Genomic DNA, 72,089 nt, shown 5'->3' on the forward strand with positions numbered 1-72,089 from the left:
TGACTGTTGCAATCATTAGCATCAACATTACACGGAGCAGGAGGAAGCTGATAAGACAAGGTATATTCAAGGATAAAAAAAAGCCTATTTATTCTCCATCATCTGCCTTTTTGCAAATCCTACCATACCCTCCGTTTGTGACACCACATCCAGTCCTAGGCTGACGATTTCTATACACAAGAAACAGTTTGAATATTACAAATACATGTTAAGAACTCGTCCATCTTCTCCCAAAACCTTGATTTGCAGAACAATTCAGGGTGTATGTTGCACAAAATAAATAAATTAAAATGTTTTCATCATCTCAGCATTGTCACTTTCTACAAAACAGTACATGATAAATACAACCAAAGCTTCGGATGAAGGAGGTGGTGAGGGAGATGTGAAGAGGGTCCAAAATGAAAATGGCATTTTGGTCGGAATTCTTATTTCCTCGTCAGTCTCCACAAACCAGTCTCCATTTATACCACATCAAGTAAGCAGTCTAAAAAAAATCCCTGTTAAAATGTACAACGAAAAACATAAAACAAAAACATTCACAACTACAATCAGGGGGGAAAAACAAACAAACAAACAAACAAACAAAAAAAGAAAAGAAAAAGGCTGACCTCAAGAAGTTCACCACCACATTAATACCATTACATTTGTCATCACATAAATACCATTCCTTTCCAGAAAGAAAAAAAAACTGCAATGCTCCATGTCAAAGGAGCATTTACAGGCACAGGAAAACTGGTACTGGATATCAATATACAAAAGAATGATGTACGTTAGTTTCACCTAAGCTGATATTACTGCAACACAAAAACCATTAAGAGTACATTGAAACATTGCTATTAACCATTATAAATCTGTTGATTTGCTACTGTAACTAAGTTTGTCTGTCCATTCCATATATTGTATAGATACTAAAGTACAAGAAATTACTATGTATGTTTCCGTATAATATTATGTATTTATAGTATAATTACAGATGAAGAGCCGCTGGTGTGGCATGGTAAAATGAAGTCCAGAAAACAAGAAAAAAAAAAAAAAAAAAAAAAAAACACAAAAAAAAACCAAAAAACAACAACCAGGTTATTTACTTTTTGTATATTTGCTATTCTGAAACACTGACAAAAATGAATTGCTAGTTATTGTTCACTGATCACTGAACCCTCGGATGCTACAACTGCAGTAGTGAATCTCAAGAAGAGTCATAGACAGAGCCCTTGGCATCAACTCATTATTACCAAAGCTAGCATAAACGGTTGGCTAACTCTGTGAGAACTGTTGCATTATGGGTAATAACGCCATCGCTGTTCACACCTCAGTACATCCCCTGTGCTGAAATGAAACAAACCAGAGCAAACCGCTGCCGCCCCCAATGAGGTCAAATCCACACATTTTTCTCAATTTGCCATCTTTGTTTTGGTTGTCAAGAATTCAAAACAGATGCAGCTGACAAAGCACAATAGTATCATCGTCATCATCATCACACTTCAGGTGTTGTGTTGGGAGGATTATACATTCATTGTAGACCTTAGCAGCAGAACCCAGCAAGCCCAACATAGGTGCAGTACCACAACCTGAGGGCTGGCCTGTCAGTCAGGGTCAGGGGCCACAAAATCAGATAGTTGGACCTGAGCAGACCTGAACTGGGGCCCTCAACAGAGAAGCAGAGCTCAGGTTGTAAGCACTACATGGAGAGGAAGGCGAGGGCAGCTGGCATGATCCCTGCCTTCACTTTGTTACAGAAAGTCAAGTGCACTTTGCTCGGGCCTATATGCCATATTAAAGACTGATCCTAAATTGAGGGTTTCATGAATTTGCCTCTCTGTTTACAGGGCCCAGTAGACAAACGAACTGTAAAGGACTCAACAATTAAAACTGTGCTTAGGAATAGAACATGACAGATCTGTCTAAGGAGAAAACTTGAAATTTTCCTATATTCTTTCAGTGCCTGTGTCAGAGTTGAAGTGCAATGAATGTGTGGATAGCGCTTTTGTTTCAATTCAAAATGGTGACGAGAAGGAGTAAGTAGTAATGGCCTTTAGGTGATATCAAAGTAAACAAGAATGACAAACAACGTTACAAGCAAATGAAATAGGGAACAAAATAACTGGCCTAAGTGGCTTCCTTGATCTACACCGTCACAAAACAGCCTGGTTAAATTGTCTGTGGAGTCAGGCTGCCCATTGGTTTACAATTTTCTCACTAATAACAGGACAAACACAAATAAGCTTGTGAGATTCAAGAGGCGTACACTGTTGCAACTAAGGCAAAGACAAAAAAAAAATTAAAACTGAACAAAGACAAAAATGGTTTGCAATTGGTTGCCTATAAAAGTGGTTTCCTTAAGAACAGAAATCCAACACTCATACATCCACAATTATTCATCTAAGGATTGGCTGAATGGAGATATGATAAATGCTGTTTATAGTATTCAAAATATGAAGGCACCTCTTCATTTTAGACCAAGCATGAAGAGGGAACACCATTCTGAAGGAAACATTTGAGCTAGCAACAGAAGTGGGACTGGTTGTGTTGCATTTCACTAATCTGGACAGCTGATCCATTTCCAATCCAAGTCTGTTTGGCTGGTAGCCAGTGGAACCATCTACAATCAGTGCCAACGTGAATTCATTTAGATATACGACTGCCTAGTCACAGCCTGCAGGTGGACTTGATACTCAGTACGATGTGGTATGGTGACATTAAGGCTGGAGAGAGGAGATATTTGCCTTTCATATAGGTCAACAACAATCTAAACTCTCTCGAATGCATAATAATTGATACAACTGCCATGCTGCTTGCTAGAACTGGAACATTGAAAACCATCAGCTTTGACCAAATGGCCTCGAATAGAGTGTTACTGGTGGACTGATTTCAATGGGACCAAGCCACAGACCAGCGTCAGTCTTTGGAATCAAAGAAAACATTCAGGCTAAAAAAATAAAATAAAATAGAAAAAAAAATTAAAATAAAATAACAACTTTGAAAAGGCAGCTGAATACAAAATGTAGAGACCAAGCATTAGTGTTTGTAAACTTCTCTAGTTCCTACAAAAACGGCAATTAAATAAATACGATTTCTTAAAAATATAAATACCATCATTAAGTGCTATTCACTAGTGAGTGCTTTTTAGTTTTTTTGTGTAGAAAAATATACACTATTATTTACATCTCTTTTCAAAAGCAAGCATGATAATTCCCTGTCCATAAAAATAAAGACAGATAACAAACATGACTTTAAAAAGACTGAATACCAATACAATACAAATAAAAACATCTTTTTCCATAGTAATTGCTATAACAACAGGCCTGGTAGAAGTCAATAACTTCTGTGTAGATTCTGTTCAAGGGTTAATTATGTTTGGTTGTCTCTGCTGTTGTAATTTGGAACTTTTTTTTCTTTTTCTTTTTTTTTTTTTTAGAAAATCCAAGCTGTTATAATTTCCAAATAAATTTAAACAACAGCATGCAGAAATATGCAGTACTACTGTCCATATATTTCTCAATGCTCAAAATCCATGAATAACTCTTTCTTGATCATGGATTTTGCCCACCCCTCAAAAAATGAATGATAAACATGTGACTGTTAAAGCACAACAGTAGAATTCTCCAGTCCCCTTTGCTGTCAGTCCACCAGAATCTCCAGCTGCCAAGCTTCCTCAAGGCAAGAAGCTTTATCAAATCATTAACATGTCTACATAGCTACCTAGTTGACAGACTTAACACTCAGTCTAAATACTCTTGTAGCCGTCATTCTCAACACAAATGACCAAACTAACATCTGTTTTGTTTTGTACAAATCTACAATTTCACCTCCCTTTCCTTTGCACGTCTCTTCTGTTCTTTAAAATTACCAAAGCTCCCCCTAGTGTTTTGCACCGGTACTGCTTTCACCAGGCTGCTCTGGACAAGTTCCTGGGCAACCTCCTATATACAGTGTCTTCCATAAACAGCAATGAGATTTTAAGCATCCTGGGTAGGGGAAGGTTCCAATTTATTGTAAGCTCTAAAGGCATCTGGACACATTCTGACAAGATGTGTTTCAATAACAGATGACACCAAGAGAAAAAAAACAAACAGGACTTTCTGCTTTTCTCTTTCCATTGAAATGACTGTTTCCTTCAACAAATTGCACTTTGGTGTAAAACGGGACTCTTGAACGGGTTCTTTTTGTTTTTGCTTTTTCTTCCATCTATTACCTTCCAAGGAATGACAAATCTTTCTAGAAAATTAAGGGGAATGGGCCAATGTAAAAATGAAAAGGAACTTTTTACCTTCCAAGTGTGTGTGTGTGTGTGTGTGTATAAACGGTTAAACTCGCAATTCTGTGAAGGTGCTAGCTAAACATTTCATAGCTCACCTCTCAAGCTGAACCCACCGCACAAGTAAACCAAACAAAAGGAGGCACAATAATTTATTTCTCTTTAAACAATAGGCCCCCTGCTCCAATGGCCTCACCTGCATATATAATATGACCCACTATTGCTCCATCTCTGGCCTCTGCTCAGCCAGCACTAGCAAGCCAAAGCCATGCTACAGCTAGTGTCCTTCTGCAGTTGTGGCCCTATGCTGAAAGGGCACACTGGACACCTGTAATATAGCTAGTGCCATGGCCAAATTACTTGTCAAAACACCCTCCTGAACATCACATAAGAATTAGATGTGGCACAACTACATGAGGGACATGTTAACCCCTTCAGATAGGTTGGAGGAAGGGACATCAATTGAGGAACTTGCGACACTTCTTGGCGCCACAGTTACATGGCAGCTTGTTGTTGGCATCCTCAATGGGAAACTTGTAGTCATAGGTTAACTCCTCCCCGCAGTAGATGCGACGAAAGGCAAAGATGACAATGTGCTTCTGGCCATCCACTGTGATGACACGTGAGTAGCAGTTAGGCTCACAGGAATGGTTGATGAAGCGGGCGGCATTGCCATGTACCGTAGCATCTACTACCTCATAGTCGTCAATGCGGAACATGTAACAGCCAATCCCCTGAAAGGAGAGAAAAGGGACATGTGTGTTCTTCACTACCTATACTATTCTATTTGATAACAGCTAATGAAATGTTTTAAAGTTCAACATTCACACCCACTTTTACTTTCTGTCTCACCTTGCCATCATAATATTTTTCCCGTTTGTCAGTGAGCACTGAACGGATGACATTGCCTGAATACTCAATCACCATTTCCCCTGCATCGATGGGCCTCTTGCAAAACAGACCTCGACCGTGGATGGGAGATCTGAAGGGGGAATAAAGAGTTTGGAGAAATGAGCTGCCTAAATGTAATTTCATAGATGTGGTAGACTATGAGCAAGAGGCCAAAATGCTTTGTTTTGGCCAGCTCTTTCACACCCATCCACTTTTTATCTTCATGTTAAACAAGTTTGTGGGCCAAATAAAATGTTAATGACAGCTTGTGTTGAGTAAACAAGATTGGCTTTAATTTAGTAAGTACCTTTTTGTAATGATAAATAGAAATGAGAATGTACATTGAATACAAATATTAAGTGGGCTAATCAGATCACAGTGCATTACCAAAATGTTTTCAGGTAAATTTTGATGAAACAGAACAGAAAGTGAGATGGCTGGAGTGACAGGAACAGTTATGTATGACACAGCCCAGCGTTAGGTCGATTTATCCTCTCTCTAGTATCTGTCTACGATAATGGTAATAAAGTATCACTGTTTTAACCTGTACACCCCAACGGTGTCCTTGGAGGTGGTTTTGAGCTGCTTGAATCTAACTGCCAGGGGTAGCTCCATGGAGGCACGTCTGCAACAACAGCAAGATGGGTGACAACATTTATTGTATGGTTACCAATGATTTGGACTAAGTAGTTGAGAAGTCTCTTTAACAAAATTACATTTTGTTTATTTAGGGGGAAAAGCTTTTGAGTATGTTCTGACTACAATGTAAAGAGAGGCTATATGTATCCAGTTACAGACCTAGCAGTCCTAAGCAACCCTTCCTCCTCTTCCTCTTCATGAGGCCTGTACTCTGGGGGCTGGCGGTGCTTGGAGGCCAGGAAGTTGAACATATCAAACACAGATCTCCTGAACAGGACACAGGTGTGGCAGATAAGAGTCGGAAAAGGATACACACACACATACACATCACACACATACATACAAATTGATAAACCTACAGTTACTGACAACACATTCCATAGCAGGGGATGCCAGACAGCTTAGCCATGCAGTACAAGGATATAAATAACATTGATAAGAACATGAGACTTTGTCGATCCTGACAGAAAGAGACTTTTTTTTCCACTTGCCAACCCTGGGAAGGTTGGAGTGTGCAGGGTTGGCTTAAGAACACTTCAGTAAGGCAGGCACTTGCTGTCACATCACGGGAGTTTAAACCTGGGCCCTTTGGTCAGACAGCACTCCTCCCCCTTGCTCAATACACCAGTCACCAATATGTGTGTGTGTGTGTGTATGTCCCTCCTCTACCTGTGGTGCACCTCTGCACGGGCTGAACCATGGGGGTTGAGAGGAGGTTCATTGGTCTCCTCAGGCTTGTGGAAACGGAAGCGGTAGCTCCTACAGTGTCTGGAGCCATACAGCTGCTCCAGCAGGAAAACTACTGCTTCATGGACGACACCCAGCATCCTCAACCCATTCACTCCTGTGAGGGGAATGAGACAATGAACAAGAATTCACAATAAATTACCAATTCGTTCAAGGTTACTGAGAAGTACATAGTTTGAGAGGGAGAAACACTGACTGGTTTTGACATTATTTATTTTTTAAATCAAACATTTAAAACAATTTGGATAAGAATTGTGTTTCAAATGTTATTGTCACCCCATTGATATTGAGAGGCTAACCTTCAAAGGAGAGCTCTTTGAGCCTGGCATTGGAACGAGCCTGTTTCACTTTATCAGTCAGGGATTTCCAAGCCTCTGTATATGGGCAGAAAGAACCAGAACAACATAATTTTTCATCAAACTTGTGTTCAAATGCACTTCGACCTAGTTTGGTTGATGTAGTCTAATCAAGTAGGGTTGGGGAAAAAAGTATTTTGCCAGTGAAATTTGTTTGTGTCTAATGTAAATAAAGACTCACATTTTTTATTATTTGATAATTAAGAGAGCTGATGTAGCGGATGTTTTCTCTTACCTTCGATACTCTCACAGCGGATGTGGAATCCATCTTCACTGCAGATTTCAAAGATGATGCCCTTCTTGGGTTTGCTGTCCAGGGCTATATCCCTTCCATTACCTTCCTGGTCTGGGGGAGAGGTAACAGCTAGGGACCCCGGTCCCCCTGCCCCACCAGATATTTTGTCCTTCTCCACAGCTTTCCCCATTAGAGCAGGTGTTTCAGAGGCCTTTGTACCGAGGACACTGGAACCAGCAAGATTAAATACAAGTTTGAAGGAACTTGCCTGTCTTTCATTAGCAAATAAAACATAGAAATTAGTGACCAGCTTGTCTCGAAACTTCTTTACCTTTTGTTGGGCCCCTTATCTGTGGCCTTGCCAGTGTCCATAGGTTCAGGAGAGCACAGCTCTCTTGACCTGCAAAAAGAAAACACGAGTTGACAATAAGTGCATATTCAACGTTAAGTATATTTATCATTTTCTCTTTATGTTATGAATGAATGAATGAATGCCTTTATTTGTCATTGCACAGCTGTACAACGAAATTAAGTGCAACTCCCCATTGGTACAGATTAAAATATAAACAAACCCCAATTCCAAAGAAGTTGGGACATTGTGTACAACGTGAATAAAAACAGAATACAATGATTTGCAAATCCTTTTCGACCTATATTCAATTGAATACACTACAAAGACAAGATATTTAATGTTCAAACTGATAAACTTTACTGTTTTTTGCAAATATTCACTCATTTTGAATATGATGCCTGCAACACATTCCAAAGAAGCTGGGACAGGGGCAACAAAAGACTGGGAAAGTTGAGGAATGCTCAAAAAACAACTGTTTGGAACATCCCACAGATGAACAGGTTAATTGGAAACAGGTGACTGAGTGTCATGATTGGGTGTAAAAGGAGCATCCCCGAAAGGCTCAGTCATTCACAAGCAAGGATGGGGCGAGGTTCACCACTTTGTGAACAACTGCGTGAGCAAATAGTCCAACAGTTTAAGAACAACGTTTCTCAACGTACAATTGCAAGGAATTTAGGGATTTCATCATCTACAGTCCATAATATCATCAAAAGATTCAGAGAATCCAGAGAAATCTCTGCACGTAAGCGGCAAGGCCGAAAACCTATATTGAATGCCCATGACCTTCAATCCCTCAGGTGGCACAGCATTAAAAACCGACATCATTCTGTAAATACCATGCAAAGCAAAAGCCATATATCAACAACACCTAGAAACGCCACCGGCTTCTCTGGGCCCGAGCTCATCTGAGATGGACTGATGCAAAGTGGAAAAGTGTGCTGTGGTCTGACGAGTCCACATTTCAAATTGTTTTTGGAAATCATGGACGTCGTGTCCTCCGGGCTAAAGAGGGAAAGGACCATCCAGATTGTTATCAGCGCAAAGTTCAAAGGCCAGCATCTGTGATGGTATGGGGGTGTGTTAGTGCCCATGGCATGGGTAACTTGCACATCTGTGAAGGCACCATTAATGCTGAAAGGTACATACAGGTTTTGGAGCAACATATGCTGCCATCCAAGCGACGTCTTTTTCAGGGACGTCCCTGCTTATTTCAGCAAGACAATGCCAAGCCACATTCTGCACGTGTCACAACAGCGTGGCTTCGTAGTAAAAGAGTGCGGGTACTAGACTGGCCTGCCTGCAGTCCAGACCTGTCTCCCATTGAAAATGTGTGGCGCATTATGAAGCGCAAAATACAACAACGGAGACCCCAGACTGTTGAGCAACTGAAGTTGTACATCAAGCAAGAATGGGAAAGAATTCCACCTACAAAGCTTCAACAACTAGTGTCCTCAGTTCCCAAATGCTTATCGAGTGTTGTTAAAAGGAAAGGTGATGTAACACAGTGGTAAACATGCCCCTGCCCAAGCTTTTTTGGAACGTGTTACAGGTATCAAATTCAAAATGAGTGAATATTTGCAAAAAAAAGTTTATCAGTTTGAACATTAAATATCTTGTCTTTGTAGTGTATTCAATTGAATATAGGTCAAAAGGATTTGCAAATCATTGTATTCTGTTTTTATTTACGTTTTACAAAACGTCCCAACTTCACTGGAATTGGGGTTTGTATAGATACAAATTAAGGATCGACCGATTATCGGTCTGGCCGATTATCGGCTTGGATATTTGTCATTTTTCATATTATCATTATCTGCATATTTTTATCGGCCAGCCAATTAAAAAAAAGTCCGCTGCGCAACATGCGCGCTTCCAATGCAGCCTTCACTCTCCTGAAGCACTCTCCTGAAGCACAATCATCCAGGAGTCAGACCACTTTTCTAAGGTAAGAGGAGCATGCCAATGCCATAAAACCCACTCGGTTGGTAAGAAAAGCATGCCATAACGTTAGCAACAAAACGCACTCTGTAACATTAATTTCTCTATCCCTCTCACACGCACACACCAAAGAGCATATCGTCGGTCCGACATGAACTCGACAACAGGTTGTCAATTCAAACAGAGAACACACTTTCCACTGCTGTACTTAACCTTCAAATGTAACTAGGCTAAAAGAAAAAAAAGCTAGTGTGTGACATTTTAGCTACATACAGAGTGTTATAGTCAGTGTTGTGCATGAACACGCTATAAGAACGACGGTCGTTAAACGTGGTATCATGTACAACCTATTTACTTGTCATATACAACATTGTTAATCCCAGATGACAAGGTTGGGTGGTAACGCGTTGTTATAAAAGCGGTGGTCATTAAATGCAGTATCATGTACAACATATTTTGATGTCATATATGTGACAGTACTTTAGATTTAAGCTGAGATCGATTTGTTTTGGGTGACTGGTTCATCACCTTTATAAATTCAGTGATTTGCATGAAATATATGCCTTCTAGTTTAGAAATTACCGTGCAGTAAGACTTACTGCATGTCTTACTGCATCCCTGCATTGTTAACACATGCATCGTTAGCCGAATTCCATGTGTTTTTATGCTAGTTACTGGACAGCTCGTGCTCGCCACGCAGTGTGGGGTAGCATAGACCGGTCGCATGCTGCTGGTTTAATAGTTTTCTTTTATGAATGTGGAGTCTAATAGTTTAAAGTTGTTTTTGTTTTTTGTTTTGTCTTCGATTTAGTTGTATGTAATTTCATCCATCCATCCATCCATTACCCGAACCGCTTATCCTGCTCTCAGGGTCACGGGGATGCTGAAGCCTATCCCAGCAGTCATTGGGCAGCAGGTGGGGAGACCCTGGACAGGCTGCCAGGTCATCACACAGGGCCGACATACATACATACATACATACATACATACATACATACATACATACATACACACACACACACACACACACACACATTCATACCTAGGGACAATTTAGTACAGCCGATTCACCTGACCTGCATGTCTTTGGACTGTGGGAGGAAACAGGAGCACCCGGAAGAAACCCACGCAGACACGGGGAGAACATGCAAACTCCACGCAGAGGACAAACTGGGACAACCCCAAAGGTTGGACTACCCCGGGGCTCGAACCCAGGACCTTCTTGCTGTGAGGTGACCACTGAGCCACCATGCTGCCTGTAATTTCATTATTTCTTTAAATTTGTTCGAAAGAATTCCACTCAGATTGTTACATTAGATTGTTGTCAGATAGTGCCTTGAATATCATGCACTTCATTTTCATCTTTTTCAAATATTTTCTATTACACATATGTTTATTTAAGGGGCGTCCGGGTAGCATAGCGGTCTATTCCGTTGCCTACCAATACGGGAATCGCCGGATTGAATCCCCATATGACCTCTGGCTTAGTCGGGCGTCCCTAAAGATACAATTGTCTGTGTCTGTGGGCGAGATGCTGGATGTGGGCATGTGTCCCGTTCGCTGCACTGGCACCTCCTCTGGTTGGTCGGGGCGCCTGTTCAGGGGGGAAGGGGAACTGGGGGGAATAGCATGATCCTCCCATGTGCTACGTCCCCTTGGTGAAACTCCTCACTGTCAGGTGAAAAAGAAGCGGCTGGCAACGCCACATGTATCAGAGGAGACATGTGGTAGTCTGCAGCCCTCCCCGGATCGGCAGAGGGGGTGGAGCAGTGATCGGGACGGCTCAGACAGCAGGGTGATTGGCCAGGTACAATTGGAGAGAAACAGGGGGGAAAAGCAAAAAAAAAAAACCATGTTCATTTAAAGCCAGCCTTATGTTGGGGTTTGTGTTGCTGTAAATTTTGGCACAATTTTTTTTTTAACATTTTCCGCAACTGAATATCGGCCCCAAATATCGGCTATTGGCCGTCATAATATACCGATAATCGATATCGGTATCAGCCCTGGGGGAAAAAAAACAAAACAAAACATATCGAGTCGACCCCCTACAAATAGACGCACATTTGCAGCACAATCAACATCTTAGTCATTAATCTTAAGAGCTTTGAGAGAAATATTTAAGAGTTAAACAAATGAAATTATGCTTTGAGTCTTAACATTTTCACAAATAAATTATAAACATCTTTGGTGCTTAAAACCATACAAGACTTTATGAGCTGAGCTAAAATTAAAATGACCATTCTGGTGCTAATTCTGTCAGGAATATTTAACTAAGTGATAACAGAATTTCATGCCATGCAAAGATTTAGTTATGTTCCTTCTGGGCTAATGGGAATGGTCTACAACGATCATGCTTAATACATTTGTCAAACTTCGATTATCATTTGTATGCAATTATACATATTTCTTAAACACATTACATTAAAGAAACCAATTATAGTTGTGAAACTGTGTGATATTAACATGTCTCACCCTTGGTTTAATGAAGTAGTTCTTCGCCCTGCATTGCTGTGATGTTCCTCTGCCTGGCAAGCCTTCAGCTTCTTCCCACTGATTTTGTCTGGACTCTGTCTGCTCCTCTTGGTTTTCTGCTTGCCCTTTTCTGGTCCTGACACAGTTACTGATGCTGATACAACTGGGGTGGAGTTAGGCTGCCTTTGATCTGAAGACCTGGAAATGGGGTTGATTCTAGAGCTTTGGCAATGTCCTGAGGCCTTGGTTTGGGAGAAAACCCCAACAACATGTCCCTTGTTAGAGCTTGGGTTGGTGGCAGAACCAGAAGCTAAAGTTACACAAGCAGGCGTGTTGTTAGGGCTTGAATCCAGGGTCTGGGATCTGTTAACTGACTGGGTTTGATGTTGGAGAGGGCCAACACTGCTGTCTGTCTCTCCTTGCTGACTGACAGTCATGCCAATGGTTTGTTGTGAGGGCAGGACACAGATGTTGCTGGCAATGGATGTCTGTCCAGGGGAGCTTAGCTGGGACATCATGGGCGCTCCACCTGCTGACTGAAGAACCATTGGCTGATCAGACAGGCCCAAACCATGAGGACCAGCCTTAAAGAGGAGGTTGCTAATTGGTCCCGGAATCTCAGTAGAGCTGAGAACAGGAGTGGAGAGAGAGACAGATCCTGAAGCAAGAAGACCAGTAGTTCCACTAGGTGGCACAGAAACAACATTCAGCACTGACTGGTTCGGGTTAAGACTGGAGACGGTGCAGGGCAGAAGGTGAGTAGAGGAATCATGGCCCAAAATACCTGGCTGGGCACCAGCAGGTATAGGCATCCGCTGCTGAAGGAGAGTAGTAGGCTCAATGTACATAACCCCGCCAGATTTTGGCCTCTTAATAATATTGGGTACTTTGCGTTGGGAGGTGGAGATGGTGCTTAACTCAACAAGCCCACCAGGCTGGCCAGGGATGCTGGCAGTTATCTGAGGGGATGACAGGTTGATGAGGGTCATGTTGTGAGGGTGGCCCACATCAGATGGAGCTAGAGTAGGCTGGCTGCGGGAGCGGGCCAATTTTTTGGTCTTTCTTGGCTGAAGACGAGAAATTGGTCTCTTCTTGCCATGTGCAGAGGCCAGCACAGCTGGGGATGAAGTAAGGGTGGAGGGGCTGGACACTATGGCGACATTGGGCCCCAACTCGCGTGGCCGTCCAGCCTCTGAAACCAGAATTTGGGACTGGTCATGGGGCTGGGAGGGCACCCCAATCAGGAGCCCTGATGTAGTGCTGGGAATGCCAGTCTGAAATCCTGTCTGGGTAGTTCCTGTAAATGTGTGGATCTGAGGGTGATGGGGCATGGTGCCCAGGACTTTTCCTCCTGCAGGGAAGATTGACTGGCCTGTGGAAAGGCCTGTATTTAGACCCGCCGTGAGAGTCATGGAGCTCAAAACTGTTGGAGAGTTGGTATCCATCACTCCTGTGGCATTGATTTTTTGGGTAACACCATTAGGGAGGGTCTGAAGCACATAAAGGGGCCGGAATTGCTGATTGACGACAATAAGCTTCTCAGGGCCAGATTTGATGTTTGCTTGAATGGCAACCTTGGCCTGCGAAGGCCCTGGGCCTGGCACTGGGCCCGGGCTGGCTGCTGCTGCAGCTGAGGCAGGGAGGTACTTCTGACCCTGAAGAGGGAGGGATGGGGAGCTAGGCAGACCGGGGGTTCCAGAATTTCTTGCTACATCCTGGTTACCTGGAGGCTCAACCACTTGCCCAACGGCAGGGCTGGGGATGAACTGTTCTGGTGTCATGTGATCTTCCGTCACCTGAGTATCCCTATTTGCTAAAGCTGTGCCCTCATGCTGGTTCTCAGATGGTGACACACTTGACCCTCCTCTCTTCTTGTCATTACCCTTCTCAGTACTGATTGTTTCTGGGTCAGAGGTCAATCCTAAAATTGTGCGGTCCGTGTTGTCTGAAATTAGACTCCCAGTAGTATGATTCTGACTACTACTGACAGTGGGGCTGCGAGTGGTCAGAACAGAGAGGTCAGAAGGCAGCTCCAAAGGAAGATCATAGGGCTCCTCTACAGTTATAGAACTGCTCACACTGCTCTCCACTACCCCTCCACTCTCTGTGCTTGACATTGGCTGGGGAAAGTCCTCAAACAAGATATCCTTTCGCCGGTTGACGTCCACACCAACATAGCCCTCATCCAACAGGAGCTCTGAAGAGGAGGGCTCAGATTGCTGACCAAGAGTCTGCATGGACATGGAGGGTGTGTTGAGGACAAACTCCATTATATCTGATGGCAGAATGTTACCACAGTCGTCACTGTTGTTGTTGTCAGAATCAGACTTAAGCAGGTCTGTGCTGAGGGATAGCTGGGCTTCTAGGGGATCCTGACTTTGACTCTGTGACCCGGACTTAACTCCCGCTCCAAGAGGGAGACAGTTATCTTTCTGGTTCTTTCTGCCTTCGCGGCTGTTAGTGCTGCCCCCTCCTGCAGCTGCTCCACTACTGCTGTCAGCCTCCTTGCCCGAATCATGGGACTCAAGTTTCTCAGTGTGTCTTTCTCTGCCTCTCCTTTTTCCAGTGTTCTTGTGGGAGTTGGAGGAGGAAGTTGCTGTAGTGGTTGTGGTGCTGGTGGTGCAGATGCTAGCATCACTCTCTGAACCATCATCCACACCATCAAACTGGCCAATCTGCTGCTTGGCCAAGCTCCTGTTATACACAAAGGAAAAAAGTTAGGTAATTACTGGAAAATATCTAAGAAATAGCATTTTGACAAGGAAAAAAAATGTAAGCAAATGCCTACAAGTGACCAAGAAATGGATGTCACTAAGATGATGATATGCATTCACATACATGGTGTTCAGCAGGTCTTCTCCAACACTTGCTTGTCCCTTCTGTTGCTGCTGCTCTTCATCTTTGAGAAAGCGCTGAAGCTGGGAGCCCCTACCCAGGCATTGGTCTATTCCCTCTATAGAGGGTAGTCCTCCGCCTGGGTTGATGATAGTTCTGGTGAAATTGTAGTAATAAGGATCTTTCTCCCTATGTTTCATCCCACCCACCTCATCTTCTCCACTGTCGCCTGAGGAAGAGGAGGTGCTCATATCATCGGCTCCATCCACCTGCCCCTCAGCTGACCTTTTGCTTCCACCTGTCCTCCTCTTAGCAACTCCCCCACTGCCATCGCCACTGCCATATAAAGGGAGGTCTTCTTCCCCGTATGAGCGCACGCCATAGAATGGAGTGAGGCCATAAAACATATTGGAGCGTGCCCGAGCACTGCGTCGAGGGTATCTCCGCTTGGCTGAGCCAGAGCCATCACTGTCATCCTCCTGGTGCTTATCGTCCATGTCTTTATCATTGTCCTCATCTGGCTCATCACCCTCATCCTCAATGCATTGAGTATGGAGACTGTGGTGGTCTTGGCAGTCGCTGCCTGAGGGCTCTTTGCACCGTTCATCCTCTTCTGGGTGTGTCTGGGAGTCAGACTCAGAGCTGTCACTGCTGCTGGCAGAGGGGGAGGAGAAAAGGGTGGAGCTAGCAGACCGGCGGGTCCCCTGGCCTGCAGGAGAAACTGTGGTGGTTGTGGTGGTGGGGCTGCTAAAGCTGCAAGAGGGGGTCCTGTTAACATTGCTGGTCCCGTTAGGGTCAGTCTTAATGTCAGTCATTACAGGGACTACAGAGGGAGGTTTTCCAGGCCTCTTTTTGTCTCTGGAGGACAGTGGCAGTTGATTAGTCGTTCCTTTAGAGTGAGACTGAGAGAGGGCTTTCTGTCCTCTTTCTGGAGCCAAACTAGACTGCTGCAGCTGTAAGTTTTCCAGGCTGGAGTTGCTCTTTTTCTCGGAACAGGAGAAGATTTCTCTGTTCTTAGTGGATGACCTGTCTCCTACCGGTCCCCCCTGCTTCTCCACGTCAGCTTTTCCTTGGGATTTGGTGCTGTTTCCCAGAATGGGAGGCTTGCTGTTGCTGCTGTTACGAGTGCTAGCGGTTTGAGTATGTGTATTGGAGAGACCTGTAGCTTTAGTATTGTTGTTGAGAAGGGAGCTCTTATTGCTGGTGTTACTGTTATAGAGAGTCTTCTCTCTGTCGCAATCTTTCAAAGCCTCTTTATTTCCTGCCCTTACTTTGGAGATTTTGTCTTTGGCTGCTAGGGCTGCAGGCAAGACCTGGTGCGAGGAGCTTCGCTTGATGATATCATCATCAACTGATGCCCTACATGACCAAAGTGGTTTCAAAGCAGCTGCAGGGGCCGGCCCTAATATGTAGTCATGTGACTTCCGTGTGTCACTCTTCTGAAATGAAGACTGCGGCGAGCCAGATTTTCCAACAACAATCTCTTTATGGAGAATGGCCGGCATGGATGTCCCAGTACCTGGTCGGCTTTCTTTCCCTGGGATGAGTTTGTCCTTGGGCTGGATACTATTAGAGGTTGAAGAAGACCGCTGGCGAGGCAACAAACTCAGGCCGGCTGAGACATCCTGGTCTTTGCTTCCCTGTTTCCCCTGCTTGTCTGCTTGCTTGGAGCTGCCACTTCTCTGCTGTCCTGTGAGAACAGCAGTGCCCATGGGAGGTGAGGACTGGCCTGAGCCTGCAGGTGCCAGTCTGGGACCCTTACTCTCCCCTCCTGCCTGTTTGGATTGACTGCTGGTGCTTCTGTCTTTCCCTGAGCCAGAGTCTCGGTTTCTCTCTGTGCTTCTGTAGCTAGAGTCTCTAGGGGGTGGTCTGCCTCTGTCAGAGTCTCGACTGGAAGGTCTGCCTTTATCTTGGCCAGTGGCTTTTCCTCTATCTGTATCCTTGTTGTACTGTCTCTGCTTGTCTAAATCCTTAAGCCCAGCATCTCTGTTGAGTGGCCTACCTTTTTCAGTGTCCTTATAGTTTGGATCTTTACAGGAAAGTTTGCTCTTGTCTGTGTCTCTATTACTTGAGTCTTTGCTTGCCTGTCTCCCCTTCTCAGTGTCTCTGCTTGCCTGTCTACTCTTCTCGGAGTCCCTAAAGTTGGGATCCCGACTGAGTTGCCTTGCTCGTTCACTCTCTTTCACACCGGGGTCTTGACCCAATGGTTTTCCCTTCTCTGGCTCTTTGGAGGGTAGCCTGACCTTGTCAGAGTCTTTCTGTCCAAGTTCTCTTGTCATTCTATTCTTTTCAGAATCCTTGGAGGCTTGGTCTCTGCTGAATATTCTCCCTTTGTCAGTGTCCCTGAGGCTTTGGTCTTTGGATGGTGGTGGTCTGTTCCTGTCTGTGGAGGATAATCTGCCTCTGTCACCATCCTTCTGGCTTGAATCTTTGCCATAGTGTCTAGCCTTCTCTGGGTCTCTGGCAGGGGAGGGAATGAGGGGAGGGGGTGAGGTGAGAGGCCTTAACACGGCCTGTGATGGGGAGGTCACTGCTCTCTGACGGTTGGACTGGTGGGAAGGAGGGGAGAGAGAGGGGGTACTGTGTCGTCTTGAGGCAATATTCTGCATGCTCGGGTTCAGCAAGGGATCTCCTACTGTCACAATCTCATGGCTTTGGGACTGGGTGGAACCCCCTTGAAAGACAGAATGCCAAAAGTTAATTTATGTGATATACTCAAGCTTAGATGTCATTAAATTATAAATATTGGCAGAGTACTCTCAACTCATAGGGACTGGCTGCTCCCTAGACACTCCCACTATAAAAACAATCCTATAACGTAAATGCTGCAAAAATGACTAATCAGGAAGGAGGCTTGTATAACTGTACGTTTTCCACCTGTAGAGGGCATGGGTCTGGGGCCTGGTAAGCGCTGACAGGGTGGGTAGCTGGGGTGTCGGTTCCTGGTGTAAACCCTAAGTTTAGGGGTGTTGGAAGGAGAAAGGGCATCAGAGCGCCACGGGGAGTCAAATGGATCTGGAAAGTCTTTATCTGAAAACAGGAATGAAAATGCATTGCATACCATGGCATGGAATTTAGTTTATAATGTTTTTCCTTCACAGCAGGTAAACATTCAAACACAGTAAACTTAATGCCGCAATCTGTGACTTCTCCATTAACGAGTCATTATTTTATCCATTTGAAACTTGATGACCATGTGCTGATTCTTTTGGACAGGTAATCAATATTACTGGAGAACAGTGTTCCATTACTGTTCGATGTAGGAGGCAGCAAGAAATAGACCCACTGCAAATGATTTTCTAGGACTACAGACGAGGTGTAACAGCCATTGTCATGCATGTGCAATCAGCTCAGCATTTCACTTTTCCCACCCTTGTATAAATGGGATTCTTGAACCAAAGCTAATACAAGCAGTCTAATGTATTACAAACTTCAACAAACTACATTACAACACTGCTCTAAAGTAATATTGATTCTGTCCAACAGAAGCATTACCACATGAGTATCGCTTTTCAATCTTTATTTTTGCTGGAGTTTCCAACAAGTACGTTTGCCACTGTACCAATGTTTGTCCTACCCAGTCAAAAAATTCAGCAGCGGTATATGTAGAATGGGAAGCGTCTCCAACCAAGGTAAAGATGACTCCATGGACCAGATGAATAAAATAAAGATTAATGGAGAAGAGTCATGGATTTCCACTTTAATAGTGCAGCCCCAATAATCTCTGGGTTGTGTTTACCTGGTAATGGAGGGGGACTGTGTGCTATGGTACGATTCTCCTCTAGGGCCAGGATTCCCTTCAGATCAGAGTCTACTACTGGTGGGTGACAAACAAGGATTCTACAGGTATAAACACAGCGCTTACGGGCATCTAAAGTACTCCAATACACCCTGGAACACCTGGGAATATAGACATTAGGGGGGGGAGAAACAAATTTGATGAAATGAATTTTAATCTCCATGCTTCCTTAAAGCTTATGGTCATAAATATACAGATTTAGAGTAATAATTGCAATACTTCATGTAAAAGGAAAATAAATAGCTCATGTGGAAAAACTGGGAGAAAACTCACTGATATCCTATTGGGAAGAGTTTGTGCTTGCAGTCAGAGAGTTCGGTCAGTTTCCCTAAGCAATCAATAGTCATTGATCCTGCAATGACAAGAGTGTTGTTTAAATCAGCATTCAAAAGGCTTTTGGATGCACAGTTAAGGCCAATTCCAAGTACCTGTCAGCTACTGTAGATCCACCACCATCAGACTTACCTATCATCATGTGTACATTCTCAGGCTCCAGTCCTCCCAGCCACTTCCTCCTCAGGCTGATGCCCTCTAGGTCCACCAGGATCCTGCGAGTCACCTCAAAACCAGACACCATCTGGAAGAATCAAAGGAAACATGGGAGTATTTGATGTTTGCTCATGTAAATCCATGAGCAAAATATCCTCATATTTCAGAATGGATTACGCAATTGGAATACAAGGTCACAAGAAACTCTTTGGTTCAAACCAACAATAAATAACAAGCTCTTTTTACTTCGCCCTTGATGAGGTCCCTGTGCCTTGGGCAATAGACCTTCTTGTCCTCCAGGAAAACACACTGGCACTGGCGTGCACACATGAAGTGGTAGTTACTGGGGCAAGAGGTGAGGCAGCAGCCCACCGTGGCCCCAGGCCTCTGACACTTCTCACAGCGCTGGGGAAAAAAGCATATTTCAAACATTTGTCCAATCAGTCAATTATACAGTTTTGAACATTCAACATGTGAAACATCATGCCTTCAGATAAGTATGGTTAACACACCAAAGGAAAGTATGAAAAATTCAAATCTTGTAGCCAACAAATTCTTGTTTTAATAAACATATTACCATGCATTCTAGCAGCATAACAGAGTATACAATTGGCACAGATATTTCAGCCTAAGCCTTCATCAGCGTGCAAACTATTCTGTTTTGATTTTCTACACTGGTTACATGCACCCTGCCTTTTTTTGAAGACTTTGTTGACCATAATGGATATTTTCAACTTGTAAATATCATCCCTTACCAGCTGTTTGCCCCTGAGAACAGCCATGTGAACATTTTTCAGAGAGCCGTCATCATCTTCAAACACCTCAGCAGACCACAGGGCACAGTTGACATGGGTCCACTCATTCTGACCAATATACAGTAGCCTGCCACCCTCCTGAAAGTGTAATGTTACATGTGAAGCTTTGAGGATGCAGCAATGCATCTGTTAAAGCGGGTTTCTTGGTAGAGATTTCACTTACGTTTGTGTTCTCATCCCCGTACTTTAGACACAGAACACACTGCCTGTTATCACTCACACCTGGTGGGGGAGGGAGCTCTGGACTGTCTTCACGGTCTAAAGAGAGGATAGTGAACAAGGTTGGAACTCGATGGGAAAAAATGTTACAGATTATTTGGTTAAAGACGTAATGTGGATGTTGTGTGAGTGCATGTGTTACCAGGTAGCAGTGGGGGTGGTGGGGGTAAAGACAGAGGGAGTGGAAGCGGAGTGGTTGGAGAGTCTGGTTCTCCAGGGGTTTTAGGCCGTGGTGCGGGAATGATCTTCTTCATGAGAAGTGGCTGCTCAGACCGGGATTGTTCTTCTCTCTCCTGCCACTGTGCATAGTTGTGGTCAAGGGATGGAGGCAACACAGCATTGGGGAGGAGACCATTGCTGGAAGACAGCAGAAGGTTAAAAAAACAGTATGAGTTCACTTTCTGACAACATATAAGGAACATTCCTTGATTGTGTGATGGATGCCACTCTTTAAAGAATAGTTGTTTTGATTGTTTTGTTGCCTAAGCCCAAGTATAAATAATAAAGCAAAGCAAAAACATTTCTGGCTAACCTCATTGTTCATTTGGTTTAATACCAATAAAGTCTGAGGAAAAGACTCCAAGGCCATGAGTCAGAAGTTTAGTCTGTGGGGATTTAATACCAAAATTGCATTCATCAATATTCATGCATCTAACGTTTCTTTTGTATTAAGTGCCTTAGAAGGAGCTTTGTGCAAGAAGTGAGGCAATGATCAGTCCGGAGATGTTAAGGCAAGATCTGCAACCTTGGAAGTGTGATCTCTGTCCTCTAATTAGAAGATATGGAATAACTCTTGGAAACCTGGCAGTGTATTTGAAACACAATATTTTATTGCACAATAAACCCAACTTTTAAACAAGGAATGTATAAGAGTTTGTCAATTTTTTCGATTTATATTAAATATCATCTCAGTGAATTCCTTTTTCAATTAATTTATACTAGGACTCTTGTCAAATGACAAAGGCCAAGTCTGTCAAATGTAACACATTTTTATGTTAATGCGTCACACTTCAACATAGTACATGAGAGTAGTTTTCACTTTGGATTAGATCCATTAAAAAAAATTTAAAAATCACTTCTACAAACACATACAAGAAATAAATTCCAAGTAGCCTGTAGCCACTGACTGGCACATTTCACAAAATAAAAATAATCAAACCATTTATCTGCAATAAAATCTGCAAAGGATCGGAGATAGACCAAAGCCGTAAGATAAAGTAATACATCCTCTCAAATCACTCATGTAATGAACAGCAAACCAAAGACAAATATCTGCCTATGAGCAACTGACTTTTTCAAAGGCGATAAAAAAATAGCAACGCATGTGATCAATGTACTACCAAATTAAGTAAACACCCTATGCTGTTTTTGGGTAGAGGCATTATTTCCCAGAACAATCACACATCTTGACATTAAAGTCAAGTGCCTTTTTAGAGAGAATGTGCAAGATGGGCAGAAAATCCTAGTCTCCAAGTACTTCATGATGACATGTGTCAACACAGAAAAGCAGGCCCTGAGAGGCGCTTCTTAGAATAAGTTAAGCAGCCAATTTTGATTATGAACTTGAGCCTTCACTGCACATTTTATGTCTTATTTTAAGAGGTTAGGCATTAGACTTGAGCCCGTCCACTCTAAATTGAAGCCAGTATATTTCAAATACAAATGAGATTGAAAATGAGTTAACTGCAGTTCAGCCACAAAGGTTTGTGAGAGCTCTTAAGTGAAATTTGACACTGTAAAGGTTTGCCTCCCACAGTGCCTAGAAGCAAAGTAGGAAAGATGAGAAAGCTGAAAGTTTAATACAAGTGTTTGTGTGAGTATGTATGAGACAAGTTAACAGATGGACTATACCAGTGGGCACAAAGGTGCCATCCATTCACAGAGATACAGACGTTTCACATAATAAAGAGGCAAAGATTTGTGATCACTGCAAGCTAACAATCAAAAGTCAGTCTATCATTTCTGACAATATCATAGAACAGGTATCAAATATTCGATGCAATCGTTCAATTATGAATCACTCATGTGACAGTATGTGTTTTAACCAACAGCTCCAGTCCTACATAAATTGGTTTTTAAAAAGGACTTACCTTCTGATGGCCTTAGACAGCCTTCTACTAACCAGCAAATAAAGTTTATTTCAACCTATTTCCAGTCTACAAAGCAATCCAATCAATACATCAATGACCAAGCATATCGAAAGAAAATCTATCAAGAATATCCATTCTTAATGATTTCAAAAACTATTTTGTGCATTTTTGACTTCAGAGTGTGCACTCATCTCCCTACACCCATTACCATAACCCCCTATTCAGTTCACAAACAAGCTCATTCTCCCTTCATGTTCAGAAGTATTAAGGAATCTATCTAATTTAATCTACCCAATTTCCCCTCGGGGATGATTAAAGTATTATAATTCTGATTCTGATCTGGTTACTGCAGCTTTTGAAAGCCTTTATCTGCAGTGATTGTTCAGAGAAAAGGTATATTGAGCAAAACCTCCAAAACCTAATTGATTCCTGCCACTTAAGTTTAAGTGTTATTTCTCTCCGAGAGTTAATAGTGTCTTTGTGCCATTGATATAAAGCACCCTTTAATTACTAAGGTAACCAGCTCCGCTACGAAAAGCCAAACAATGCTTTTGGTATCACAGTATCCCCCGATTGCCAAGAGAGAAACAGAAGGCTTAGATATAGCTATTATCAATTGTAGTATAACAAAATCAGATTGAACTGAAAATAATGATGCAAAAATACCATTAAAATATAGTAATGACATATACACAGCATATTTTTCAAAATCTCTTCACAGTTCTGTCAAACATTTATAATCTTACCATTGTAAAATATGGACTAGCAATTAAGAAATGATGCCTAATTAGAAAGTTGTTGTTGAAGAGTATTATTAGTAATAGGCTTCTATGCACTATAATCAGGTCATTTTTACCATCTTCTTTATTCTATTGTTCCTTTTGATAATTATGGTAGAGCTGACACTCACTTAGCTGAGACTTTTTGTGCTTCCCAGAATCTGGACTCTCTTGCTTTGAACCATGGGAAGACCCGCTCCATTTGCTGAAACAGAAACATTATACACATCAACTTCATACAAAATAGTAATACACATAATATGCATATTAAGGTACATGGTGTTTGTTTGTTGTGTGCTTTTATATCAAGTGCAGGATGTCCCTTTCACACAGGACTAGTGACTAATTTTGCCAATCAGCATGAAAAGGTCAATGCTCACAAGTTGACCACAGAAAAACATCCCTGCTCAAGCACATGGCTGGCAATTGCATAGCACATAATTAGGTATGGTGTGGAAGGTCAGTATCAAGCCCAAGTTGAGGGGCCACACTTCTTTACACACATGTCATGTTTAAAAAAAGTCTGCAAGGATTTACAAAGTTGATATATTATAGTGGTGACCATGGAGAGGCCAACCAAATATGTAAATTATTGTGCAAAGGATTTGTTTGGTGATTTGAGTAGTTAAAGGTAAAATGAATAGGATTTGTCGGTTGTACTTTGTAAACACAACATTCAAAGTTGGTCCCTCCTCCCCGGCTCAACGACACCAGAAGGACACGCCCCCGTACCGTAGTTGCCAGAACACATCCTGGTGTACAGGCCAACTCCGTGTCGCTCTTCATTCCCATCCTCTCCTTCAATACTCCCCAGCAGGTGAAAGCCAACCCCAGAATCACTCTCGTTTTTTGTTTTTGTTTTTTTATTTTTGAGTTTGATAACTTTATTGATGCCTCTGGGGAAATGTATGGTCTGCATTTAACCCATCCTAGCTGTGTAGCTAGGAGCAGTGGGCAGCTGTAGCACCCAGGGACCAACTCGTTCATCTTGCCATGCCTCGGTCAGGAGCACAGACAGGAGTATTAACCCTAAAATGCATGTCTTTTTGACTTTATAGAATGAGCTTTGTCTGCTTGGCGTTTCACCTCACTATATTTGCGACTTTTCAGCACGGTGTCCACCATTGTCGTAGCTTCCTCTTGGATCTGTGCTTACAATCTCGATCTGGTACATGGTTGCTACGTTTTTATAGAGTCCCGCTGCCCAAAGGTTAGTGTCCAGAAACATCCCATACACAGCCAATAAGAAAAGTAAGAAAATACAAGCAGAGGACAGGGTCTCTGCAGATACAGACACTGCCACACATGTCTAGTGGGTCATTATGTGATGAACGAGAGGGATTGTTTTTGTATGAGTCTACACAATGAGCATGTTTACAGGCACACTAATAGTAAACCGATCATTATCTGATTTCTGGAGTTACACGATTACTCAAGTAGTCATGTAAACAGCATAAACCGATATGCTTTATCAGATAACAGCCATTATCAGATTATGAGAAATCGGATAAACACACCTAGTTTTTTGCCCAATAATCCGTTTATCCAGTGCATGTACACATCTTAATCTGGTTTCTTTCGTTTTATTACATCTGCGCATGTGTAAATATGTAAAAGTGGATGTAGTTAAAAACACATGAAGAAGAACGCGAGCAGAAGCAGTTGTGTTAACAGCATAAACATGGCGAGCAGCAGCAGCTACCGAGCTTGTACAATGCAACTGCCACTCGCATTTCCAGAGGTACAACAGGACGCACTGTCATCTCATCCGGGGCTGGGCTCATGACATCTTTCATGAGATCAGAGTTTCACAAATGCTCTCCGCGACATTCTGAAATTCTCTCTCCATTCTGCATCTGAGAATTCCTTGAGCACCACTCTCTCCCACCAGTCCTTGCTCCGAATGCGCATCCAGCAGGAACGGGGTTTTGGTAGGGGTGGAGGAAGACTGGTGCTGCTAAGATCAAAAGCAGATACTTGCTGTAAAAAAAACTTGTTGTCGTTTTCTGCTCATTGAGACAAGGCGAAGAAGGAGAGTACTACTAAGCTTTTGCATGCGTACAGTCCATGGCACAGCCCTGATCGGCACCAAAGCTATGCTGGGGGACGCCATGTTGTTAACAACAGGAAGTTTGAGTTTTACGTCACGTCCTTGTGGAAGAAATCCAACTATTGACTGAATCATGTTAACGAGTTTTTTTCCCCGATATCGCATTACTGACGTGCATGTAAATGCATTAAATTGGATTATTACCATTACCCGATTATTCCCTGTTATCAGATTATTGTGATCATGTAAACGGGGTCAGTGTTTTTTAGGAAAATCCTACTCATTATACCTTAAAAAAATATAAATAAAACCAACTTTGCAAGGTCATCTGGCAAGTTGAACAGAGACTAAACTGGCATGAGAGAGAAGTGGCAGTTAGGTAGTACACTTGCACACATGCCTGGGCAAAGTGAAAGCTAGTGATTTTGGACAGGTCATGAATTCAGTATGAATCGGATTAATACCAGATAAGCATATAGCAAATATCTGAGTCAAGCATGATAGACTACCAGGTTTAAAGTGGTGGCATTAGAGCTAATGTGTGGTTCTTACCCTGATAAAGAAGGACTTGACCATACTGTTAGCCTTTCTGCTCTCTGGCTGCCCTCCGTCACTGTTCATAGCCGTCTGAATGATCCTCACTATGTCATCACTGAACTCCAGCTAGAAGGGAGTGAAAACACGATGCGCACGCGCGCACGCACACACACACACACACATTATGACACAGTGCCCTCCTTCCTATGCTTCTCCTCTCATCAGCTGGCAGTGACTTTTTGAAGATTCAAGTGTCGCCCTGCCCTGTCTGTGCATAAAACCCATCTTCCTTTGCTTGCAATATCTGCATTTCCCAGCCAAATTTAAAAATCCTTTTTTCTTTCTTGCTCTCTCCTTTTTGTTTTCTTTCTTTCTTAGGCTCTCTCTTTCTGACCTAAAACCTTGCCAACTTTATAAACCCTCTCTTGGCTCTGATGTCATCTCCTCCGCTGGTCTTTTACAATGGTGAACTGCTCCCGAACAGTTAGTACGTTTGCATAGAGACCAATAACTCAGTTAGTGGAAGCAATTGGTCAAAGGCAAGATTTCGATAAATAACCTGATTTTGACTCTCCCCGGACTTACCTTTTTTTCACTGCTCAATTGTGGCTTCAAGTCCTAAAGCAAGCACCTTGGATCATTTTCTCCAACTACATACATTTTTTTTAAACTAATTTTTCCAATTTTATTGTAAAGCATCATAACACGAATGTTTCTACTTGCCATCCTGTTTGAAAGTTATCTGTTGGCTAACTAACCGGGCAGACAGTAAAGCATTGCAAACTGAGCATCGGCATTGTAATCACTGCATTCACCATATGCCGTTTCAGTGTCACCAGTGCCAACAGTAAACACATGAACAACTCCCATCAACTTTTATCACAAATTAATGAATGGAACAACCTCGAACAAAGAGACGCATCCCAATTTTGCCAAGTCTGTAACATTCTATTAAGTTTTTGACTTAGATATGATAGAAAACTATCAAGCCCCCATCTCTCTCCCAGCATCTTTTCTATAGTTTTCCTTATTTGTGATATAAGTTGAAAATGATGTTGTTGACTTGTTTACTCTTTAGACTGCCGACAAGGCCATGGCATACTGTGGATGTAATTGGATGCAATGCTTTGGGTTCAGTTTGTGACAGAGCATTGACCCAACTTGTTAACAGGGTATTTCAAATATCTCTAAAAACACAGCAATACAAACAATTTTTCCATGTTTGTAATGTTCAAGCAATATTTCATCACAGTGTCTGGTGACTTTTTTGCATGTATGGTATCAAATAGACTATGATGTTTACATGTCTTAAAATACTGAGACTGAGCAAAAATCTAGATGCTGTACTCTGACTATGCATACTTCAAGTTTGAATTTACTATGACAATGACAACCCTATAAGCAATTTACATGACTATGTCTAAATTCTGAGCAACTCCTTATTATGATTGGGTTATTTGCTTGCATGTTAACATATTCATTAATATTAGTACCATCTAAACCACATCTACACTCAGGTGTTTTCTAGACTGATGATCTACAACTACTCTTAATTTCCTCAGACCCTGACAACGACTTTAGGGAGATGATGATAAATAAATAGGAAACAGTGAGATGATATTACAGAAGATTGTGAAGATTCCCATGTGAAAATTACAAAGTGAGAAAATTTTTGTTTTTTTTGGGGGCTTTCTTGGAGGAGGTCAGAATATTTATCAACTGGCAGCATGTAGCCCTCCATCCTAAACCATCATACTTACGGACAACAGTAAACATACTTACCACTGACTTGTAACGGCCTTGATTCATTTTCCTTTCTACAGACTCCAAGTCTGGAGGAGAGTCGCTGGGGAGGGATGGAGTGACTTCAGTCAGTATTGGAGGGTCTGGGCCTTCAGGAGAGCGACGGGATGGGAGACTCTCCTCTGTCTCTGGGTTCAACTCGGGAGGTTTCACAGCCTTGACACAAAGGCACAGAAATAAAGGTTGACAAAATGCAGGTGCAAAACATGTGTACGGTCAGTTTATTTGATCATTTGATAGTGTTAATGAGTAGTATCAATTTGGAGTATCCATCAGTGCAGCACCATGGGGAAAAAACACTGCCTAAAGAAAATGTGAAATCCAAATACCGTTGTATTTTTGACTTTAAGCAAAAGAGAAAGTTCTAATGTCAAGAAAAAAAGTTTTCATCATGGAGAATTATTTGCACAATCACTTGTTGTAATCTGCACCACCACCATAACTGCAAACAAACAGTAATGATGTAAAGCCAGAAAAAAATACCCTCCCCCTAGCTCAGTGGCAGGCATGTCTCACCTGTCGGTAACGTAGCAGGTGCGTTGAGGTGCGGGAATTGAGCAGTGCAGTGAGGACGTGCCGGACACAGCCTTGCAGCTCCCTCTCTAAGGCTGATCTCCACTCGGCCGGATGGCGCTCCGTACAGTTCGTGCATGTGTAGGCGACACTCTCAGGCAGCTTGGACAGCAGTTCATACATTTCATCTAGGATACCGTGACGGATGGCAAGTCAATTATCATGCTAAGCTATCATGTTTCACATCCACCAGTGTCCAGTCAACATGGAGAATATATCAAGACTCACACTATAGCTTACTCACACAGTCAGCAGCAAAGACAATGACAACTGAGACTGTGGAAAAAGTGCAATTAAATGTTTGCCTTTGTGTGGAAGACTAGTGATCACTAGGGCTGTCCTAATTACCTTTTTGCAAGCTTCAGATATTCAAAAAATTTTCTGAACAAGTATCTGAATATTTGGTCTAGATTAATTAACCAATAAAAACAGATCAAGACCTAAAACAGGTAATGGATTATGAAAGCTTTTACAATGGTCTAAAATTTCAATGTTGACTGAAAAACAGAGTGACAACAACACAGTATATTTTTTGAAGTTCTATTAAACAATGAACACAGAACAGTTTGGGAATAGAGTAGCCTACACTTTTCTAAAAATCCCCCCCCCCTTCTTATTTTTTCCCTGTTGCCATTAGAGTATTAGTACTTTTAGGAGTGTACAATATAAGATTGGGATGAGTCACCAGAATAAAATTTCAGTTGACTAGACGTCACAGTAATATTCGGATTGGATCTTCTGAAGACAGCCTATCATTAAACCTATCAATAAATCATCATGTTAGTGAACCTATCACAGACAACACCCAAATAAGCAGAGTCCTTCTAAAAACGCTTTTTATTTAAATGGGGGGAAAAAATTAACTGCAGAAACAAGACTATTGCAACCCGAGGTCTGAAGAAGGCGAGTCTCCCCCCACCCATCCTCATTACATTCTACAGAGGCACCATAGAGAGCATTCTGACCAGATGTATCACTGTCTGGCACAGGAACTGCAAGGCCTCCGACCGCAAATCCCTACAGTGGATAGTGAAGACAGCTGGAAAGATCATAGGAACTGCTCTCCCATCCATCCAGGCAATCTTTGATGGACGGTGCACCCGGAAGACTCTTAGCATTGTGAAGTACCCCACCATCCCTTCCCAAATCCACTTCACCCTCCTACCCTCTGGCAGGAGGTACCAGAGCATCCATGCTTTCTCCACCAGACTATGCAACAGTTTCATTCCTCAGGCTGTGAGGTTCCTCAACAGCCTGAACACTTAGACCTTCCATAAAATGACTTTTTGACCGTCTTACTCACTGTCCCTGTCAGGTGTTCTTGTGATGTTTATGTCTGTGAAGACTTTTTGTTTTTTATATTTATTGTGTGTTATTCGTTTTTATGTGGCACTGAAGTCCTTGTGAAATGTAATTTCGTTCCCTTGTATGTATGAGACATGCATATAAGGCAATGACAAATAAAAGCAGTCTAACTCTAAGTCTACACAGTGGCAGAGATTAACAATGCACATTTGCACAAAGGTGAGGGGAATCCTGGCAGGCACTGAAATTTCAGCATTCCACCTGCTTACATGTCATCCACCTTCCCGAATTGTAAGTCAACAAAGAGGACAGGGATAATAGGTTACACTACAAAACAGTTAGTCATGATGCTGTATATAACAACTCCTGACATAGTTGTGCATTAGAAAAAAGTAGTAGTAGTAGAAAGTATAAGCAGTAAAAAGTACGACAGAGAAGAGGAAAAAAAAACCCCAAAAAAACAAAAAGAACCCGAAATACTGAAGTCACGTCCTAATGCCAGCTTGCTCAATGAGTATCTGAATATTGAGCTATTTTGGGCCAGCCCTTGTGATCACCATCAGAAGAAATATCTTTGTATTGCAAATATGATAAATCATATGGGTTTTTTAAAGCATTGTTCTCTTTGAGGCGCTTTTAGTGATGTGAAAGGGCAAACTGACCTGTGAGGTTCTCACACTTGGCATGGACCCAATGTTCACAGCGACCACACTGCATCATCTTGCTGTCATAGTCATCATCATCATAGCACTTATCACACAGTGGGCAGAAGTTCCCTTAAGTATAAGACAGTAATATTTGGTGTGAAAAACTGGCTGACTGTTGGTCAGAGCTATGTAGAGCCACTTGTGTTGTTTAGACATAATTTTATAAATCAAAAGCAATAGCTGTTATGGAATCCCTCCTACAACATCCAATAATAAAAACCAGTGGACTATAGATGCTCAAAGGGAAAAATCTTTTTTTGTTCTGTGGTATTCCATAGTTCACCTTGATTCAATATGTTCACCACTTACCTTTAGCAAAGAGTTTGGCACAGTCGTGACACATGGAAAAGTCATGTGACCACTGGGCATCCCAGGATTTCCCTGGTTTTGTGGCTCCACAACTCTTACAGCGCACACACTTGGTGCAGATCTGGAAATTGAGGAAAACAAGAAAAACACATAAGCAAGTTAATTACACTGAGGTAGCTGTGTGCAATTGACACTAAAAAGGTAAAAGTCACAGTAGTATTGTTACACAGACCCTACTCCACACTTGGGAGTTGGGTCTGGTGGAAACTATTACCAAAATACAAATAATCAAAGAAAAAATCCCTATCATGGTGGGTGGGACTGAAGTGACTGTGCTCCTCCACTGTAGCAAATAATGGCAAATCTTTTACATGGAACCTGAACTTATGAGTAATATGTTGGGAAGGGAGCATTGGAGAAGTCGTTTGTTGACTTTGTGGTTGTCATTATGAAGACAAGATGAACAAGCATATTCCATTTAGTGCTACTGTTAAACAGCAATATGCTTTAGTTTTAGATCTAACAGGGCCCATTGCAGCTAGTGATAAACTACATCTTTGTCAACTCCCTACAAAGGGCCATAATTGGAAAAACTAGGCTTTTACTGTAGCTAATTCTCAAACAGGCAAGGACATAGATATTAAAAACTAAGTCAGGGCTCCAGACTAACCTTTTCCATAAGGAGCACTGGTGCTCCTTAATGAAAATTTTAGGAGCACCACCACAAAATTTAGGTGCACCACTTAAATCGACACAACGTAACACATTGATATTTTTTCCGTCTTAACTGTATTACTGATAAATGCTTTGTTAATAAATAGACCACTTATAGCAATAACAATATGCTGTTTTATTTTAAATGTCACAAAGTGAGATAGCACGAGCAAAAAAACCAAACAAAACAAAAATATAAAAACAATAAATAAATAAGTTAAATAAAATGTGAACTTTAAATTGCTTTTTGTAAACATAGGCACCAAATAATACATTTATAAATGTAAACATAAGGTATGTGGTCAGTAACATTACTGTCATTACAGCACAAGAACCACTCCAATAAACTGGGCACATGTCGTATCGTTGCTGTGTGTGGGGTTAACTTTAATGCCATTCTTTTTTAATAAGTGTATGTGACCCTTGAATTTTGTGAATGGTAGCTCTTCTTTGGTGATGTAGTACGCTGTATGGAATTTTATTTTCATTTCGGCTTCTACTGCACAACGGTTTGCAGATGCCTGCCTTTCAAAAGCTGTTTGCAAAGACACTGAACTTCCAGCCGCGCACCTGTCCCTGCACAGTTTGTGCTTCAGGCTGCTGTTGTGCTTAAAGATGGTGTCGTGCTTGAACATAGCAGTGCCAGTCGAGGGGTCGACAAACTTTGTTTTTTCCTGCAAAAGTTGGCCCACACTGAGAACAATATATGCAGTACATGGTGCCTTTTTCTTTGCTAAATCGCAGCCATGGATATTGCACAAGCCATTCCTGTCGGAAGGAATAAGTCTTTGCCTTTTTCACATCACCTGCTGCTTCCTCGTCTGAACTGTCATTAGTTTGGGTCAGTGGAACAGGAGGAGGGTCTGAAGGAGGGTCTTTTCTTTTAAAAAAAAAAACGAATCAATAGTTCATTTCATTGTTCGTTTCACAGCGAGAGCAAGTCCTACTGAGTGGCGACTGACATCCCGCGTGCAATTTCTTCCCCCACAATGCTGCTTTGTTTTGGTCACGCCATGACAGCCTTGCAGTTAACTCCTCTCTCTCATATGTGTATACACACACATACCCCAAGCCTACTCATTAACACACAAGTTCTCACTCTTACTGGTTTTCACATGATTAAAAAAAAACACGGTTATATTGCAAGTCACACCAGTGCACCTAGGTTTAAAATTTTTTCGCACTGATGCCAAAACTAGGTGCAAAATGCGACTACATGGTCACACTGGAGCTCTGCTAAGTGTTCAAGGCACATTCTTTGCAAATGTTTGATACTGCTGAAAGAACAAGTCAAGCACGCAATGAAAAGAGCAAATTCTTTTGTCATAGTTATCCACGTTGAAATGCGATTATTTCTAGTGTTGCTAGCAGGATGTTAAAATCTGCAACAAGGAACTTGGAGAGAAAAGGGTAGCATATGTCTTACTAGATTTGGTTGGCGCCAAATCAGACCACTGTACAAATTACTCACATCTGTTAGGCTAAACTAATGTCATAGTAATTTACATGGTATGACAATTAAAATTTGTGCACTAACATACTGATCAGTAATATCAGGTTAACTATGGAAGGTAGGCAAAATAAATAAACCATATGAAAAAATTATTTTCACTTTGAAATAAATTGATTTTAAAGAGGTAGTTTGACAGGTTACATACAACACAGCCCATTATGTAGAATGACAACTGTCAATTTGTGTAATTCTCATAGTCTATTGCCAATATCTGTTGAGATTTACACCAGGGACTGGCTCTACACACTTGCTTAGATTTAAGCTATTTCTTAAAAAAAAAGAAAAAAAAGAAAGGTTTTGAATAACTGAGATTTCCCACTACATCAGGAGGTATAAGAGTAATATGTGTAGTTTGTCCCAGGGCTAGGAAGAGTAAAATGTCGCTGTCATTAAGAAAGCATGTGAGAGAATAGCATACATATTTGTAGCACTGTAGCAAAGGAAGCTGGGGGAAAAATGAACTTGGCATAATGCTAGATTGCTGTCAGGCACTGCAAATGTTAGTTTATGTTAAGGAGTAGGAATAGATCAAAAGTAGGAGGGGGAGAACACCATGTGTATATACCCAGACTCTCTTCTTCTTGGTGGGTCTCGTAGGGTGGTTGGGACCCAGGCACTCTGGGTGATAGCTGTTACGGCACTTGTCACACTCTAGCAACTGCTGCTGCAATGACAGAAGAGTGAGGAAAATTGCTTGAAAATCAAAATACTAAATTCCCCAGGTCAACACTTTCAAAACAACAGGAGAATGAGTGAATCTTTCTAGGTTATTTTGAGTCAGTGGAAACTGCACTTATTGCAACTTTTTTTTTTTTTTTTAGTTACAAAGATTTTTTTTTGCAAACAAAAGTCCATTTTGACACAATCCTGTCCCTGTCACATTTAAGACAACAGTGTATCCAAATCATGAACACTCATTTACTTCCACATTTTAAAGGATCATTCCATTTATTTTACAACCTGGGTCTACTGGCGTAGTTTCTGCCATGGTGTATATCAGTTATGATATCATTTTACTCACTCATTGTGTAGCTCTCGGACAAAGGACCACCACAAAAAATTAAGGTAAAAAAATATCAAATACTTCATTAAAATCGCCATATTAAAGTCTAACTTTTCTGATGCAAGTCCACACACTAGGTTAGGGTGGGCATTACTTTAAAGTGGGGGTAAGCATCCTGGGCATAAGTTAGCAATAGCTAGCTATACTTTGAAAACATACTGCAAGAGAATCTGCCCCCTCACTTCTGCCAAAGAGCCTTGTGAACGTACAACCGATTGACAGCAAGTGGAAACCAATGGAGACGGCGGGGTGCAAAGAACTCTCCTGATTGACTGATAAGGGGCAGGTACAGAGAACATGTTCTGTCTCCGTTTACAAGGCAGCCGCAGAAACCAGATTATTTTCCTCAGTACATCTTCTTACTCGATAGCTGTCGGGACGTAGAAAGAGTTTGACCAAATATTATAAAAAGTGTTCTAAATTAAAATCACTGATAGTCACTTAAATATGCAGATGAGCAAAAGTCACACACAAAATGAGCCACACATACACACACGAATGCACGTGCGCGCGCACACACACACACACACACACACACACACACACACACACACACACACACACACACACACACACTTACTTTTTGGACGAAACAGGCTTGGAATTTCTTTTATCTAAAATTCAAACCAATGCCTGCTGACATGTTCCACATCTCGCATCCTGTGGAATGAAACATTGCACCGCTCAACACTACAAAGATTCTGAAAAGTTAGCATTTTCTCGCAACGATTAGTGAAGTAATGAACTTGTCATTTCACACACATATACTTGTCAATCACGCATTAAAAGCAATGCCCATAGACGATGCGGCAACCCATATTTGAACATTCCTGAATTGTGACATAGAAAAGCACAATGCTCTTCGGCTGTAGGAAAAAGACTATAATAATAATAGATTACCTCTTAACCAGGGAAGTGTTGAAGAGCTGTTAATGACATTTCTAGGAGTTGACAGCAAGGCTACAAAACACGACTAACACCTATACAATTGCATATTCACAGTTTTGATTTTTGCATACCTTTAAGGATCATATTTCATGGCCCCGTAAGACACCATAGTTAAGTTAAATCCAACAGTGATCCCATGTCCGAGATCTCCACAATGAGGCCAGTAAGTAAAATGATAAAAATGATTTGGCACAAACTATGGAAATAAGACCCAGGTTGTAAAAAAGCAAAATTATTATAATGACTACTGTTGCAAAAGAATTTCCCTGGAAAACATACAAAACATGAACAGAGGTTTACTGTAGCAGCAAAATGTGGAAGAGTAAGGCAAGTAGCAGCAAATTTGAAGAAGAGATGCTGTAGAAAACTTTACCAACAGTTGACCCTACAACAACAGCTAACACCCAGGTTCAGGTGTTTTTTGTTTGGCAGTGGAGAATTTGCTGATACCAGAGCAGTGGGGACGCTTTCATTCTGAATGGATCTCTGGGACAAGGATTGATAAAACGCCACTTTAATTATCGGTATCACCATAGTTGTTAGGAATTTTAACTAGGACTACAGTTTCCAAAATTGTAGCTTTAATTTACAGATAAATGAATAAATTTAGCTGCAGTGAAATAACAGACTTATTGATTTAAATTACTTTCTCTCCTATATTAGCTAATGAAACACTTCAACAGACCTGTCAAAGAATATGAAGGAGTTGTTCCATAGACTTATTTATGTGGGATCTAATTGGCAAGCTTTCAGATCTTCTGCTACCTGGTTTGAAAGCAGCAGTTACGTACTTACAAATAAACTTATTGACACAACCTATAAACATCAAGTAACAGAGTAAATCATTCCAACAGACTTCCTCCCTGTGGGTTGTTGATTACTTTAACATAAACATAAATTGAAAAAGAAAACAAAAAACCTGTGGGTCCCAGGTAGGAAAAAAAAATCAGTTTCACACAATATGGTTTATTGAAGTCAGTTGGAAAAACAACACAAGTGCAATCTACTGATGATGAAAACTTCTCTCTTGCCATACTCTGGGAATAGACTTCATTAGTGTCCCGCTTAAAGTTTAAATAAATTTACTGATTGGCCTACTTTGGTTTTCTGGTGCTGGTGTCCACAAGCCTGGCAGAAACGGCATCGTCGACAACACCAGTTCTCCCACTGCTCTTGGAGGGGGCGCTCTGTCTCCCCCAAGCAGAAGAGATGGAACGGTTCACAGCATACCTGGCAGAAGACAAACTAGACAGAGAAAGAGGGTAGATAGACAAACAGTTAGGTGTAAGATAATTAACGTTTGAGAGTGTACCAAATGTATTAGTACAGACCTCTGGAGAGCTTCGATCCAACTGGCTGGTGAATAAAAACTTGAGGTATAGGAGCATGAGCATACAGTGCTGCTTGAAAGTTTGTGAACCCTCCAGACAGGGTCACTGTTTTTGTAAAAAACATTAAAATAAGCTTATTACACATACATTCAAATCCAAATTTGTAAAGCACACCTTCCAAATAATGGACACACAAACAAAAAGCGATATATTTTCATTATTTAATTCAACAAAGGTGGTTTATTTCACAAAAACTGAAAATTTAACATGTGCAAAAGTATGTTAACCCTTGTACTAGTAGCTTGTGGTTCCTCCTTTTGCAGCCATTACTTCAACCAAACGTCTTCTGCAACCACTAACCAGTCACTCGCATCTGCTTATGGGGATTTTTGCCCACTCCTCCTTGCAGAACTCAGCCAGTTGAGAGAGGTTGGAGGGACATCTGGTATGTGCCAACTTCTTCAGGTCTTGCCACAACATTTCAATTGGATTAAGGTCCGGACTTTGACTGGGCCAATCCAGAGTACGAATCCTCTTTCTCTGAAGCCATGCCTTTGTAGTTTTACTGGAATGCTTTGGGTCATTGTCTTGTTGCACAATCCATTTTCGTCCCAGCTTCAACTCCCTGACTGATGGCAGGAGATTCTGGTCAAGAATTTGTTGATATGCCGGAGAATTCATGGTTCCTTGGATAATATGGAGTCGTCCAGGTCCAGAAGCAGAAAAGCAGCCCCAGACCTTCACATTTGCACCACCATGCTTCACTGTTGGGAGGAGGTTCTTTTCTTCATATGCAGTGTTGGCTTTTCTCCAAACATGTTGGTTTTGATTGTGACCAAATAATTCTATTTTGGACTCGTCTGTCCAGAGAATGGACTTCCAGAAGGCCTCTGGTTTGTCCAAGTGCTCTCTGGCAAAGTTGAAACGGGCAGTTTTGTTCTTTTTTGAGAGCAGAGGCTTCCTTCTAGCAACCCTCCTGTGAATGTCATGGCTATTCAATTTTCGTCTGATTGTAGACGTATGCACATTTGTCCCAGATGCTATCAGAGAGGTCTGCAACTCTCTAGAGGTGATGTGTGGATTGGCCTTTACCTGATGTATTATTTTTCTGGTGCTTCTGGGTGATATTTTTGATGGGCGTCCACTTCTAGGCAGAGTTGCTGTCATGTTGAAGGCCGTTCATTTGTAAATTATATGTCTTACAGTGGATGGATGGAGCTGGAATCTTTTGGGGATGGTCTTATAGCCCTCCCCAGACTGATGGGCTGTCACTACCCTCTTCTTCATGTCCTCGGATATCACCTTTGCTCTCGGCATTGTTGATTTGTATGGGACCACAGTGGTTTGGTTGGTTTCCTCTCTCTTTTAATTAGTGCAGGCCAAACCCTTTCCCAAGGATGTCTCATTTCATTGGTCTGCTTAAATGATTAATTAAGCACCCAAATGTGTTTCACCTAAGTCTGTTACCTGCTTGACTTAACCAATGCAGCTGGGGGTTCACTTACTTTTGCACATACCCTAATTCCATGTTTCATGTAGTTTTTGGGCTACTTAAACAAGTCCCACTAAACAAGTAGATGCAATTGATAAACATATATCTGACATTTCATATATAAAAACTAGTGATGATAAAATAAGAAAATCATGGTAAAACAACAGAAACATCTAAACTGCTCAAGGGGTTCACATACTTTCAAGCAGCACTGTATGTGTGAGCCATGAGTCATCAGGCTGCTGAAGAGGGCCTGATTGGCTACCTGTTGCCCAAAGACGGTTCTATAAATTTTGGCAAGCAAGAGACTGAGTCAAATAGATCAAAAAAGAAATGAAGAAAAGAAGAGTGTGAGAGCACAACAGAAAAAAAATTAAGAAAGCTTATGAGTCTATGATTAAGTCTGAGTTAATGGGATTCTTTTTTTTACCTCAACATTGCCACTGCTGGCACACAGGAAGCAGAGCACCCTGGGTGTGACAGGCACAGAGGTGAGCAGGCTGAGGCCGCCAGCCTCCCACACCCTCTCCACATCATGGTCTCTCTTGAAATCCACTCTGATACGATGCACTCCGTCGCAGGGCGCTCTGGGCTTGGCCTGGCCCCCAATCGAGGGAGTGCTCCGCCAGTTTAAAGTACTGCTGCTTTGGGGTTTAGCAGCCAGTGGCTTCTATTTAGCAGGGGAACAAAAACAGCAAAAAGATGGGGGGGGGGGGGGGGGCAGGGAACATTTTGTCAGACAGTAAGACAGGAGAGTCCAAGATGACATGACCAGGGTTGGGCAGAATACTTTGATAAAGTATTTAGTGCCTGAATACCGAATACACTGTCCTAAATGTAATCAGTAAAATATTCGGTTACAATACTCAAAAAGGCCAACTTAATCAGATTACATTTAGAATACATCTCCAATAGGCAGATGAAACAGTTGTTCTGCATCATGAATATTATTCATGTCACATTGTTGTTTATTAGTGTTACTGGTATCTACAGGCCATTATCTCAATGTGTTGACCATCTGCCAACTACTGCTGTGCTCTACCAATGTGTAGTGCACACTGGACTGTAGGATTACTTTTGATTACGGACAAGATTGATGCCAGGGCATACAAGTTTCACACTGGGCTCTTAAGTTGTTCCCACCGCACTATTAGTATTGTTATGTTGCCTGAACAAGAAAAAGGCTGAAAGAGAAACGCAGACGTACACACTAGAACAACGCGCAGGCAGACATGCACGCACCCACACACATCACATGACCCATGATGCATAGTATGCTTTTAGTCGTTGCTGAGCTGCAGCCTACCCTACTTTTTAAAAGACAATTTCCTTCCATTCGATTTATAACTTCATTTTTTACGTGAGCACATGTTCACCCACCAACGAAATGTAAACACATAGTCCCAACTATAATGCTGATCAGGAGAGAGGTAATCTAAAAGTATTTTCAAATTTCATAAAGTAGCTAACTACTCAGAATGCTAGTGTTTGGAAACGCAATGTGGGCAGAAAACAGGTACTTCATGTCTGGATTCTGACTACGAAATGCTGATACAACCCAACCCTGGACATGACCCATATAAAAACACAGGGAACAAATACAACTGTTGCATTAGAGACATCCTGGTGGCACAGCCATTTAAGTCTATATCGTGCTGTCTCAGGCCTAAGAACATCATCTTGGGATCAAATCAAATTTGCATGCCCTCTCCTTCTCACCCCACCTTTCCCCATCACTCTCTAACTTTCCTACCCAATAAAAAAGCAGAATTGGCCAAAAAAAATAATCTTTATAAATAAAAAGGAATATAAGAGCACATGTCATATGGATATACAAACTCAGCATGATGTTTAAGAGGTTAAGAGTGAAAATGTGCAAGCCAAACATCACAAGCACATGAGGCACAAGATGAGCATGTGCTTTATGATCAGTAATAAACCTCTATGCAATATGACAGTTGACGTTCTGAGAAAAAAAAGAAAATTCACTGGAAGGAGGCATGTGTCCAAGAGCATTTTTTTTGGTTAAGAGATGTCAAGAGGTACCTGCTTGTAGTCAAGATATTCTATTCTTCATGAAGTAAAGGATAGATGAAGGAAATGAACAGAAGCAAGCATGAGAGGCACTGCTTACCATGTCTTTTGGTTTCTGTTTAGGAGGTGGAGGAAGAGACCGAGGGTTGGGCTTCTTTAACTGTTTCAACTCAAGGGCTGAAAAGAAAATTTATACAGATACAACTTTAAGAATAGAGTGGGGTTGTGTATACACTACACACTAAAAACTCCAATCTTGCTCAAATGCTTTTCTAGTGCTTCAACAATTTTCCGTTAAAAAAAGAAAATCAAAGCCAATATCCAACCTTTATCAGGTGTGGTTATAGCTGAGCTCTGTTGTTGTGATGACTGCTGCTGGGGCTTCTTCTTGAGCTCACTTGGCAAAATTTTGAGTGGGGCGTCCTTTTTTGGAGGTGCCTGATTTGTTAGTGGACGCTGCAGTTGTTGAGATGGTTGTGGGGATTGGGTAGATTGTGCAGGAGAGTTCTGGGCTGATGATGAAGAGGAGGAGGAGGAAGAAGATGATGAAGAGGAAGATGCAGGTAGGGATTGCTGTAGTTTATTTCCCTTTCTACTGGGGATACTACTAGGGGCTGAGAGCTGCTTGGAGTCTGGTGTTGGGGCGGCAGACTGGGTCTGCGCTGTAACGGCACTGGGGGCCTTGGGCGTTTCATTTGGAGTAGGGGAAGGTGCGAGGATTGGAGAGGACAGCTGAGACGGCGGTTGCTGTCTTGACTTCTCCTCTCCTTGCTTTGGAGGAGGAGTTTCACTCTTCTTACGTGGCGGCTCCTCCTTTGGTAGTGCAGGAATAGGTTTGAGACCTGGCTCTGAGCTAGGACTTTTGACAGGATGGAGGCCCTCCTTCTTCTCGGACAGCTTGTTCTTCTTCTTGTCCTTTTTACCCTTGCCTTGCTTCTGGAGAAACATCTTTGAGGGCATCCACTGAAGGTTCTGACACTTCCTCATCCTGATGATTACAAGTCACAAGGGCAAAGGGTCAAAACTGGGTCACGTATTCATTTTTTGCCACAGACACCCTTTTCATCTTTAGGATTCTTAAATCTTAGTGAAACGACAGTTAAAAGAACAATTCTAATCAAAACCTTTAAGAGAAAGTCAATATGACAAAAACGCCAAAAGCAACTACAAAGACTCACTTGCAGCACTGTTTTTTGATGTTTCGCCCTCCAAACTTGGGCTTGTCCAGACAGTTTGTGCACACACCACAATCCTCTGGAACCTGACAGCCTGAACACTGTCCACACCGTCGGGAACGACGCCCTTTTTTGGGCGGGGCTTCCTGTACAACCTTTTGCCGTGTCTCCCGTGGTTTTATGGGAGGGGACTGGGGTTCCGCTTCCTCAGAGCCGGCCACTGATGACTTGTCTAAGGTAGACATATACTGTTAATTGTATTATGGTAGGTCATCAATACAGACAGACAGACACCTCCGCATAAAAATAACAAGAAACCTCCAAAGTACTCTCTTTTAAAAGTTAAAACACCTTTAATGTCATGGCATTGTCATATAAAACCGATTAAGAAAAAAAAAGTCACATTTCGGCATCAAGCCTTCATCAGGGAGTCAAACAAGGCTTGACACTGAAATGTGTCAGTTTGTTTTATAGGTCTTATTTGTTCCAACCAAGCAGTTACACACCTGAGTCTACAAATCAAGGTCCTTAGCAAAAACTATTGGTTGAATAATAGAATCAGGTGTGTAACTGCTTGGTTGGAATCAAAGACCTGGGTCATGTTGCCCATCCCTGCGTGACTATACCATATACCAATACCACAACCCATTATGTTTAATCTATCACCTATCCAAACTAACACATTTTAACAGCCAGACCTTGAGGTCCTTACACAAAAAAAATCATAAAAGTTGAGCATGCCTTACCATCATTCCCCATAGAAGATAGGATCTTCTCTCTCTCTTCCCAGGGCAAGGCACTGAGTGTGGGCATGTCGTCAGGGAAAACTGCCCGGTTATGGCCCAAGGCCACAGCTGCGCGACGACAAACATGCTTGATGCGTGGACCACGGACTGAAGTCTCAGAGGAATCGCTCTCCTGACCCTGCTCACAAATAAACATTCTTGCAGTCAGTTTATGAATTAGCCCTTCCAAGGCTTATATTCTGTGTGAGAGAAAGGTACAAACTGATATCTCAAAACGTCAACTACAGCATTTGGAAGGTTAATTTACTAGAGCAGTGGTACTCAACCGTGTACCGTGAAGGGCAGAGAATATCTAGGTTTTCCAACCAGTCTACACAACAAGTCATTTCACCTTTTAGCATGCCTTCAACCAAAGAGAAAGACTAATCAGTCAATGGGTTTACATGCACAGTTAAGTCAAGCTATGGTTATAGCTCAATTAAGCTATGTAATTGGACTACTGTCATTATCCCAGTATACAAGATCCGGGGGGAAAAATCGATTTATTGATGGAAGTATGTCCGACCCCGGTACGGTAGGTGGCAATATGCCCCCTTTCAGCTGGTTGCTATTGGACCTTCTTCTGGTTGACCTATTGTGTCACATACCAAACAAGTGACAAACAAGTTAGCAAGCGGCAAGCGGGTTCCATGTCAAGCGGTGAAAACATAGACAACTTTACAGCGCTGTACATTTCATATGTACTCTACGCTTTACTTTTAGTACAAATGAGATGTACGCTATCCCTGGTGCTTATGGTGATGTCTGAAGGCAGAAGACAACGCCATATGCTCTTGGAGTGTTCCAACCATGCAACTTCTGTTATGCTCCACTTTGTGCCCTCTTTACTACCATGGGCTTCTCCTACATTTTGGATGTGGGTCAGGAGCAAAGACTGGTGGGAGAGGGTAATCTTGAAAGAATTTTCGGATGGCGAGCGGAGGGAGAATTTTCGGATGACGCACAGGTCATTCAATAAATTATGCGGATTAATGGAATGAGTTTTGAGTCCCCAGGACGGGGGTTCTTTTAAATCCCGCTTCGTCCAACTTTTCCACCACTTTCTTAAAATAGTTCGCCATTCTGTGTTTTCCTTCCATCCATGTACTTTAGGATATTCAACTCCTTTAACTGACACAACATAAAGTTTGTCTCCTCATCTGTCCAGAAATGCGTGGTTCTCACTCTTGCACTCACCATGCTGATACTGCTTGATACTAAGTTGTTCAACTTCAAGGTGAAAGACCACCACGGGAACTAAGGATCATGCGCAGAACACCTAGGCCAGTTCAAGGCCGACTGAAACGTATACATGCCTGAGCAAATCATCCCCAACCGCATTATCTAGGTGTGTTAGTCCGACTTCGAGAAATTCGATTTAGTACAATTTCAGTCGAACTAACACGTTTACATGCATTTTAAAAGTCCAGTTTTAGTCGGACTAACACAATAAATCGACTTTCTAAAAATCATGTAAACATACTGAGTGAAATCAGTTGGCATGGAGTCTAGAATGAAAACCTGCATAATCTCTACCCTCCATGGCACATGGTTCGATACCAGTGAACTAGAGCATGAGGGGAGCACAGAGCTGGTTCATTTACAATTAGTGCTATATAGGCCTGTTTAGATGGAATAAAAATCTGCGAGAGTAATTTGATACACAAGCGCATATCTATATTACATATTAAAGGTTTTGCGGTTTGTTCCTTTGTGGTTGAAGTAGTTATGTCAGTCTTAATGACAGGAAAGCACTATAAATCTATGAAGGTTCTTTGACTGATGTGGAAAATCTTGATTGGCTGAGACCTTGCTCATCTGATACAAATAAGCCCCCATGATCTATGGAACAGATACAGTGACTTCCCCTGTCAGCACCTTCTTCAGAAACGGTTTTGCGAGTGCAGTCTTGACAAAAGGAAGATACTTTCAAAAGCATTGCTGCTGCTCTGCTTTCTGCATAATGTATGAGGCAGACAGAATTCCCCTTAAATAACACCCTCTGAGGGACTTTCCTATTGTCAAGTTTCATTCTGAGTGCAAACACATGATTCTATTTATAAAAAGGTTCTCCAAATCATGTCAGAGACAGTTGTAGATAGATGAGGTGGAGGGAAACAGAACTTTTTTGTTCAGGAAGACAGAATAACAATCTATGCACAGAAGAAAGGGAACAAAAACAGACCTGGACTTTAGGCTGGTCTGGAGACTTCAGCGACTTGCTCTTCTCTATCTTGAACAACTGAGCTTTGGCCTTCTTCAGCAGGCCCACTACCCGCTTGTCAGTTACAGGCTGTTTCTCTGCATGGGCCAACATGGAACCCAGAGAGGGAGCAGGGAGCTGTTTGCCTTGCTGTCCAGGAAGAACTGCCATCTGCTGGCTAGGAGCACTTGTTTTCTCCCTCTCTTTCTCCCCATCCTCCACTTCTGCTCCTTTCTCTGAGGGTCTACCTTTCTTAAGTATGCGCCCCTTAGCAAATGACAAGGGAGCAGCAGAATGGAGCCCACGCTTCTCTGCAGAGATAGCTTCAGAAACAGTATCAACGGACACCAATTTCTTTCTCCCTGGAGTCTTTTTAAGAGTGAGGGATGCCATAGGGTCTTCTGTGTCCCTGCCATCCATGGAGAAGAGGCTGGAAGTTGCATTAGGAGAGGCATCCGGTGTAGAGACTTTTCCTCTTTTCTCCCAATCCTTCTTCCCCTCCCTCTTATTCTCCTTTTCTCGGCTTTTGTCATGATCCCTTTCCTTTTCCTTGGAAACAGATTCCTGGGAAGCTGATGTGCTTCTCTCTTTCCCTCCTTTTCCAGCACCTCGCCCTGTGTCCTGGGCACTGGAAGGGAAGAGAGGGAAGAGTTGGGAAGAAGAAGATGATGTGGAGGATGAAGACACCGGGTTTCCGGAACCTCCTCTCCTGCTGTCAGAAACCCCATGTGGGGCCAAGCCCAAGGGTGCAGTGGAGAATGTGTGGAAAGAAGCAGGGGTTAAGGCACTAGTGGCAAGTGTACTGGCTGACACCCCTGGCAAAGAGCTGGGGTTACTACTAGAGGCAGAGCCTGTCAGCACAGACAGTTCAGAGGAGCCTTTCCCCACAGACATTTGGCCTCCTATTTGGCTACTGCGTCTGGTCATAGAGTGGGAGGGAGATCGGGGTTGGCCACGTAATGTGCCCAAAGCCCGTCTCCGCCTTCGTCGGGAGGCTCTGCTGGAGCTGGAGGAGGACTGGTGAGGCGAAAGAGAGCCAGGACTGCTCCCAGAAGATGACTGAAGGGTAACAGATTCAAAAATACGAGAGTGTGCCTCACTGGGTGTAAAGCGTGGAGCACGTAGCAGCGGGCTGCGCTTCTGAAGTGGCGCTTCAAAGCGGGAAGAGGAGGGGTGCTGGTGATGGGGGTGGTGGTGCAGGGGGGTGAATAGACGAGTCCCTGTCCCTGCTCCACTGCCTGGTGCTGGAAATGCAACTGGAGCAGCTCCCCCTGCTCCACTGGCACTTTGGGGCATCAGTCCCACATCTTTTGCTGTCAGAGGGGGAGGACGGAAGTTGTCAAATATGGGCTTGCGGATTAGGCCCTCCTTGGCATATTTAGCAGAGGAGAAGTACTGCTGTTCGGTACAGGATAGGGATGTCCAGCGGAAGGTGGGCTCTCTCAGGATGGACCGGCTGCGTTTGTCCGACATGCTGGAGAGCACTGAAGGTCCAGAGAGAAAAGGAGAGATGGAATGAGGCACGATCCAAGGTGATTGGGTATGGTGCTCACTGATAGCAGCTGTGTTGGAGGAAGCTGACTGGGGGGGCTGAGGAGGGGTCAGAAGAGGTGGAGGTGGAGGTGAAGAGGAGGTTGTGGATGAGGCCTGCTGGGAACTTCCAAGGGCAGAGGAGGACATCAGCACTCCTGTCGCTGGGCTAATGATGGGCTTCTTAGCCCCAGGGGTCAGTGTCACTTTCCCTCTTTGGCCAAGACTCCCCTGGCTCACCCCAGGTCCTCTCCGACCTCGACGGCCCCTCTCTACCATCACCACATGCTCAGGCTCTGGCTCAGATGGAGGGGAGGGGGGCCTTGAGTTGTGCAACAGGTTGACCTCTCTCTCTCCCTGAGAGGAAGGTGAGTGGTCCTCTGCCTCTGACAGGGCCTGTGTGGCCTCTGAAGCCTGAGAGTCGCATGATGAGTCATCCAGGCTCGGGCTGCTGGATCTGGAAGACTCTGCAGAAGAGAGTTGAGAAGAGTGCTGTGACAGAGCGCTGGAGCCACAGGATGCTGCACTGCTGCTGAACCGGCCATTGGTGGTGTTGTTGGCGCTGCTGTTGAGCAGACTTGCAGCTGTTGAGGGAACACTCGGAACAGGGGCTGGGGGTGGAGGAGGAGGGAGGGAGTCAACAGGAGGAGTGGTGCCGGTGCTAGTAGCAACAGTGGCAGAGGAGACCAGGGCAGGGGAAGGGCTAGAGGTGCTGGTAGAGGATGTGGGATGAGCAGGTGTAGAGACAGACGAAGAGGTGGTCTCTAAACGTGCCATTTTCATGTGAGGTGGCGGGGTAACAAAGCTGCCCTCATCTTCGATGAAGCGCTTCGGGGTTTTGATTATGCGCAGGGAAACTGTGCTAACCACAGGCATGATGAACTGTCGAATGTTTTTTAGCTGGGTCCTCCTCCTCCTTCTGATGCCAGCCTCCACGCCTCCAGCACTTGGTCCACCGATGGCAACAGCTTCTTTCTCCATTAACTTTTTCTTCTGCGCTCCTTTCTTGGCACGTTGCAGCAGCTGCTTGGCGATGGTTGCATCAGTGCGTTTTGAAGAGGGGACAATTCTGACAGGCTTAATGTGTCTAGGACTTTGTCTAAGGCCCAGTGGCCTGCCCAGCTTGGACGGAGATGGGGAGGCAGGGGGACTAGACGAGTCCTGGAGCTCAGAGCCATCCACATTCCTGAGCCTGGCATGCTGGGGAGTGTGTAGTTCTGTGCTTCTGTCCCCTCTGAGCCTAAAGGCTTTGTGTCTCCCATCCACACATTCAGTGGACAGCTGGGCAGCAGCCGCTGCGGCTGCTGCCTCAGCTTTAAGCCGTTCAGCAGATGGTGGTCGCCCTCGTCTACGTCTGGGCACACCAGGTAAAGTCTTGAGGCGTGACTTGAGAGGGCCATGTTTGACTTCTCTCAGCCGCTTCAGCTTAGTAACTTTGGATTCGCCCCGTCCACCTTTGAGCAACTTGGCCTCAGTCTCCTGCTGCTGCGCGGAGCCCAATAACGTCCTCTTGGCACCCTTTCTGTCCCTCTCCTCATCTGTGTCCATGCCTGGCTCAGGCCGTAACTGTCTGCTGTCTTCCCCTGCTGCATGGCTGCCTGTATGCCATGCTCTATGACTACTTGAAGAAGGGGGACGGCCTCTTTTCTTCTCCCCAGAGCCAGGTGGCCTTCCAGGCAACCGTTTGACCTTCTCGGATGGCCGCTCAGGACCCTCCGATTTACCCTGGGTAGTGGACACAGGGGAGGAAGGAGGGTGGACACCTGCAAGGGATTTCTGGGTAGTCAGAGCACGTGGGGGACGACCACGGGGCTTTTTTTCCTGTGTTGAAGCACCTGATGATAACACAAAACACAGCAGAAGGGATTCAACAAGTTTTAGCTATGTGAAACCAGCAGCTTTGTTAAACACAAAGACTCAAATATCAGGTGCCAGACATCTTAGGAATATAGGCCTCAACTTAAGTCTTTACGGTTTCCCTAATATCAGAGAAAAGCCTTATCATAATTTAGTAAGCTTTATTGAAGCGATGGTTTGATTTTTAATGGTCCACTGCCATGTTCAGCCTTGAAAGATTGTCTCTAACAGGTTTAAGTGTTCATATAGTTTGCATCTTGGTTTGTGGGCTTTCAAATGATTAAGTATTGAGTTGATTTCTGATGCTAAAGCCTACATTTGGCTCAAATAGGCAGATGTCTGTAAATATCAGAGCTTCTGCTACACAACCATGAGTTTTGTCTCTCCCTCCTTAATGATTTAAGTCATTTAACCTCAATTTGCATTAGGAGAGGTAACCAAAAACACTACAACACTTTTAAATATATGTAATGCTTGAATTGTGGATATATTAATTTAATAAAGAAAAAGGTGAGATTTTAAAAGTTTCACCTGCAGAAGTCCTTGAAGGGCTCTGTATTCTTTTCTGCTCAGTGGCTGTTCCAAATCCTCCAAATGCTTCTTCCTATGGAGAATTTTAAAAAAAAGAAGAGGAAAGAGGTTTAATCTTTTGTGACATAAAGCCTTTTAATAAATCTGGAAACAACGGGAACATGAGTAGGGATCACATTTAAAGCATCCATCATAATACATTATACACGCCAGGTGGATGGCCTGGAGGGGATTATGCTTTTGGTTGCGCGTGTGCGTGTCTATCCGTGGCTAACCTCACATCCTATTGGCCCTATGAGCCTAAACTTTTCTGTGCAGAATTATGACTGTATGATCAAGAACCTCTCACAGTTGCAATGATTCAAAACTTTTGAAAAACATTTGTGCTCATTACCGCTGCTCCCGCTCTTCATTCATTCTCTAGCTCGCTCGATCAACGCTGCTTTGTCGCTGCCCGATCTAAGTCAGCCGTGTGCATACACAACTCACAAGTTCAAAAGTTATTAAAAGATCAAAAGTTCTTAAAAGAATTTTGATAATCCAAAAAATTCAAAAGTTATAATGGGAAAACTTCATCTAGGCTGTCGTCGAAACAGCAAGTGTTGCATATTTGTGTCGCTGCCCGATCTGAGTCAACTGTAGATGTGAGTTTACCCAGCTTTACTACATTATGAAAGTAAACACAGGGGTAGACCAAAATGGTCTTGTAGCAAACCTTTTCTTTTTGGAAAGTGCAAGTTCACATTAGACTTGGTCGTATTCATGTGAGGGTCTGCCTAGAAGGCTGTGCATCCACAGACTGACAGGCAAAACGTTTTTATTAGGTAGATTTTTTAGCTTGAGTGCTGCAAAAAAAAATTCCCCCCATATTTCCCGTTCAATTGACTTGGGCACTGCACAAATCTTATGATGGCAGGAACAACACTGTTTTTACTGTCTGTGTGTGTGTGTGTGTGTGTGTCAGTCTGCTAATTTCACATATTACTGGGCCCGTCAGTCAAATAATCTGTGCACAGGTATATATGACTGTATGATCAAGGACCTCTTGTGGTTGCAGGGATTCAAAACCTTTGAAAAACCCGTTTTACCCCACAATTGAGTGCTATACCCTAAGCTGGTTTTTCGCCTAAGTCCGAGCACCAAAGAGAGACACATAGGCCGTGCCTCTGTATTTTCCCTTCTGACATATGTGCTCCGCCCTCTAACGGGCTTCGCTATTGATTTACCCTGTAGAAGCTCCACCTCAGCACCTGAGAAAGATCTTTGCACTCACTGCCCAACCGGGTGGTAGGCACTCCTAGCGCCCGCCCCCTTTAAGAACCCAGCATCTCCGCTACTCATCTCCCTTTTTCACTCAGCCACCTGAGGTATGGATCTCTGCGAATTTAGTTTTTTGACATCCGCCAGGGTCACGGTTTTTAGCTACAATAAGTCTTCCAGGATCTGCTCCTCCTGTCTTGTCCAGTTGTCTCCCCTGGACACCCACCCGTCTTGCTTCTCCTGCCTCACTTGGCAGTACCAGGAAGCCGAGATTTGGTAGAAGTATGCCAAGTCCTTCCCCCTCTCCTGCATCGGTCAGGCACCAGTACTTGAGAGAGCAGCGACTCCTCCAAGCCATGGGATGAATACAACGAAGAGGACGAGTGTCATGTTTTCAAGGACAAGGATTCTGCCTCCCTTTTCCTTGATGCAGAGCCGCCATTGAAGCATCATTACCTGCTCGACAACCTGCCTGGCCTATTTGTCTCAGCCGCCGAGAGGATCAGCACTCCGCTCCTACCTGCTTCCCCCTCCTCTGGCCCTGTGGATGACTTCACCATCAGCCTCTGCACCAGCCACAAGGTAGGCTGCAGCCACTACGTGTGGTCTGCCCCAAGATGGTGCGCCACCATGTGAGTGGGGCTCTTCAGTGTCTGCTAAACCCCCCACTGTGGCCTATGGTCCCTACTGCTTTGTGGAGGGCTGGGAATGCGACAATGGAGTGCTGCTCATTGAGGATGCAATCAGTCTGCCTCCCCACTTCAGCCTCCCTCTGGTCAGGCGGTCGACCATCACTCCTGGATGAGCAGGATCGCTTGACGAACCTGCTTTTCGGCCACTGCTATGTGGGGCCTCCCAGGCGGTGGCACTTACTAGCAATTTGGCTTTCCTGGTTGGCTCCCTCAACAAGCTGACCCACAAGCGCTCCGACCAGGCAACTGGATGACGTCCATAGGTTTGACTGACGCGTATTTCCATGTCTCCATACTGCCGCATCACAGGAAGTTCCTATGTTTTGTGGTGGGAGGACGGATGTATCAGTGCTCTCACCTCCCATTCGGATACTACCTGGCCCTGTGCACATTCTCCAAATGTGTGGCAAAGACGCTGGAGCCGCTCAGGGTGAAAGGGGCGAGGATCTTGACCTACATCAATGATTGGCTGATTCTCGCCACGTCTTGGCAGGGAGCAGAAGTCCTCACAGCCTTGGTCAACCGACATGTCACGTAGCTGGGCTTAGTTGCCAATCCCACCAAGAGTGCCCTTCAGCCGAGCCAGTAGATGCCCTACCTCAGTCTGCTGTTGGACACTATGAGGGCACGCCTGTCAGAGGGGACCATGAAGGCACTGTTGCGGCTGACTCAATGTGTCAGTTCCTCAGTGTCGATGTCAGCAGGGAGTGTTATGTCACTCCTAGGGATGATGTCAGCAACTCACCCAGTGGTGCACCTGGGGCTGCTACAAATAAGGAATCTCAAACGTTGGTTTGTTCGGTATGATCAGACCCAAGCCAAAAAGTGTGAGCTTCACATCCCTACACTGGCACAGAGGGATGTGCAGTTATGGGACCCTCCAAGCCGCCTCCATGAGATGTTTAACTGGAGTGTGTCCTTCATTATGTTCAGGTTTTCACAAATGTCTGCCTGGCCGGCTGGTAGAGGACCCTTGGGCAGGCCACACGGGGGCCATGCAGTTGAGCTCCCCTCGCCACATAAACCTTCTAGAGCTCACGGTGACTCACAAGGTGCTTCTCGTCTTCGCTCCTCAACTGAGAGAGAAGCATATCATGGTGTGGTCAGAAAACACTAAGGAGGTGGCCTACCTGAACAGACAAAGGGCCATCAGGTACCCACAGCCTTGCACAGGCTGACGGTGTTCAACCTGTCTTGGACATTCCCTATCTCTTCTTTCTGAAAGCTTGCCACATCTCGGGGTCTCTCAGTTTGGGGGCAGACAGGATTTCCAGAGGAGGCCTGCTTCAGGATGAAGGGAGTATCGCCCCGGACATAGTTGAACAGATCTGGCAATGGTTCAGGCAACCAATGGCTGACCTGTTTGCAAGCAGGGAGAACGCCAAGTGTCCCTTGTGGTTTTCTCTGAGGGCGACCGTCGGGGCTGATTGGTTCGCCTTTTGAGCCGCTAGGTCAGACGAACTGGCCCCAGTCTCTGTTGCTGAGTTTCAAAGGGAGATGAGCAGCAGAGATGCTGGGGTCTTATAGGGGGCGGGCACTAGGAGCACCTACCACCCGATTCGGTGGTGAGTGCAAAGATCTTTCTCAGGTGCCAAGGCAGAGCCTTGATAGAGTAAACCAATAGCGAAGCATGTGAATGGGCTAAGCATGTACCCATAGAACTGGAGTTACATCCACGTAACTACTATTTCTCCAGGTAGGTGAAAAAGGGGTGGTTTGTTGCCAAGTCTGAGCACCAGAGAAGGGGAGATATGCCTGGCGAGGATCTGCACTCTACTGAGTGTGCTCTTCTAGTTGTCACATGGCCTAGATCTGGGCTATACTTGAGTCATTTTTGAAGTGAAACCATTTGGACGAGGACTATGGGATCACAGCCATAACGAAGTACCCAATTTCACTTTTGCATGCTGACTCACATGTCTCTTACTTTTAGGATGAGTTACCAGTGGTTAGTCAAATCTCAAACCATTGCAGACATTTTGAATAGGAAAGTGTCCAAATCCCACTGAATAATTTCTACATGCCAACACAACTGCTTTCCTGTTCCATTAAAGGTACATGCTAAACTGGTAGGGTGTATTCAGAAATGTAAAGTAAACACCCTTGTCTGAGACAATTGAAAAGACAGCAGGCAAAAGAAAATACAATTTCTAGTTACTTAGATGGATAGACGAGGAAAGTTGCTAGCATAGCAGGCTGTTTCTCAGCCTGACAAGTCTTTTTCTTGTTTGCACCACCCAGTAGGTGGTGAGGCTCAAAATCTCAGTATCCAGGCTTGCCGACTTGTAGCCAAAAAGGTAGTTGTGACAGCAATATTTACCAGGCTGTTTGACACAAGCAGTAATATCACCCAACTCGATTCCTGGCTTCATGTGCCACTGAATGGGAGGGAGGAAGGTATCTGTGGTGATAAGGAGGCTGCTATTGTCTGGGCTCCTGTTTAAGTTTCACTTCAGTCTTTTACTTCCCACTTTCACATGGCGTCCTAAAAATAACACTTAATCTTGAAAAGAGAAGAACTTCAGTAAAGAATCTCTACTGACAATTCAGCCTTCAAATAAATTCTATTTCACTGCTCCAGCACCAGGAATCACTATACAAGTCACAATGTGAGTTAGCGCCTGCCCAGGTGTCCCAAACAGAAGCAAGGCTTGGCCTTTGGGTTTTCCATCAAGGAAACAGGCCTTATGTGCATCTCTTCTTTGAGCAAACCTAAACTGACCCGTTGTACTTACAACCTCAGAGCCAGAGGGAATAGAGCCGGTCAAAGGAAGGCCATTCAGCAAACAAATCACATTGTCTCTCCTATGCAAGGCAGTTCTTCCCAGTTCAGGACATAGAAGGGCATCTGTTACGATAATGTGTGTGACCCACAGTCTTAGGAGTCCTTACACTCATGCCACATTAACCCTACACCACTGTGCCTTGCACACTCTGAGCAAAGGAGGAGAAAACTCTGCTATGCCACAGAATGATTAATAACTACAGGATCCTGGACCAACCTTCTATGTTGATTCACTTTGTGCTCAGTGTATGTGTGTTTAAGAAGGGAGGTGCATATGTCATTTCATCATGTTTATTTATAGCAGCATATGGGACTGCAATTGAGCTCTCTTAGGCCTAGTTTGTAGTGCAGCTGCTACCAAGGACTAATCTGCCCAAATGTACTAACACACACACACACACACACACACACACACACACACAGAACTGGTGAACACCAGTCATCACCAGCATTTCTTTAAGTGTAAGGGTCACAATCAGATAAACTGGGCTGAATAAAATCATAGAATTGATGTAAATAATGTTGTGAAATGCTGACATTCTGACTGCAAAGATTTTTATCCTAAGGGTAGCCACCATTCCCGTTACATCCCATTTGAAACAAGCTGCTATCAGCCACGTCTTCTTTTGAAGCATCTTTGTATTGATATGGACATGCAATCTTGGTTTCATTATTGGTCCCCTTTAAAAAAATGTTTTTCCTTGCAAACATCACTAATCCGTGCGTTCTACTCCAAATTTCAATACATCATTCTCTGTTAACTCATGTCTCTTCTCTTTACATTGTTTTCAAGCATCCTCTTTTCTCCTAGCCAGCAGAATGCTGCTGCTGTTGGAAGGAGTTGATGCAGAGCTAAGGGGGGCGGAGTACCAACGGACAGCTCTGACTCGCTATGATAGTGCGAGTAGCGCTCAGTGACATCATAACACTCTTCCACAGGCAAGAGCAAAGGCAGACAGCAGATTTACACATGCGTACACAGACACACGCTCTAGTGCTCACATGTACCTCCTCTCTGCATCAGCCACACACACCCTGTGTGAAAACACACACACGCACACACACACATACACACCCTTGCACTGCAAGATGTAAACAAGCAAAGCATAAGCGGGAAAGTGCGGGGGAGGGGAGTGCACAAAAGCAAGAGCGTGATGAAAAGAGGAGGGTTTGTGGAGAAAGTGAGAGAGACCGGGAAAAAACAAGGTAGCATCTTGACCACATCCTGAGAGCATAAAGGATGAAAGGGGTTTGGGGTTAAACACGCACAGAAACAAGCTAAATCCCAATCTAAACAGGCCTCCTACACACTACATGGCTTTCGCTGCTTTCCTCCCCCTACTCCTTGTGTAGCCATGCGCTGAAACACACACTTACACAGCTACTCCCCGCCCACTGGCTGCTGAGCAGAGCAACAGCGTGTGAAACACAAGGCTCACCATGAGCTCAATGGCAGGGCAGGCAGAATAGTAAGGAGGCAACTGCAAGAAGTAAACAAACATTGTAGTATACTCTTGAGGTAAAGGTTATGTGCTACATAAGTACATGAAAAAGGGAAAAAAAAGTTTTTGGCTTTTCTATATTCTGATCTTTCCATTAGAATAAGGAGAGTATTAAAAAGGGGGAAATGTATGAATTAGCTGTCTCAATTTCTTCTGCCTCTTCTCCATTTTCTCTTGCCATACTACACCCTACACAAACCTTCCTGTTGCTCTTTAAAACTTGAATGCTGAGGTCGCCTTTAAGAAAACAGCCCAAGTTGGGGATTAGAAGCAACCTGATTCATTGTGGAATAGCATTACTTTCTGATGGTACAAGGGCCTGTCCCTTGCACAGATCAAACGGATGTGGATTTGGTTTTAGGTGTTCCGTTTCTGTGTGACAGCATGTGTGGGCGAGGTGAGAAAGCAAATGGGACTGTATCTTGACTTCATAGACACAGCCTGAAGACAAAATCAAACAGATTAGAGATGGCAAGACTTCAACTACATCTTCTTTCCAACTGCAGGCTCAACTCAAACGTGAAAAAATTGGCAGAAAATAAGAAAGCAATTCCACAAGTAGCTTCATGCCCCCCTCCCCCCCATACACACACACCCCTGTGACCACTGGAAGCCCACTCTCCCACATCAAGTGATGAAACTGATCATTAACTCAGAACCCCTGGGATATTTGATACTGTAGAAAATGTTTAATTCATCTCAAGCTTCTAGTGAATCCATACATCTAGAGAGTCTCAATGTTTCCTGTAATTACCAATACAGACAACTCAGGCAGTTGAGAGTTCCTCCTGGAATCTGCCCCTCAAAGCAAGCTGTATATTCCAAGCATACCGTTTATACAGCAAGTCTGGCAGTCTCCTCTTTGTTTTTATAGACATCTTTTCAATGAACTTAGCTTAGATGTTGACACACGTTTATCCCTGTGGGAGAACAACATGAGAACATGTGACTAAAGATTCCAGTGATTTAAACATGAAGAGTAAAAAATGACATGACCTAAAATATGAAGAATTCAAAAACAACAACAAAACACTTATTTGCATTACAGTTTATGGAATTTGGCTGTTGCCCACATCCTGCACAATTTACAATGGGAGCAACAGTAGAATGAGCTTGAATTTCTTAAACACCAACATTAAAAGAAACCAACATTTAAGAACCCAGGGGTCAGAGTTAAACTGAATGACAAGGGCAATCAAAGATCATCATGAGCGACTGTGTATGATCTAGAAGCTATACAAAGGTTATAAATTGATGAAATGGACAGACAAAAAAATGCCCCCTCTGTACAGTTAATAAGAAGTAGAGAGAGATAAAATGGAAAGCGATTGGGTGTGATTCAGAGAGGGGAGGGGGATGAGAAACATTTCTTGAAGTGATGAGTTTTCAGGTTAGTCATTCGCCATCTCAAGAGATCTGCCCTGAGTCAGCCATCACTCCTTGGTCTGAACAAACACTTTTTTGACACATTCTAGGAAGCTTTCCCCTCTGATTTACTGTATGGCCATTATATCTCATCCTTTCCTGGAATGTAAATTGGCAATGAGGACACCCTACAATAACCCAAATTATGACACATTCCTACTTACAGGCCACAGAGGAATTCCAAGAATTACTCTGTACTATCAGAGAACACAAAATATTTGAGCTGGTGAAAAGTCCGGGTTTTATTAAATGTTTTGAACTAAAAAAATGGTCCAAACAGCAGTAATTTCATACTAGAAAGTGACATTTGTTTTTCCAAGTGGTCCATAGCAAGGTCCAAACTTATTCACATTTACTCTTTAAGATACATATGAGACACCTTCCTGGAGATGCCTCCTCTTCTGACATCTCATACTAATGGGACCTGAGACAGTAATGTAGACTGCCAAGTGGGCAGGCTGGTGTTTGTATTTGCACAGATACATACACAAGCAGGCAGTGTGAGTTGAAGCATGAATCAAAACAAAGGCAGAGGAAGACACGCCTACTCCGAAGTGCAATAGAGGACATAAAGTCTGAGCCCCCCCACCCCCCACCCCACCCCAACCCCAAACACACAGATACACACACAATTGAAGACACAATTGCCGCATTTCTCTCAGCCAGGAAACTCCTAAGGCTGAGGTGAAAACCCTTTGCCCGCCTGCTGTAGCAGAATAAAGCCATGGATGGGAGGGTCTGTGACTAATTCTCCTCCCAGCGTTGTCCTGTGGGGAGGAGGGGTTGCCCCACACCCTTTGATATCCCTCCCTATGCTCGTTCAGCTGCCTGCACTTTGTGAGAGCTAGAATAAAGGCAGACACAAAGCTTCCTGCTCCAATCCACACGCTGTCTCAGGGATGGGAAGGGGAGGGTGTGTGTGTGTGTGTGTGTGTGTGTGTGTGTGTTTATGTTGGGTGAGGGGGGGTGTCTTCCATTTAAATAGGCCAAACACCTGCTGGACTGAAACGCCTTCCACTCAAACATACCATTTCTCTCAAACCAGTAGGGCAAAGAGGCAATTGCTTTGATACATCAATTCAGCTGCAATTTTGTATGAGTGATTAAACATTGGACTTAATCTGTAAGTGGAATGGAAGCAGCAGAAGGCTGAGTATAATTTTACCAAGAAAAAAAAAGAAGAAAAATTATTCCAAGGCTGATTAGATAAATGTCGGGGGGTGGGGGTGGGGGTTAGGGATTACACTGTTCCAAAAAGTCAACACTGACTACACTTAGCAGTGAAACAAACTGCCATTTTGGGCTGGATCAGGAAAATGAATTTCCGACACACCCATAAAAAAAAAGCTAACAAATGCCTCCATTTGGACACCAACAGCCAACAAGCACCCTTTTGAGCCACCCCAATAGGCTTAGTAATCTATTCTAAAGTGGCAGCTGTCAGAAGAAAAGTTGCTCTGCCTCTCAGACGGAGCTGTGTGTGTCTGAAGTGGATTTGGGTCTTTCTGCATGGATGGAGGAGGGAGGGGTGGCTGAGTGTCCGGCTGGCGCATGGTTCAGGGCTGCCCTGTGGGTTCAGCAGGCTGCAGTGAGACTGAGCAATCCTGCCACGGTCTGGCCAGGCAGACACTACATCCCCTCTAAATGAAATGACCATGCTGTGTCCACAACTTTCATGAGCTTCAAGTTCCATGGGGATTTCATGATCCCGTCTGTTCTCATCCCAGATACTGCTTTATTTTCATTTACTGTGTTTTCAGCGGTGGGACTGGGAGGAGCTTCTAGGGCCTAGGCCCTCAAAGCTGTTAGCCCACAAATTCTATTCTATAAAATTAACATTTATCCATTAATAACCAAAGCATAGCTATGCATTAAAGATGTAATGTGTGGATTAAACGTGTTAGGGAATATTACAGACCCAATAGTCAAGCATCAGTTTTATATTTACTGCAGTGGTGGTTTACACAGTTAGCACCAGTATCAAAAATTATGAGAGAAAAAAATAACCCAAGTTCTGAATGTCATTATAAAAGCTGCCCGCTGCTGTGCACAGTGTTGAACTGTACTAAAAGAGATCAGACTTAAGTAGTGAAGCCTGGAGCAAATATCCCCACAGTATACTCCCACTGCAATGAACGCGTGCTGCTCATCATGAAAAAGGAAGATGGTAGTTCGCTAGCGCGAACACACCCCCACATCACAAGGTCCGTCAAGAAGGGGCTCGTTGTTATTGTAGCCAGCCAGCGCAGAGTCAGTTGCTACTCCATTTGCATGATCAAATGAGCCAAAAATATCCATTTAGCACCGTCACGTTCATAGGAGCGATTTCGGCAAGGTCTCTCTGTGTCAGACGTCATCACTTAGCGTTAGCCATAAACCCGACATTATTTTGGTACTAGCTACGCACTGTGTGGGAAGAGGAGGGGGAAACATGTCCACCTCCCATTTTCCTATGCATCAGCAATAGCCCCGATGGCTAGCGTGGCGTAGTGCGTAGCATGATAGCTGTTATAGCTCAGTGCTGCAAACGCATTGAAATTTTGTTAAATACGAGCTCCGCTAAATTAAGCTACAATTCTTAACCCGCCACTTGGAGATTAAATGGTCGGCTGTAAACAAAACAACCCCCGAACAATTCTGCAACTTTGCCCACGCATAGACGGGAAAATATATGGTCTGGCTTTAGCTGTGGGATGTAGACAGCTAGCATGCTAGCTAGCCAATTAGCAAGGTTAGAGCTAAGCCTCGTTCGAAGGTTGACACCTCAGTGGAAGCAGACAGCCTCTGAGCTCCAGAAATAAACGATTAGCAAATTAGCCAGCGCACAGACCAACGTTTGCATGTGAATATGCGAAAGAAAGTAAGGGCTATCGTGATGGGCTCTCCGCAAAGATGTGATGACCAGTTAGAAAGCCCACCTAACCTCAATTCGGGTCTCTTGTTTCCCTCAAGTTGACATGTTTTGTTTTCAAACACATCGCACGCTAACTAGGAGATCCCATGCTACTGCCGTCTCCGGAAACATCTCTACACATTCGGTTGAATATCTCAGCTGCGGGGAATATGTTTTTGTAGGTGACGAGATGTGTCAGGCGGAAACCAAAGACTCGGCTTGAAGGGAGCATATCCCCAGCTTTATACGTTTCGATCAGGCTAATGTCAAGTTAGCCGTGTCTGCTGCAAGTAGAGGGGTGCCGTCCCGAGGAGCGTTTCAGCGATTTTTTTGCCAGAATATTTGCTATATCTCCTCTATGTAGTACGTTTTAAATAGGTTAACCAGATTAACCCAAATCAGCCCTACTCTGCTCTGAAAGTGGTCAGCCTAGCGAAGCGAGGCTAGCAAACAACCAGTCCGTCCAAAGTGAGCTGGTACGGCTGACTATCTTAAAGCTCACTCCATGGATTCCAAGAAAACTTTCTTTCCAACAAATCTGTTAAAATCATAATCGGACAGGAGTAATCTGGCTCCGTGTCTCGTTTCCAGCTGTGACGATAAAGGCCATGCAACCAGCTCAAAGTTACTGGGCATCTTTGCCAATGACAAGTTTGCTCACCAGCTGTACTTAAAAGGATAGTAAAAGATGGTTAAGATTCGTCTACGACAGTAGTAAACTGTTAGCCGTTTATTCCAGTATTGAGGAGAGGGTCCCAGACTAAACCTTGTCCGCTGTTGCTTTTCAAAGGCTCCGGGGTTACCATCACCAGACCGTCCCTGTGCTTACCTCCCCGCTGCTCGAGTCACTCGATTCCCCTAAAACATCCCGAAATTTCTGCAGGTTGCTGCCGATAACCGAGGAGACCTGTAGTGCAGCATCAAACCCGGGTCCGAGACCAGTCGTGCTGGGGTGGGTCCCCGGGACACTCCGGAGAGAGGCAGTGACCCTGATTCGGCCCGCTCTCCTCCCGGTACCGGAGTTGCTGCTCCCTCCGGGCCGAGCGGGGAACCGCCACCGACAGCTGTGCGCCATTTTACACTCTGCCTGTCTGTCCTGCGATCAGAGAAACTCAGTGGGCGGAACCCTAAAACCAGCACTCTACATAAACAACCTCCGCCGAAGCCTTGTACTCTCACTGGTGGATAGTTCATCATCCATGTTGCGGGGTTGGATAGAAGAAGCCCCGACAATGCATTTCCTCAGTGCCTCATACTCAGGCTCCTCATGGCTAAACCGTAAACAGGTTCAGGGGCTTTGCCCGGGAAAAGAGCTTCACAGTTGAATCACAAGGACCGGACCGTTAGCTAGCTGTTGTTCCTCGGACTGATAAACTGCTGTAGTGGAAAACGGCGAAACCGATAGAAATTAAAGCTTGTTAGCTTGATAGCAAAGTTACTGACAAAGTTTAATGTGAGATATTTAATGCTGAACAATGGTTGAATCAAACTTAACTTCATTTTGTTGAACGAACATCATCAATTCGTTTGTTTTTCATCGTCACACTAGCTACTGTTCAATTCACATTTGACTCTCAATGATTTTCCGCCCATTTCATTTCCATTGTCCATCTGCTATTATCAATTGGCAGATGAAATCACAAAATGACCAGCTAATTATATCTTAATTAGCTGGTCGACAAACGCCTATATTGTGCTAGCTAGCAAGCTGATAACGACATTACGCTTTATAAATCCAATTTTAAAAAACAATTGTCAAACTATAACTGTAACTTTTCTTACGTCGTCTGTCAACATTCGCCGACATCGGTGAATCACATTCAGTGTCACGTCACTGTTTTGGCCGTGGTCCGGATGCTCGCTCGCGCTACGCCCGTGTGTGAAGTTTCATGTTGTGCCTTTAACAGATTAGCAAACCTCGCAGTCATCTTTCCTTTATGTCGCAAATTGCGCTAAAATTAAAATGGTTAATAAGAGTCGCTGACGAAACAGTTAATGTGAGTTTAAGTTTACGAGGGAGGGGGGACCCGCTGTAAAACTACCGACAATTAACTCGGGGGAAAAAAGTTTTGTTGCAGCATCGACTGTGCCCAGTTTGAAACTGCAGTTCCTTACAGTTGAAAAATATTAAAATTTTGGAAATTTCCTGTCAAGATAATCCTGCAGTGGGATCTCTTAAAAAGACATAACAATTAAAAATTGTATTAAAGTAAACTGTGGTGGACACGTATTGGGGACAGAATTCAACCCAGGAACTAAGGGTTAAGTCATGGTTGCCCTGGCAGGTTAACGCAGGGTTAAGTTATGGTTGTCCAGCCAGTTTTCTGGTTATTCTTGCCACCTCCGCTCAGTCGAGCTGTGGGTTTTGTTTGTCTCGCTGATTTACCGTGGATTAAAGAAAGTTGCCTACACGGCTAAAGTGTGAACCTACGGTCTTCTCCGTTACTTCGGCTCTACACTGGTGACCCCGACGTCGGTTTTCGGATAAGTTTTCTGAAACCACACACATTATGGCTACGAACGCCGTTGCAATTAAACTGCCGGAGTTTTGGGAGTCTTCCGCGGCTACATGGTTCGCGCAGGCTGAGGCACAGTTCGCGCTCAGAGACATAACAGCAGACGAGACCAGGTACTACTACGTAGTGGCAGCGCTGGGGTGCGATACGGCTTCCAGGATAAGCGGTTTCATAACCAACCCACCGGCCGATGGTAAATACGCCGCACTTAAACATCTCCTCCTTGAAACTTTTGAACTGTCAGCAACGGAGAGAGCACGTCGCCTCTTCGCAATTCAGGGCTTGGGAGATGGCAAACCATCGGAGCTAATGAGCAGGATGTTAAACCTACTGGGTCAAGAAAAGCCATGTTTCCTGTTTATGGAGCTGTTTCTGCGCAACATGCCGCCCCACGTCCAGACTGCGCTCGCTAACTCCACCATCACTGATCCCCGTGAGCTGGCAAAGGAGGCTGACCGATTCTTCGTCGCTACACAACGTTCCTCCCATGCCGGGGTGCTGGCTCCTACCTTCACTGGCCCCCCGCCGACATCGCGGGCGTGGCCCGACGGTGGCGCCACAGCATCAGACCGCTACAAGCCCTCTGGACTCTGTATGTACCACGCTCGATTTGGTGCGAAAGCTAAACGGTGCCGTTCCCCCTGCAACTACAGGCCGACGGGAAACGAGAGGGCCAACACTCAGTAGTGGCCATGAGTGTTGGCGATACGAGCAGGCTACTCTTCATCCTCGACACCATCTCCGGTCGGCGATTTCTTTGTGACACGGGCGCACAGAGAAGCGTGCTCCCTGCTACTGACGTCGACATCATGGGCGGGGAGCGGGGCCCCCAGTTGGCGACGGCTGACGGCAGCCCTATCCACACCTACGGCGTGCGGTCTGTAGAACTGTGTTTTGGTGGACAACGTTTCACGTGGGAGTTCGTCATGGCCAATGTAACGCTTCCCCTCCTCGGAGCTGATTTTTTGTGCGCTTACGGTTTGCTAGTGGACATTCAGAACAGCCGTCTGGTCGATGCCTTAACCTTCTCCTCCTTCGCATGTACGCGGAGGGAAGCGGCCTATGCAGGTCTAGCCAACTCTCTCTCAGAGGCAGACAAGTTCAACCGCCTCCTCGCTGAGTTCCCTGACCTCACCCAGCCTACCTTCTCTGCACCCACCGCTAAGCATGGGGTGGAGCATCACATTGCTACGAAGGGGCCCCCGGTCTACACCAGAGCCAGGCGTCTCGACCCCGCCAAACTCGCCATTGCCAAGTCTGATTTCGAGCACCTGGAACGCATGGGGATCATCCGCTGCTCTGACAGCCCGTGGGCGTCCCCACTCCACATCGTCGCTAAGCCTGATGGAGGTTGGCGCCCATGCGGGGACTACCGCCGACTAAATGATGCCACCACGCCCAACCGCTATCCTGTCCCGCATATCCAGGACTTTTCTGCAAACCTGTCTGGCAAACGCGTCTTCTCAAAAGTCGACCTGGTCCGTGGTTATCATCAAGTTCCCGTGCACCCCTCGGACATCCCCAAGACAGCGGTGACTACCCCATTCGGCCTATTTGAATTCCTACAAATGCCATTTGGACTCAAAAACGCGGCCCAGTCCTTTCAGCGGCTGATGGATTCAGTGCTCCGTGGCCTTCCTTTCATCTTCGTCTATTTGGATGACATACTCATCGCCAGCGCCTCCGAGGAAGAACACCTGTCCCATCTTCACGCCCTCTTCACACGCCTCAGCCAGCATGGGCTGATCGTCAACCCGGCGAAGTGCCGGTTCGGGCTGACGGCCATTGATTTCCTCGGGCACCGCATCCCTGTGGACGGGGCGGTCCCCCTGCCCTCAAAGGTGGAAGCGGTGGCGGCCTTTCCGCGCCCCCAAACAGCTCGTGCGCTCAGGGAGTTCATCAGGATGGTGACATTCTACCACCGCTTCATTCCCCGAGCCGCCTTTATCATCCGGCCACTGTACGAGGCGCTGAAAGGCAAGTCCCCCAACCAGGCGGTCGACTGGACAGCAGAGCGGGACCGTGCGTTCACCGAGACTAAAGCTGCACTCTCCCAGGCTACCCTGCTAGCGCATCCTTCACCTACAGCGCCTATTTCCATAACCACGGATGCATCGGACTATGCTGTTGGTGCGGTTCACGAGCAGTGGGTGGGGGGGGGCTTGGCAGCCTTTGGCCTTTTTCAGTCGCCAGCTTACACCCCGAGAGCGCAAGTATAGTACTTTTGACAGGGAACTCCTCGGTCTCTGGCTCGCCGTCCGGCATTTCTGGTTCCTGCTAGAGGGCCGCGAGTTTACTGCATACGTGGACCACAAGCCCCTCACGTTTGCCATGTCCAAGACGGCCGAGCCATGGTCCGCTCGCCAGCAGCGACAACTCTCCTACATTTCGGAATTCACTACCGACATCCAGCACGTCGCTGGTAAGTCTAACCAGGTAGCTGACTGCCTCTCTAGGGCAGTGATTGGAGCGGTCCACCTAGGCCTGGACTATGCACAGATGGCCGCTGACCAGGCCACGGACCCGAGCATCCTCCGTCTCCGGACCTCCGACACGGGGCTCCGCCTGCAGGACGTTCCTTTCAGCGACACAGGTGTCACCCTCCTGTGTGACGTCTCCACAGGACAGCCCAGGCCCATCGTCCCGGACAGCTGCAGACGCCCCGTGTTTGAAGCTGTGCACGGCCTCTCTCATCCAGGCGGTAAGCCATCCGTGCGCCTGACCTCTGCTAAGTTTGTGTGGGAGGGACTTAAGAGAGACGTGAAAGCGTGGGCCGACTCGTGTTTTGCCTGTCAGCGGGCTAAGATACACTGCCACATTAAGGCGCCCCTGGAACGCTTCACAGTGCCAGAGAGACGATTTGACCATGTCCACGTCGACCTGGTTGGTCCCCTACCCCCCTCCCATGGGTTCACCTACCTCTTCACTGTGGTGGACAGGACTACGCGCTGGCCTGAAGCTGTTCCCCTGGCATCCACGACGTCTGCTGATGTGGCCCGGGCTTTTATTGGGTCGTGGGTCTCACGTTTCGGTACGCCTTCCGACCTTTCATCTGACCACGGGCCACAGTTTACCTCAGAGCTATGGAATGCTGTGGGTGAGGCTCTGGGCGTCAAGCTTCACCGCACTACCGCCTACCACCCTCAGGTGAATGGCCTATGTGAGCGCTTCCACCGGTCCATGAAGGCTGCGCTTCGGGCTACTCTCAAGGACTGCAACTGGGTTGACAAGCTCCCATGGGTCATGCTGGGCCTGCGGACCGCCCCGAAGGAAGACCTACAAGCCTCCTCTGCGGAGCTGGTGTACGGCACGCCGCTGTGAGTCCCAGGCGATTTCATGCCCAATGCAACGCGTCCCTGGTCAGCTGTGAACCAACGAGCCTCCTTGCTGGACGGGGTCAGAGCTTTCACACCCATCCCTACTGCCCAACACGGCGCTCCGGTGTCCCAGGTGCCCCCAGGTCTGCAGTCAGCGGACTACGTGTTCATCCGTCACGACGCACACCGCCACCCTCTGCAGCCCCCTTATGACGGCCCCTTCCGCGTCCTGGAACGGGGAACTAAGCACCTGGTGGTGGATTTTGGGGGCACGGCCGAGCATGTTTCAGTGGATCAAGTTAAACCCGCACACCTGGACTTGACGCAGCCGTTGGAGTTAGCCCAACCTCCTCGTCGCGGTCGTCCCCCGGCTCCGCCTCCTCCCCCCGTGGAGGCCCACGCTGCCTCTTCTGCTCCTCAGGCCGACCTCCACAGGCCCGCGTCAATGCCTCCCAGAGACACTCCGGCCCCTGTTACCCGGAGCCGCCGTGGACAGCCTGTCGTCCCCCCGCGCCTGCCTGACTTCGATTACTAGGGCGAATTCTGGGGGGCTCATGTGGTGGACACGTATTGGGGATAGAATTCACCCCAGGAACTAAGGGCTAAGTCAGGGTTGCCCTGGCAGGTTAACGCAGGGTTAAGTTATGGTTGTTCAGCCAGTTGTCTGATTATTCTTGCCGCCTCCGCTCAGTCGAGCTGTGGTTTTGTTGTCTCTCTGATTTACCGTTGATTAAAGAAAGTTGCCTACACGGCTAAAGTGTGAACCTACAGTCTTCTCCGTTCCTTCGGCTCTACACTACTCTATATTATTGTAGCGACCCAAGTGGATGGGCCGCAGTATTACGCGTTGTTTTGCGCAAAGGGTTGTGGAGGTGGGAAATTGTTATGTTTTTTGTGAGACTTTTTTGTTCAAATGTTTGGTTCATGTTGGATGTGTGGTTTGTTTGGAGGTTTGACTGGGACATAATAGAAGACCATTTACTCACTGACTGTAGGACCGTGACTCAGATTAATGTCGCCGGTTCTGACTTTGGGAGGAAAATCATTGTGTTGTTTATTTTGTTCTGTGTGTAAATAAAAGCATTCCCAGCATCGTGCGGTGTATGGGCACGGGAATTGCCTTTAAAAAAAAATCTCTGCATCTCGACTCCTTCCTCCACTCTAGCTTGCCACATTGGTGTCAGAAGTAAGATTGGGTGGAAGAATGGAAAAGGAGAACCAGAGACTGGAGTGGGATATTGAGCGGACCTGCTGGTGCTTGGAAAATCTGTCATGCAAAAGACGGAGCCCGCCAGAGATGGAAGTTTTCCAGCCCACCCTAATGGCTCTAGTGCACCGCAGCCGCTCCCTAGAGGCCAGCAGGGCCAATACAGGGGACCGCCTGCTTCCCGCCGCCACTGACCGCCCCCTAGCGACTGGGAGGGATGCTGCGCATAGAACACCAGCCAAGCTGCCCAAGTACAACGGGATGACACAGCTAGAGCCGTACCCCTCTCAAGTCCAATTAGCGGCATGGCACAGCGGATGGCGCAATGAGGAAGCTGCCATTCACCGGGCCCCGGCATTGAAGGGAAAAGCTTTGCAGGTACTCCTCGACCTAGCCCAAGTGAGCAGTGGGACCTCCACACCCTGACCATGGCGCTGGAGAGGCGATTCGGGCAACACCCCTTCAATGACCAGATCAGGGAGCAGCTAGCCAGCCACCACCGCCAAGAAAGAGAGAACCTGGGCACCTTTGCCGCAGATATGTAGCTGCACACCCAACATGGTTACCCACAGTTCAACATAGCCACCCAAGAGGAACTGGCCCTCCACGCCTTCCTGCAGGAGCTCATGCCGGAGCAGTTGCGCCAGCAGGTCCACCTCGCCATGCCCCAATCCCTCAGCAAGGCTCTCTGCGAAGCTAAACGGGCCAAGGTGGTACTCTCCACACGGCCTACCAAGCAGAAGGCCCTCACTCTCCGGCAGCATGTCAGGTTGGCCGACTACGATGAAGAGGAGGAGGCAGAAGAGGTCTACCAAGTTTGGCCTCCATCGCAGCAGTCTTGGCAATGGCCTCCAACATCCAGGCGATGCCCACCCCGGCCGACTGACCACTGTTACCAGTGTGACGAGCCTGGTCATATAGCCCACGACTGCACGGCACTGGCACCGAAAGCCAGAGTCACACAGCTGGCGAAGAAAGGACAGCGGAGTGGCCTAGTGAGGGGACTACCACTCCAGTCTCCAGCCCCCCTTCAAGGCTGGTTGGCTGCCTAGGTCACACCAAAGGACTGTACTGAACTGCCAACTCGACGGTCGACGCTGCTGGGCCCTGGTAGACACGGGGTCTACCATTTCCCTGATGTAACCTGGCATCCTCCCGGGCACCACCAGCCCACTTTCAGTGACATTGTCACCAACCAACATCCAGTTGATGACAGTGACAGGAGAAAAGGTGGGCATTTGAGGGAAGAAGTCATTCCTAGTCCGGGCTGGAGATCAGGAGCTGCCGCACAAGTTCTGGCTCACCAACATCCAAGACCTGTGCATCATTGGCCTGGATCTGCTGACCTGCTGGGGGGCCCATGTTAATGTATCAGGGGTAACTATCACCCTCAGCACGAAGACCGTGGTGCTCCAGTCCGGCCAGGGGAAGAACAGGCTCAAAGACCAATGAGCCTGTCGCCAAGCAGCCGCTGCTCAGCAGGAACAGAGCCCCAGAGCGGCATTGGAGTGCCACAGTGTCACTACTGCCAGCAGCAAGAGGAACAGGGCCAGATGAAGCCAACAGTGGTGGCTATCCAGACTGCCAGCAATGAGAAGAGGTGGGTCCTGTTGACCACGCAGCAACTGAAGCAGCAGCAGGAGGCAGACGTGACCCTGGTGCTGGTGAGGGGCTGGCTGGAGACAGGGTGGTGCCCCGAGTGGACAGAGGTATCAGCACTGGAGTAAAGGCCTATCACTCTCAATGGGGCAACTTTGAGCTCCATGACGGGTCGGCGTACCAGAGGTGGCAAGCTCCCAGATGAGAGAACGACCTCCTGCAGCTATTGGTACCCCATGTGCTCTGTCCTGAGGTTCTCCAGATGGTCCATGGCTCGGTGGGACCGGGTTACTATGGGAACACCAAGACCCTCCATCGCCTCAGGAGGTGGTTCTACTGGCCTGGCTGTTGGCAAGACGAGGAGCTACATGTGCACTGCTGTGACTCCTGCACTGCCCAGAGGGGACCAACCCAGCGCTCCCACGTGCCACTGCAGCCATACTTGGTGTTCAGGGCCCCGCCCAAGCCTGAGATTGCCGAGGGAAAAGAAATGGACTACTTCTGAGGACTCAGAGACCACCTGCAGGTGGCCCATGACTGCACCCGCTGGGCCCAGGCCAATTCCGGAGCATAGCAGAGGAGGACCTATGACAAATAGTGCCTTGGGCAGGCCTTCGTGCGAGGGGACAAGGCATGGGTGTATTGTCCCGTTCGCAAGAAGGGGCTTTCCCCCACACTTTGCAGCCACTGGCAGGGGCTCAGCGAGGTTGTGGGCTGGCTGTCTGAGGTGGTGCATGCCTGGTCGGGGGCACATGGTGGTGCTGCACCAGGACAGACTCTCCTGTTGCTCCACCTGTTGTTGGGGGGGGGCAGCAGAACCCCCCCCCACGCACCGATCAACGTGACTCTCCTTTAGTTGCGCTTCCTGTGAGCCCCAGGCAGCCTGTTTGCCAGTGACAGCACCGTGGGCATTTGAAGGACTGTGTTGGGTGATGGGGTCGTTGACCCCTCAGATGGGCACTGTGAAGTGACCCAAGGGGATGGGCCACAGTATTATGTTTTGTTCTGCACAAAGGATCATGGGGATGAGAAATTGTTATGATTTATGTTAAACTTTTATGTGTTCAAATATTTGGTTCATGTTGGTGTGTGTAGTTTGTTTGGGGGTTTGACTCGGACTAAATAGAAGACCGTTTAGGACCATGCTCAGACTAATGTCACCGGTTGTGACCTTGGGGGGTCATAGTGTTAGTTCTATTCTGTGTGCAAATAAAAAAGCATTCCCAGGGTCGTGTGCTGTATGGGGAAAGGGAATTGCCATTAAAAAGAAATCTCTGCCTCTCGACTTTCTTCCACACTAGCTTGCCACATTATATTCATAATACTCTAGATTCTTACCAAAATCACAATTTCTTTGTACATTTGGTAAATTAAACATTTCAAATGGAAAGATACAAGAAACATCTTTAAACATGTCTAAATTAAACTCAACTGGCAATTTGCACCCTCACATTGTCCAGTGTGGTAATATTTTCAGTTGAATTTTATCAAGGCAACTAATACAAATAATAATTTAACTAATGCAACTAATCTTTACAATCTACAATCTAAATTGAGCATACAATGCATAAAATGTAAAAAGCAATGAAGTATTACATTTTATACAATTTTCAAAGAGTATGTTGAAATTTACATCAATCAAAAATTGATCAGCCCACTGAGACAAATTTGTGATAATGGGCTATGCAAATAAAAGTGAATTGAATCAGACTTTGGATTTGCACCTTGTCACTTCCACCCAAAGTCATGCATTCTGGGACTTCTTTCAATGCAAAGATTGACATGACTATTTTGATACGTTGGTCAGATGCTGTGTAAAATTGGTGGATGCATGTCCATTCTCATGTAACATGGGAATGTTTATTTTGCTCCAATATTTTTCTGATTAACATGGTTTTGCTTGATTGGCATGTGAAATCAGATGCATAAAAGTTCATTTAATTCTAGTGTGTCATGTTTGGTTGAATCTAAACCTTTAGTGATATAACATATCTTCTATTACCCCAGTTTAGATCTACCCACTAAATCTAATTTAGAGTTCACAGTGGGAACATAGCTGGAGCCTCAGGTGGGGGACAGGGAGGAGTGGTCCAGCTTAAGGTACAACAAGGTGCACCTCTGCCTAATTAAGCTCTTTGTACATAAACATACAGATAGGTGACAGCATAAAGGAAAAACCTGAACACTGAACCCCTACAGTGAGGGGTTTGGGGGCTCTGTTATGTTGTTTGGGGGAATTTTCCTCCACTTGTCCCCTTAGAGCGAAGGGTCACTGCAAATCAATACAAAGTTATTCTGAGTGATCACCTTTATCCTACGAGACATTTCTAAACTGATGGGAGTGGTCTCTTCCAGGATGATAAGGCCCCCATCCACAAGGCATGAGGGGTCACTGAATGGTTTGATGAGGATGAAAATTATGTAAATCATATGCTATGGCATTCGCAGTCACCAGATCTCAACCCAATTGAACACCAAATTTTGGACAGATGTGTTAGACAGTGCTCTCCACCACCATCATCACCATCATCAAACCACCAAATGAGGGAATATCTTTTGGAAGAATGGTGTTCCATCCTTTCGGGAAGAGTTCAGAGACTTGTACAATAATTGATAAGAAGCACTGAAGTTGTTCTGGAGGCTTGTGGTGGCTCAACACCCGACACTTTATGTTGGGTTTTCCTTTAATTTATCACCCGTCTGTCTGAGTTTAATTAGTGAGTGCACACATGTATTCAAGGAACGAGGAAGGAGCTTGAATGGGATGAAAAGCAGCCAGAGACCATGTGTCAGGCTGTTACTTCCAGTCCCAAGAGTTGAGCCCTTATTTAGCATTAGATTGAGGACCGATCCTTAAAGGAGACCAGTGAAATGTAATTAACAAGTTGTGCCCGGCCCAACAAACTCCGACCCTAGATGCTCGCTCAAAGTGAAAGGTCACCATGTCAGATGGATGAGCAAACAGGTTGTTGGAGCTACCAAGAATAGTTATGACTCAATGTCATCTTTCCATGTTAGGCCCAAACACAATACTAGAACCAAAAGTAGTTTGATGATTTTTACACGTATAATTCCTATTCATGTGTAAATGTATTTTGCTCGTATGAAAGTTATAGAAAGTTGTTTGGCAGAATTTAGAAACACACAAAATGCACTACCATGTGACATGGAAAGGATTTTCGAAGAAATGTGGCAGGGCATCCGGGTGGCATGGCAGTCTATTCCGTTGCCTACCAACATGGGGATCGCCAGTTCGAATCCCTGTGTTACCTCCGGCTTGGTCGGGCGTTCCTACAGACAAAATTGGGTGTGTCTGCGGGTAGGAAGCCAGATGTGGGTATGTGTCCTGGTCACTGCACTAGCACCTCCTCTGGCCGGTCAGGGCACCTGTTCGGGGGAGAGGGGGAACAGTGTGATCCTTCCATGTGCTACGTCCCCATGGCGAACTCCTTACTGTCAGGTAAAATGAAGCCGCTGGAGACTCCACGTGTATTGGAGGAGGTATGTGGTAGTCTGCAGCCCTCCCCGGATCGGCAGAGGGGGTGGAGCAGCGACCAGGACTGCTCGGAAGAGTGGGGAAATTGGCCGGGTGCAATTGGGGAAAAAAAGGGGGTAAAATCCACAAACACACACAAAAAATATAAATGTGGCAGCAGTGAATGAAACCAAATCGTGAACGTGATGTTCTACCAAGACAATAGACAGCTAAAACGAAAAAAACTAAAAGGAAAAGATTATTTTTTTACATTCTTGGTTAACTCAGTAACTAATATCCTTTCTCTGATAATAAATAAGCGACGTGGAATGTCAGTTTCTGAAAAGCTATATATTTAAAGAGTTTTCTGCTTATACAAATATATCTTATTCCTTGAGGTTTGCCGTTAACATTTACGTCAATAACCATAATGCAATAACTTCCAAGATTCAAAGGTTTAGTGATACAATAAATTTGAAAACATGAGCTCGACTATCGTAAGACTCATCAATATTTTGTATAACACACAATAGTTTATTTAATAATACTGTACATCCAAAATAATCATTTAATAATCACAGTTAAAACATAAAAATATTGCATTATAATTTAACCCATGTAATCATTCAGGTGTTCAACAATTACAGATAACCACACTTGACTTTCCTGCACCACAGCCAAAAACCTAATCAATTTATCTTTTGCTGCTTTTCTTTCTCACTTTCCCAACTTTTATATTCTACCAAATGGTTTCTCATATGCCACAAAGCGACAAAGTAATAATGTCGCTTAAAGTATGAAATATGTCTGATCTTCTTTCACTGACATTACTGCAAGGCTGTTGGTTTTTAGGCACAAATTCCATGGAGAAAGAACCATCTGCCCAAATGTTCATACATACATTATGCGTCCATACAACACAAATCAGTCCTGTTCAAAATGCTAGTCTAGGCTGAATTAGTTGATCACGCAAGTTTTAATTTAAGGAGAGCTATGACCAATGCATATACTATGGTGAGAATGGGAGGAGAAATTGGGTAGGGGTAATTCTGAAGGAAGAGTATGTCAAGAGTGTGCTGGAGGTGAAGAGAGTGTCAGACAGTGATGAGTATGAAGCTGGAAATCGAAGGTGTATCGCTGAATGTTATCAGCGCATATGCCCTGCAAGTTGGGTGTGAGATGGACGAGAAAGAAGAATTCTGGATTGAGTTGGATGACGTGGTGGACAGGGTACCCAAGGAGGAGAGAGTGGTGCTTGGAGTGGACTTCAATGGACATGTTGGTGAAGGGAACAGAGGTGATGAGGAGGTGATGGGTAGGTATGGTGTCAAGGAGAGAAATGTGGAAGGACAGATGGTGGTCGATTTTGCAAAAAGGATGGAAATGGCTGTGGTCAATACATATTTCAAGAAGGGGGAGGAACATAGGGTGACGTACAAGAGTGGAGGAAGGTTCACACAGGTGGACTATATCTTATGTAGAAGGCGCGATCTTAAAGGGATTGGAGACTGCAAGGTGGTGACAGGGGAGAACATAGCTAGGCAGCATCAGATGGTGGTCTGTAGGATGACTTTGGAGACCAAGAAGAAGAAGCGAGTGAAGGCAGAGCCGAAGATCAAATGGTGGAAGTTGAAGAAGGAAGACTGTTGTGTGGAGTTCAGGCAAGAGTTAAGACAGGCACTGGATGGTAGTGAAGAGTTGCCGGATGGCTGCGCAACCACTGCAGAAATAGTGAGGGAGACAACTAAGAAGGTACTTGGTGTGTCATCAGGACAGAGGAAGGAAGACAAGGAGACTTGGTGGTGAACTGAGGAAGTAAAGCAAATTATACAGAGGAAGAGGTTGGCAAAGAAGAAGTGGGATAGTCAGAGATGAAGAAAGTAGACAGGAGTACAAGGAGACGCAGCATAAAGCAAAGAGAGGTGGCAAAGGCAAAGGAAAAGGCGTATGGTGAGTTGTATGACAGGTTAGACACTAAGGAGGGAGAAAAGGACTTGTACCAATTGGCTAGACAGAGGGACCGAGCTGCGAAGGATGTGCAGCAAGT

The 72,089-nt window shown here is 44.9% G+C and overlaps 1 protein-coding gene across 1 annotated transcript; it reads right to left on the reverse strand.

The window, feature by feature from the left end:
- Positions 1–2,843: 2,843 nt before the first annotated feature.
- Positions 2,844–59,003, reverse strand: kmt2a (lysine (K)-specific methyltransferase 2A). The gene is made up of 35 exons (XM_056283214.1): positions 58,758–59,003; positions 47,372–47,444; positions 43,436–46,818; positions 41,212–41,389; positions 40,469–40,697; positions 39,617–40,278; positions 39,391–39,467; positions 37,687–37,923; positions 35,532–35,678; positions 32,988–33,086; positions 30,196–30,316; positions 29,842–29,955; positions 27,818–28,002; positions 27,281–27,457; positions 25,514–25,624; positions 23,043–23,116; positions 20,185–20,399; positions 19,987–20,081; positions 19,764–19,901; positions 19,255–19,413; positions 18,985–19,096; positions 18,793–18,871; positions 18,460–18,620; positions 17,598–17,744; positions 14,724–17,394; positions 13,682–14,579; positions 11,886–13,615; positions 7,455–7,523; positions 7,124–7,350; positions 6,832–6,906; positions 6,455–6,629; positions 5,945–6,052; positions 5,691–5,771; positions 5,108–5,237; positions 2,844–4,989 (listed from the first exon to the last, which is right to left on the reverse strand). The coding sequence occupies exons 1-35, from the start codon at positions 59,001–59,003 to the stop codon at positions 4,714–4,716; spliced, it is 13,659 nt and encodes a 4,552-aa protein (XP_056139189.1). The 3' UTR covers positions 2,844–4,713.
- Positions 59,004–72,089: the final 13,086 nt, after the last annotated feature.

The sequence above is a fragment of the Lampris incognitus genome, chromosome 7, assembly GCF_029633865.1.
Source record: "Lampris incognitus isolate fLamInc1 chromosome 7, fLamInc1.hap2, whole genome shotgun sequence".
Taxonomy (NCBI): Eukaryota; Metazoa; Chordata; class Actinopteri; order Lampriformes; family Lampridae; genus Lampris; species Lampris incognitus.

Excerpts from the sequence above, each read along its gene's own strand:
- kmt2a (XM_056283214.1), bottom strand. The coding sequence starts at position 59,003 with ATGGCGCACAGCTGTCGGTGGCGGTTCCCCGCTCGGCCCGGAGGGAGC. Across the intron at positions 40,279-40,468 it reads ATCAAAAAACAGTGCTGCAA|GATGAGGAAGTGTCAGAACC; the intron begins GTGAGTCTTTGT and ends TGTAATCATCAG. Across the intron at positions 39,468-39,616 it reads TATAACCACACCTGATAAAG|CCCTTGAGTTGAAACAGTTA; the intron begins GTTGGATATTGG and ends TTTTCTTTTCAG.